Source organism: Triticum aestivum, chromosome 1D (genome assembly GCF_018294505.1).
Source record: "Triticum aestivum cultivar Chinese Spring chromosome 1D, IWGSC CS RefSeq v2.1, whole genome shotgun sequence".
NCBI lineage: Eukaryota > Viridiplantae > Streptophyta > Magnoliopsida > Poales > Poaceae > Triticum > Triticum aestivum.
Window position 1 is genome coordinate 465,530,516 of NC_057796.1, and position 71,373 is coordinate 465,601,888.

General features: G+C 46.3%; 3 protein-coding genes and 1 long non-coding RNA gene across 6 annotated transcripts; 2 read left to right on the top strand and 2 right to left on the bottom strand.

Moving 5' to 3' along the window:
- Positions 1–17,502: 17,502 nt before the first annotated feature.
- On the bottom strand, positions 17,503–21,245 carry LOC123176018 (protein tesmin/TSO1-like CXC 2). 2 transcript variants are annotated; one of them, XM_044590446.1, is made up of 7 exons: positions 21,039–21,245; positions 20,381–20,496; positions 19,988–20,145; positions 19,647–19,911; positions 19,471–19,537; positions 18,218–18,421; positions 17,503–17,843 (listed from the first exon to the last, which is right to left on the bottom strand). In XM_044590446.1, the coding sequence occupies exons 3-6, from the start codon at positions 20,035–20,037 to the stop codon at positions 18,261–18,263; spliced, it is 543 nt and encodes a 180-aa protein (XP_044446381.1). In that variant the 5' UTR covers positions 20,038–20,145; positions 20,381–20,496; positions 21,039–21,245; the 3' UTR covers positions 17,503–17,843; positions 18,218–18,260. The 2 variants fall into 2 exon arrangements, with proteins under 2 accessions (XP_044446381.1, XP_044446375.1); XM_044590440.1 differs by lacking the exon at positions 20,381–20,496.
- An 8,361-nt stretch (positions 21,246–29,606) lies between these two features.
- LOC123176038 (uncharacterized) lies at positions 29,607–32,451 on the bottom strand. 2 transcript variants are annotated; one of them, XR_006488336.1, is made up of 4 exons: positions 32,439–32,451; positions 32,084–32,189; positions 30,017–30,145; positions 29,607–29,816 (listed from the first exon to the last, which is right to left on the bottom strand). It is a non-coding gene; the product is annotated as an uncharacterized lncRNA (long non-coding RNA). The 2 variants fall into 2 exon arrangements; XR_006488342.1 differs by lacking the exon at positions 32,439–32,451 and adding an exon at positions 30,946–31,045 and having other exon boundaries at positions 32,084–32,222.
- A 10,942-nt stretch (positions 32,452–43,393) lies between these two features.
- LOC123183009 (wax ester synthase/diacylglycerol acyltransferase 11) lies at positions 43,394–49,504 on the top strand. Its single transcript, XM_044595729.1, has 7 exons — positions 43,394–43,848; positions 47,440–48,042; positions 48,145–48,211; positions 48,363–48,454; positions 48,583–48,798; positions 48,939–49,076; positions 49,174–49,504. Exons 1-7 carry the CDS (start codon positions 43,498–43,500, stop codon positions 49,321–49,323), a joined length of 1,617 nt encoding a protein of 538 aa, XP_044451664.1. The 5' UTR covers positions 43,394–43,497; the 3' UTR covers positions 49,324–49,504.
- An 18,816-nt stretch (positions 49,505–68,320) lies between these two features.
- On the top strand, positions 68,321–70,653 carry LOC123183010 (cytochrome b561 and DOMON domain-containing protein At3g61750). Its single transcript, XM_044595730.1, has 4 exons — positions 68,321–68,779; positions 69,178–69,577; positions 69,814–70,100; positions 70,197–70,653. The coding sequence occupies exons 1-4, from the start codon at positions 68,609–68,611 to the stop codon at positions 70,455–70,457; spliced, it is 1,119 nt and encodes a 372-aa protein (XP_044451665.1). The 5' UTR covers positions 68,321–68,608; the 3' UTR covers positions 70,458–70,653.
- Positions 70,654–71,373: the final 720 nt, after the last annotated feature.

Sequence of the window (71,373 nt, forward strand, 5' to 3'; positions counted from 1 at the left end):
GGACGTGTACGCCGGCTCATTAAATGCGTATTGTGGACGGGAGGAGCACACGTTTGTATGGTGCGTGCCGACGGACGTGTGCCCTGGCGACAGCGTTTCGGTACTGCACCAACGCGTGCCAAAGGTGCAAACGGAATCGATGCCCCGTCAGATTCGTCTGTTATCGATGCCCCGCCAGCTCTTCCCTTCACGGAATCATGCGAGCAACCAATGGCAATTATCGATCTGTTCTTTTGTGTGACACGTCTGCAAGTTGCGAGCGAAAAACAAACACGAGCGGCACGTACCTGCAATAGTGAACGACCCTGCTGCAGAACTGCATGCGCCGGAGAACCGCCACCACCGGCATGATCTTTCAGAACTCATATTCTAAACATGGTTGTCTTGATCAGTGCCGACAGCTAGGCCATTCGAGCTCGAACCGGAGGAGGCATGGATAACAGAGCTCCCGCCGGAAGCCGGGGCAGACATCTTCACTCACACACAGTGAAACAGGCTGTCTGATCCTAGGGTAGGCTGTAGATGAGACTACGGTGTGACCTCTCCGGAAGGATGCAGTGCAGCCCCCTCGTCAAGTACACGCACTTGGGGAGCCCTCACAGGTGTTTAGGCTGCAGCCACATTGAAGCACTGTTGTCACTGCCTAGCTGTATAGTAGAAACTGATGCCAAGCAACCTTGCAGGAGGGAACAGAGAAAAGTAACTGAATTTTTGCTAACAACAAGTCACTCGACAGTTATTTTGGCTTTTCAACTACTATGCAATGGAATCCATGCTAACATGGACACGCCACATGAGATCCCAGTCAGCTTACATACATAATATTCACACAAGACAGGCAAACTGAATACAACAGTTTTTATTACGCGTAAGACAGTCTTCCAGATAATGGCTACGGAGCCCTCAACAACATACAAAAAAACTAAATCTAATAAGGGTCAGCCGCAAATTGCATGTCAGCATTTTCTACAACATGCAGCACAACCTTAGGCTTGTTGCAGGTGTTCTTCCTGTGCCCGCACTAGTAGAAAAAGAGGCTTCCATACGCCCCCATTAGTCCCTAAAATAATCGAACCGCGACCAAAGGGGTCTTTAGTCGCGGTTCGGGAGGAGACCCGCGACCAACTATCTAGGCCCAGCGCGCTCGGTCGACAGCTGGCGGACGGGAGGGGCTTTAGTCCCGGTTGGCCTGGCCAACCGGGACTAAAGGTCCTCAGGCTGGCCCGAAGGCCTTTAGTTGCGGTTGGCCAGGCCAACCGGGACTAAAGGCCCATCCCTATATATAGGACTCAGCTCACTTCACTTAGCCACAATTCAGAAGGGGGGTGGTGGGTTTGCTTTTGGTTCCTCCTATGCACACAAGGTGTTCGATGAAATGCCCGAGAGCATGAAACAAACATGATATGAAGTGTCCGAGCCACACTTGAGCTTTCTCATTTATTTTTCCTCCGCGATCGCGGTTAGCAACTTGAACCTTTCATGTGTCATTGATAAAATATGCATGTGTGTAGTTCATTGTTTAATTTGTATTATTTCTAGCTAGTTAGTTTAACAAATGCATGATGGTTAATTATATATTGAATCGGCAATGGATGTACGGTCCCCGACTCTCCGGCGAGTTCACTACGGGTTTGAAAGATTTCCTCGTAGTGGCAAATGCGAACAAGCAGCGAGGTTTTATTATCTGTCCATGTGCTGTCTATAAGAATCAGAAGGGTTACTCCTCCTCAAGAGACGTTCACATGCACCTGCTTCGGCACGGTTTCATGCGAAGCTATAATTGTTGGACCAAGCATGGAGAAAGAGGGGTTAGAATGGAAGAAGATGAAGAAGGGGATGATATCGATGACTACTATCATGATCATTTCGGTGATACTTTCATGGAGGATGATGCTGAAGGTGGGGAAGGGTTAGGTGAAGGTGAAGAAGAGGCACATGATGAGCCCGCTGATGATCTTGGTCGGACCATTGCTGATGCACGGAGACGCTGCGAAACTGACAAGGAGAGGGAGAATTTGGATCGCATGTTAGAGGATCACAAAAAGTCGTTGTACCCAGGATGCGATAATAGTCTGAAAAAGCTGGGCTGCACACTGGATTTGCTAAAATGGAAGGCACAGAAAGGTGTAGCTGACTCATCATTTGAAAATTTGCTGAAAATGTTGAAGAATATGTTTCCGAAGAATAACGAGTTGCCCGTCAGTACATACGAAGCAAAGAAGGTTGTCTGCCCTCTAGGTTTAGAGGTTCTGAAGATACATGCATGCATTAACGACTGCATCCTCTACCGCGGTGAATACGAGAATTTGAATGAATGCCTTGTATGCACTGCATTGCGTTATAAGATCAGAGGCGATGACCCTGGTGACGATGTTGAGGGCGAGAAACCCAGGAAGAGGGTTCCCGCCAAGGTGATGTGGTATGCTCCTATAATACCACAGTTGAAACGTCTGTTCAGGAACAAAAAGCATGCCAAGTCGTTGCGATGGCACAAAGAGGACCGTAAGTCCGACGGGGAGTTGAGACACTCCGCTGATGGAACGCAATGGAGAAAGATCGACAGAGTGTTCAAAGATTTTGCAGCTAACGCAAGGAACATAAGATTTGGTCTAAGTACTGATGGCATGAATCCTTTTGGCGAGCAGAGCTCCAGCCATAGCACCTGGCCCGTGACTCTATGCATCTGCAACCTTCCTCCTTGGTTGTGCATGAAGCGGAAGTTCATTATGATGCCAGTGCTCATCCAAGGTCCAAAGCAACCCGGGAACGACATCGATGTGTACCTAAGGCCATTAGTTGATGAACTTTTACAGTTGTGGGGCAGACCTGGTGTACGTGTCTGGGATGAGCACAAAGAAGAGGAATTTGACCTACGAGCGTTGCTTTTTGTAACCATCAACGATTGGCCTGCTCTCAGTAACCTTTCAGGACAGACAAATAAGGGATACAATGCATGCACGCACTGCTTACATGAGACTGAAAGTGTCCGTTTGCGTAATTGTAAGAAGAACGTGTACCTGGGTCATCGTCGATTTCTTCCCCGAAATCATAACGTAAGAAAGAAAGGCAAGCATTTCAACGGCAAGGCAGATCACCGGCCGAAGCCTGCGGAACGTACTGGTGCTGAGATATTTGATATGGTCAAGGATTTGAAAGTCATCTTTGGAAAGGGTCCTGGCGGACAATCAGTTCCGCGGGGAGTTGACGGGCACGCACCCATGTGGAAGAAGAAATCTATATTTTGGGAGCTAGAATATTGGAAAGTCCTAGATGTCCGCTCTGCAATCGACGTGATGCATGTTACGAAGAATATTTGCGTGAACCTGCTAAGCTTCTTGGGCGTGTATGGGAAGACAAATGATACAAAGGAAGCACGGCAGGACCAGCAACTTTTGAAAGACCCAGATGACCGGCATCCGGAATGGTTTCAAGGTCGTGCCAGCTACGCTCTTACCAAAGAAGAGAAGGTCATTTTTTTTGAATGCCTGAGCAGTATGAAGGTCCCGTCTGGCTTCTCGTCGAATATAAAGGGAATAATAAACATGGCGGACAAAAAGTTCCTAAACCTGAAGTCTCACGACTGCCACGTGATTATGACGCAATTGCTTCCGATTGCTTTGAGGGGGCTCCTACCGGAAAATGTTCGAGTAGCCATTGTGAAGCTATGTGCATTCCTCAATGCAATCTCTCAGAAGGTAATCAATCCAGAAGATCTACCACGGTTACAGAACGATGTGGTCCAATGCCTTGTCAGTTTCGAGTTGGTGTTCCCACCATCCTTCTTCGATATTATGACGCACCTCCTGCTCCACCTAGTCGAAGAGATTTCCATTCTCGGTCCTGTATTTCTACACAATATGTTCCCCTTTGAGAGGTTCATGGGAGTATTAAAGAAATATGTTCGTAACCGTGCTAGGCCAGAAGGAAGCATCGTCAAGGGCTATGGAAATGAGGAGGTAATTGAGTTCTGTATTGACTATATTCCTGACCTTAAGCCGATTGGTATTCCTCAATCGCGGCACGAGGGGAGACTAAGTGGAAAAGGCACAATCGGAAGGAAATCAACGATATGTATGGACGGTCATTCTATGACTGAAGCACACCACACAGTTCTGCAAAATTCCAGCTTGGTGGCTCCGTACTTCGAGCAACACAAGAATATTTTACGCTCGGACAACCCGGGGAAGCCTGAATCCTGGATTAGGAAGGCCCACATGGAGACGTTCGGCAGTTGGTTGCGAAAACATTTAATGAATGACAATGATGTTGGAGATCAGCTGTACATGTTGGCCAAGACACCATCTTCGACTATAACGACTTTCCAAGGGTACGAGATAAATGGGAATACATTTTACACCATCGCCCAAGATAAAAAGAGCACCAACCAAAACAGTGGTGTCCGCTTTGATGCAGCAACCGAGAATGGGCAAAAGGTCACATATTATGGTTACATAGAGGAGATATGGGAACTTGACTATGGACCCTCCTTTAAGGTCCCTTTGTTCCGGTGCAAATGGTTCAAGCTAACAGGAGGTGGGGTAAAGGTGGACGAGCAATACGGAATGACAATGGTGGATTTCAACAATCTTGGTTACCTTGACGAACCATTCGTCCTTGCCAAAGATGTCGCTCAGGTTTTTTATTTGAAGGACATGAGTAGCAAACCGAGGAAACGGAAAGATAAGAAAACGATCAGTACATCATGCGATGATCCAAAGCGCCACATTGTTCTTTCAGGGAAAAGAAACATCGTGGGAGTGGAGGACAAGACAGACATGTCAGAAGATTATAATATGTTTGGTGAAATTCCGCCCTTCAAAGTGAACACTGACCCAAGCATTAAGTTAAATGATGAGGATGCTCCATGGATACGGCACAATCGTAAGCAAGCAGGGACACAAGGGAAGAATTGATGTGTAATAATTTATTGTACCAAACTTTGTTGAATGGATCATGTGAATTAAAACGTACGATGGCGAATCCAGATGATTTGTATTTGGTCGATTAACTGAATGATGTATCAAACCTTTTGTCAAACCTTCAAGGGATCGAGGATGTAGAACAAAACAATCGGTCTGAATTTTTAAAATGAATTAGTTTTATTTTTCTGGATTTTTTTATATATTATTTGTATTTTTAAGATTTTAAAATGAATTAATTTTATTTTTTTGAATTTTTTGATATATTATTTCTATTTTTAAGATTTTAAAATGAATTAGTTTTATTTTTCTGAATTTTTTGATATATTATTTGTTATTTTAAGATTTTCAAAAGAATTAGTTTTATTTTTTGAATTTTTTGATATATTATTTCTATTTTTAAGCTTTTCAAATGAATTAGTTTTATTTTTTGAATTTTTTGATATATTATTTCTATTTTTAAGATTTTAAAATGAATTAGTTTTATTTTTCTGAATTTTTTGATATATTATTTGTATTTTTAAGATTTTAAAATGAATTATTTTTATTTTTCTGATTTTTTTGATATATTATTTGTATTTTTAAGATTTTAAAATGAATTAGTTTTATTTTTCTGAATTTTTTGATATATTATTTCTATTTTTAAGATTTTAAAATGAATTATTTTTATTTTTCTGAATTTTTTGATATATTATTTGTATTTTTAAGATTTTAAAATGAACTAGTTTTATTTTTTTGAATTTTTTGATATATTATTTGTATTTTGAAGATTTTAAAATGAATTAGTTTTATTTTTTTGAATTTTTTGATATATTATTTCTATTTTTAAGATTTTAAAATGAAAAGTATATGAAAAAGGACCTTTAGTCGCGGTTCGTGACACGAACCGCGACTAAAGGCTCTTTCCGCGCGGGAACGAAAGCGGCGCGAAAGAACCTTTAGTCCCGGTTGGGGACACCAACCGCGACTAAAGGTACCCTTTAGTCCCGGTTGGTGTCCCCAACCGGGACTAATGCTCTGTCTATATATACAGCACTTAGTAAATTTTCCCCCACCTCCCATTCTCCTCTCAACGCCGACGCCCTGCCCCGACGCCGATCGACGCCGACGCCGCCAGGCTACTGCCCCGACACCGATCGACGCCGACGCCCTGCCCCGACGCCGATCGACGCCGACGCCCCCAGTGAGCTCTGCCCCCACTTCCCCTGCCCTACGCCGCCGCCCTTGCCCTGCACTGCCGTCGCCACCCCTGCCCTGCCCTGCGCGCCGCCGCCACCGCTGCCCCTGCCCCTGCGCGCCGTCCTCCGCCGCCCGCCGCCGCCTGCCTGCCGTCCTCCGCCTCCCGCCGCCGCCTGCCTGCCGTCCTCCGCCTCCCGCCGCCGCCTGTCGTCCTCTGCCGCCCGCCGCCGCCTGCCGTCCTCCTCAAACAAAAACTTGAGCAGAGAGGAAAAAGAAAAGGAAAGAGAGAGCAGAGAGGAAAAAGAAAAGGAAAAAGAAAAGGAAAGAGAGAGCAGAAAGGAAAAAGAAAAGGAAAAAGAAAAGGAAATTTATTTGGGAATAATTGTATTAATCATTAAATTTGCGCGGCGGCGGAGGAAAAAGAAAAGGAAAAAGAAAAGGAAAAACAAAATACTTGATAGTGCTCAAACAAAAACTTCTATGCAAATTAGTGCTCAATAAAAAACTGAAAAGGAAAAAGAAAAGGAAAGAGAGAGCAGAGAGGAAAAAGAAAAGGAAATTTATTTGGGAATAATTGTATAAATTTGACCCAAAAAACATCAATTTTATTTTTTAATAGCTCTTAATCATTCAACCGTCGCTGCTCCTCCTCTATGTCCCCTTAATCTTATTTTTTAATTCCTTTATACTTAATTAATTTTTACTACATGCAGGAGTGACATATGGCGGACGATAGAGCCGAGCCGCTTAGGGATCCGGAGGCTGAACGTTATTTAATGGGCATCATAAACAACGAGATTCCTTATGTGCCGGGCTCAGAATATGAGCAAGAAGAGGATGTAGTCTCTTCTTTTCTGAACCTTGACGGTGGAACAGACATTGTCGATGATTAAAAAGGTGAAGGAACGGACATTGTCGACGGAGGTCAACCGTCAACAAACGACGATCTCGAATTGCAAGTAGCAACCACCTCCGGCGAGGTATATATATACATTGAGCCTCTCGTGATACAAACTTACTGAAATGTGAATACATATGTATTAACGCGCGCGACTCTCTTTTTTTTTTTAGCCCTCGGCCGGATCGAGTACGACAAAGCGTGGCAAATCCAAGGCGATGAAAACAGGAGAAACATATGCCATTGATTTTGTCAGTGAAACCGGCAAGCCCCTACAGCACACCTCAAAGTTTATCAACCAATGCGGAGTCGTTGTTAGAGACAACGTCCCGATCACCGTCCAGGAATGGAAGGAGCCAAAGAAGGCACGTCTTGGTTTCAGTTTTGTCGACAAGAGAACGAAAAAGGATTGCTGGAGAAAGCTTATGGAACATTTCATTCTACCTCCGGAATACAACAAAGTCGATGAATTCGGTAACGAGGTTCCGGGTGGACGTGAGAGGAGGAGGCTAGTTAAAGTGTTCGCTCTTCAGAAGATGGGCAAAGCATTCCGGAACTTCAAGAAAAATTTAACCCGTGACTATGTCAACAAGGGCAAGACTCCGGATTTCAATGGACAACATGAGAAACTGAAAGATGATTGGCCAGAATTTGTGAGGCAAAAGAAATCGGAGCATTTCAAGGAAATATCGAAAAAAATAAGGATAATGCGAGTAAGAAAAAGTTCCATCATATTATGGGGCCAGGAGGATACCGCCTTTCGGAGCCTAAGTGGCAGAAGATGGAGGAGGACCTGAGGGTGCGAGGAATCCCTCTAGGTACAGAGGGATGGGACCCAAGGGCCAAAAGCTGGTGGTACGGGCATGGGGGATCGCTAGACCCGGAGACAAGGATGTGTGTGTTCACCGGAAGAAAAAGTTTGCTCCCACCCAAGCCCTTATTGACGCAATGACCCAAGCTCAAGAGGGCTTGATCAAGTTCAACAGAGAGAAAGACGCATTGACAACAGCCCTCGGGAATGATGAACACGGAGGACGTGTACGAGGCAAAGGCAGAATTCCGTGGAAAGTAGGGTTTTCCAAGGACAATGACCCGTACTGTTACAGAAGCCGTAAGAGAAAGACGGACCGGGATGCAGATCTTTTGGCGAAGTTTGCATCGGAACTCCATGAGTTGAAGCAGACCGTGCATGAACTAGTAAAAGAAAAATCGGCTGCAGGGCCGCATGAAGATCATGAAGCGGATCGCGGAAGCCAGCAGCGGAGAAGCAGCGTGGCTTCCACGGATGCCCCGCCTGGTGCTAATGCACCGATGATCGAGATTCGTGCACCGGAGCCTCACTACCCCGTGGATGATGTAAAGGAGATGAAAGAATGTGATCTGCATTATCCCGTGGGGAACGTTTCCACGAAGGTAGCTACCGGCAGTGCTTTACCCTGTACACCTGGAGCACTCCACCACAACAACCCCATTGCATATGGCTATGCTCGTGTCACGGTGGAAGACATAGTCCAAGAGTTTGAGGACTTGAAGATTGACAAAGCTACACCCGAAGGGGAGAGAAGACTTGGAGATGTCAACCCCAGATCATTCTATGGAAAAAGAAGTACATAGTGTTTCCAGGCGAGGCGCCAAGGCTAACAAGTCCACCCCCCTCCGATGGTGGTGGTGGTGGTGGTGGTGGCGGTGGTGGTGGTCGTGGTGGTTCACCTACACCTCCTTCACGCCATTCGACGCCGTCCCCCGATCCACAACCTCCGGCGGGTAAGCAGCCGCCGCCCCCCAATCCTCCTCCGGCGGGTACGACGCCCCCCAATCCTCCTCCGGCGGGTACGACGCCCCCCAATCCACCTCCGACGAAGAAGCAGAAGCAGGCGGACAGCAAGGAAACCCGCTCCTGGACTATTAACCCGGACCCTTATGTACCTAAGACCACAAGGGTACCGGAGCCATCACTGAAGCCTCTCCTCCCAAGGCCTTGGGAACTTAGTGAAGCTGAAACCAAATTGGCCGCGTCTGCTCATTATGAGAAATGGAAGGCGGATACGAAGGCGATAAAAGAGCCTGAGCCCAAGCAAGTATTCACTGAGAAGCAAAAGAAGTGGGCTAAGGATTTTTTGACGACACCGTCCCAAGCCGAGCTGAATATGCCTGACGACTATGGACATGAACTTCGTAGGCAAGCAAAAATATTAAGGAGGAGAAAGAAGAAAGTAAAAAAAGCGGGAAACAAGTTGACCAGCTCGGGATGCAGAATAAACAATCGATCCCCCCGCTCATAGTGAAAGCCGGTCCGGAAGAGGACCCCGAGATCATAGCAGCTACGGCAGCACTTGGATTGACTGTAGCGAGTGCCATGAAACAAGCGTCCGAGATGGGTTTGACTCTTCGTGCCTTCTTAGGCCTTGAGGATGCACCAGTATGTGAGATAGCATTACAATATGTGCGGAATGGGCCTCTCGTCGAGCCTGCGCGGGAAAAGAGTCTACCACCACAATGCGAAATCTGCTACGTTGGTACAAGCAATTCATAACATGGGCCGACAAAGAATATGTTTATGCGGATGTTACAGAGGAGCATCACACCAAACGGTACTCTGTACAAGTTCATATGAGTGAATTGTTCCAGCTGTTCAATCTGCGCGAGCTCGACAAATCTATCCTGAGTTGCTACGTTCTGTAAGTGATTTATTTCTACCTCATCTCGTTCTTCATTGCCTGCACTATATATATATATATATTGTCCTAACTATATTGTTGCGTACGCTATTATGCAGATTGAAGATTTGGGAATGCAAAATAAGAAACATCCATGATGTTGGGTTCATTGACCCACATATCGTTAATGGACATGTGTTACAAAATCACCCCGAAGACGTGGAGAAAGACTTGTACAAGTTTCTTAGAAAGCATCAACTCAAAAGTCATATTCTATTTCCTTACCATTTTGGGTGAGTGTTTCTCTCTTGTGCCCATTCTCTTTTGTTTACTCCATGCATGGTATGTCTAATCGATGAGTTATGCATGACTGTGCATGTAACGTGTCCGCAGGTTCCACTGGATTCTGCTAAATATTGAACTTCACACCTCCAGAGTTCTAATCATGGACTCTATGGATTCGGATCCAAAGCGTTGGGCCGACATGAGAAAAATGCTGCAAAAGTAATTATTTTCAATCATTTGAGCTCTATATCGATCGGTCTCTTTCGTTCATTTCCTAATATCAAGTAACTAATAACTCCCTTGTTCATTTAATTTTCTTTGCCCTGTAGGGTTTGGAGACGGTTCTCAGAAGATATTGTCGGTGAATTCAAACATGAGCTAGATTTTAGAAGGTTAGTTAATGTGGATAAGCAGCCACCGGGGACCAATCTATGTGGATACTATGTTTGTGAGAACATCCGGAGACACACCTCTGAGCGGAAGGCATCGGATAGCGTGCGGAAGGCGACGGATAACTTGCGGAGGAGGCTTAGTCCAGAAGCTCGCTTCCGACCAATTCAAGATGAATTAGCAGGATTTTTCATGAGGGAAGTCATCAATCCTAAAGGAGAACACTATACCGAGGACGAAGAAATTTATATGCATACCCGAGATTGAAACTTGTTCGAAGTTGTATATGGTCATCCATCCTAATTGTGTATGGAAACTTGTTCGAAGTTGTATATGGTCACCCGAGATTGAATATATATTATATATTTCTCTTGAATTCTTCTTGTTTGAAATTCCATATGCATGTATATAGTAGCGTAGAATATGTGTACTGAAACTTCATCAAAATTAAAATAAAACATAAAATAAAATATAAAAGAAATAAAACACTATAAATTAAAAAGAAACCAGGTTTAGGGGGGCTAAAACCCTAAACCTGCGGAGGAGGCCTTTAGTCCCGGTTAGCCACGAGAACCGGGACTAAAGGTCCTCCGCCCCGACGGACTCCTGGCGCCCACGTGGACGGGCCTTTAGTCGCGGTTCGTAAGAGGCGCGACTAAAGGGGGGAGCCTTTAGTCGCGCATATTTAGTCCCGGTTGCACAGCCGGGATTAATGGCCTTTGCGAACCGGGACTAAAGGCATATTTTCTACTAGTGCCGCCGACACCAAAGTTTGAGCATTTTGCTTCTTTCCTTCCTTTTTGAGGAAGATCACCCCTCTGGGAACACGTAGTACTCTTGTGACCTGGTTCCCGGCATATACTACAGAAGGGAGAGTGTGTTTGCTTGTACCACATCCGTCGGCAGCGCGTGCATTTGCCGCCTGTTTGCCCTTTTTGCTCTTTGCACACCGATCATCATATGGAGGCTTGTCCCTGCGGTTGGTCGACCTGGCTTACGCTTCCGTTTTGGAGCTTTTAGACCCCAAAATTACCAATTGCACTACCTTCGGCGTTGCTTCCACACCCGCTGGAGGGTGGGTGCACTGCAATCAGTTCTTTACCTTTTCCCATGTTTGAATGAATTTTGTCTTCCAGTCCCATTCCATCTGTTATAGGTGTCAGTTTATCCATTGCTTTTTCAATATATCCATTGCACACTCGTATGCACTTGTATTTGCATCTCCCAGCCTTACAACTTCAAGGGCATGGGTGTACAGATTTGAGTGTCTGAATGTTATCGAGCTCACACAAATTTTATCCTTCTGAAGATGTGCCAAGTGGTCTGGCATCACATCCCTTGCATCCTTTGTCCAACGTTTCAGAACATGCTTTGCTGGTATCTGGTCTGTGCCGAGGAAATCGAGGACCTGCAAAAGACATAGTTGGTATGCTTAATTATCTCGTTCAACAAAAAAAAACAGAAGATGTCATCATTACAATACATATTTGTAGCTTAACTGCGTGGCAGCACAACCACACATTTTAAAATCTGGGTTATACTTGCAAGGCTAAGGCAAATGTCAGTAAACAGTAATCAGTTAAAAAGAAATATACACAATCATATTTTGCAAAAAGTGTAGGGAAAATGTAAAAACTTAAATTTGGACATGTTTTGTAAAAAGTGTAGGGAAAATGTAAAACGGCTATAACTTTTGCATACGATGTCAGAAAAAAACGTATAATATATCAAAATGTTCGGCACGAAAATCCGCATCCGATTTTGACGGCCTACGGCCGGTTTGCAAATTTTTAGAATCCTCAAATTCCAAAAGGAAAAAAGTTATGCTCAAATTTCTGCTTTTTTTTATTTTCGTTAAATCTGGTCAAACTACTTATTCAAGAAGTATTAGTGTTACTAAATAATTATTCAAGAATATTAGTGTTACTAAATAATTATTTCAGTTTTTTTGATTTTTTGTCAAACTGTGGTCAAACAATGGTCAAACTACTTATTCAAGAAATATTACTGTTACTAAATAATTAATATTTTTTTGAAGGGGAGCCTTGGCGTAGTGGTAAAGCTGCTGCCTTCTGACCATGAGGTCACGGGTTCAAGTCCTGGAAACAGCCTCTTGGAGAAATGTAGGGAAAGGCTGCGTACAATAGACCCAAAGTGGTCGGACCCTTCCCCAGACCCTGCGCAAGCGGGAGCTACATGCACTGAGGCTGCCCAAATAATTATTGTTTTTTAGAACAATAGTTTCAAACTCAAATAGTGAAATGTGTGACTTCATGCTCAAGCTAAACTCCTGAGGGTTAATAGGATTGACATCTAACTATTGTCAGGAAAACAACAAGTGCAGACTTGGAAACGAGGGAGAATAGAACCCGGAAGTTAAGCGTGCTCAGGCTGGGGGAGTGGGAGGATGGGTGACCGTTTGGGAAGTTAGATGATTTGGAATGATGAGGGGTGATTAAAGATTAAATTGAGCAGTGATGAGGGGTGATTAGAGATTAGAGGTTAAAATAATTCAGAAATTTGAAAATCAGGAAAAAAATTCAAAAAAATCCTTTAGTACCGGTTGGTGTTACCAATCGGGACTAAAGGTGGACCTCCGGGCAGCAGCCACGTGGAGGGCCTTTAGTCCCGGTTCGTATAAGAACCGAACCGGGACTAAGGGGGGGACCTTTAGTCCCGGTTCCAGAACTGGGACTAAAGGTCCTCTAAAACCGGGACAAAAGGCCCTTTTTCTACTAATGATAGAAACAAAACAGATATATTGTATTAACTGGGTTCAAAAATTGAATAAGTTCGAATTGAATCTTTTTGCTACATCATACTGGCTGAAAATAGTGACCACCATCTGTAGATTTGCATTTTCTTAAATCTGGAATGACAGTTCGGCTTGCCTATAGCTGACTCAGGGATCTCAGCTCACTCTTTAATTTGAGATACCGAAACCACTTTCTAAGCACATGGTACTGTATTATGAAATAAATGAAGGCTTGCTTGCAGTATGACAGAAACACAGTACAAGTAAATTTACCTCTGTAAGGATCTTGCGCTTTAAGTGGCAGGTAAAATCATTGACAAGGAATTCTTCTAGTGGCAAAGAAAAGATCTTCTGGAACTCTTATGTTCGTATGGTAACCGCATAGCAATCAGTATGATGAGATTGGCATCAATCAAGTCATAAACTGATTATATGATATCATATACACCTATATTTGGTCTGCACACTTGTGCATTTCAAAATTTCTCACTTAAATTGTAGACTGATGTTGCATGTGACAAAAGAAACATACTTAATGACAAAATAAGCATAAAAATTTTGGTCTTTTTGGTACAGTACACATATGATTATATTCTTGTAGAACTTTTAGCAAGTGAACATATTCCAAGTTTCTAACATTTTTTTACATGGATATGAAGGAAGCTGCAAACAAATTCATGTACTTCCATAGAGCATCATACAATACGAAGTAAAGCATAAATCCTATTTGAGGTAACCAAACACATAATAAAGTTCTTGGAAATACCTTTCAAATAATTGATATCGCCAAATGAAGAAAATGAGGACGGAGGAGGGCGGCCGTTGGTGCTGCTGCTTTGCGCCCTTGCAGTCGAATTGGGGGAGCACGGCGAGAGAAAGAATGTGGTTGGGGTGTGCTTCACTGGGTGGCACGAGCAGAAGGCATGTTAGCGACCTTGCGACCATAATGATGTCAAGCTGAGAGAGACAGGGAGAGACACACAGACCTGGTAACGCCACCCTCCTTCAGTGCCTTCTCCAAGGCGTCACGGCCCTGTTGTGCGGATGCTCGCGACGGGATCGGGAATGAGAAGACGGCCTCGTCCAACAAGGGGACGCGATCCTCCTTGTGCCTCCTCGAGGATGGCGCGGCCCTCTTGTGTGGACGCTCGTGACGGGATCGAGAATGAGGAGACGGCCTCGTCCAACAAGGCAGCGCAGCCCTCCTTGTGCCTCCTCGAGGACAGCGCGGCCCTACCTCTGCAGCTGCTCATGACAAGGTAGAGGATGGACGTGATGGCCCCATCCGATGGAAGGCCGGGTCAACGAAAATGTCCCTCCGGTGGGATGAAATTATGAGTGGTGGCACCGCGTGATCCTGGCCATCCAGCGAAACGATCTTACGACCACCAGTGCAAATGCCCTGAGAAGTTTCCCACTCCCGCATGAATCAAGAATTGAGATTGGTCATGTTATAGAATAGTATGGGGATCGGATTCATGATACAAAGAAGTTTCAGTTTGGCACTTAATCTCTGTCGTATAAGTGTATTTTTGCGTAAACCACTTCAAAAAAACTTACTCCCTCTGTCCCAAAATTCTTGTTTTAGATTTGTCTACATACGGATATATCTATTCACATTTTTAGCGTTAGATACATCCGTATCTAGATAAATCTAAGACAAGAATTTTGGGACGGAGGGAGTACTATCTTTGCTCGCTTATGTACCAGCCATTGTCTTTTGACCAAAGCAATCTTATCATTACAGGGCACCTACATCGGCAAGACCGTGTGTTCCCTTCGGGATCCCCTACAAATGGTTGCAACAGATAAAAATGTGTCAGCTATTTTCTTTTTCTTTTTTTTTTATTAGCACAAGCATAAGTCTGATACATTAGCTGATCTGTTATGCCGACAGCGAACCAAAAATTATACTAACCGAGCCGCTGCAGACTATCTCTTGCAATCATTTTGTTCTCTCTACGTTGAGTCTGCTCTTCCCATATCTAATTCCGAACCAAATTTCCAAGGAATACAGATTGTAATAGTCATTTGCTTCTCCGAGCGAATCAAAGTTGTTTCTGAGAGTGGAGTGATGGCACTTCTTGTGTAATAGATCTGAAGGAGACATGAAAGACTCCCCCTCTCGCGACCGCGTCGCCCCCGCGGGCGACCGGTCGCGCCCCGATTCCCCTTCCGCCAACTCTCCCTCTCGCCCCCTTCCCTGCCGCCGTCGTCGGCGTTCGCCGCCAGGCCTGGCCCGGGCGGCACTGGTGGCGGCGGCCCTCGGCCATTCCCCTCTCGGTTGGTCTTCGGCGCGGGGCGGAGGGCGCCGAGGGGTGCTCCCTAGGCGGCGGCGGTCCAGCGTGGTAGCGGGGCTTCCTGGCGCGGCGCGGGAGATCGGCTGGACGGCGGCGCCCGCTCGGCCCAGATCTGGGCCCTTCGGGCCCCATCTGGGTCTGGGCGGGCCGACGGCGGGGCGGGTCGGTGGCGTGGCTTTCAGGAGGCGAGGGAGCGGCGATGGGCGTTGGGGTGCTGGCGCCGCCCTGCTGTAGCGTGGCCGGCGGGGCTTAGCGGGCTCGATTCGGGCCTGGCCGGGCCAGGGGTGGCCTGGTATGCCCTGCTACTGCGTCCGGACGGCGACCGCGACGGTGCCGGAGGCACGAGCCTCCTGCACGACAGCGGAGGAGGTGGTTCCCTCCTGCGCGGCTACGACACTGCTGCTCCCGTCGACCAACGCCTCCTCTCCTCGTCTCTTGGCCTCGTGGTGGTGATCTCAGTGAGGCGGTGTGGGTGGCGTTGCGACCGCGGTGGCGCGTGGGTGGGCGGCGAGTTGGCTGGTTGGCTCCGATCCGGTTGGGCGGTGGGTTTGGAGTTCGGAGAAATCCTTGCCGGGTCTTCCGGCTCCGATGCGGTGACGCCTGCGGGTGCCATCATTCCTCCCTGGAGGATGCCGGTGGTCTTCGTTCCGTCGTCGCATTCCTTCCTGGAGGTGCTGCTTGGTACATGGAGGATCAGAGCCTAGGATCGTAGTGTGTGGATTTCGGAGGGCGCAGCGGTAGTGGGTCATCCGCGCTTTGTCGAGCTGCCGGTGTTGGCATTGTTTCTTCTTCTTTTTCTTTGGCTTGTTGTGCTGCTCGCGACAGCGTTTGCTCTGTGATCGGTGTTGGTGCTTTGGAATACAAAGCGGGGGAAACCCTTTTTCGGTAAGTTGTTTCTGATTGCAGGAACTACGATAGTGTCAGTCTTCTTCTCTGCCTAACCTCTCAATGTTTTCTCCAGGGCACTTATTCTGCTAGCACAGAGCAGACGTTCAACATAATTTAAAAAAGGATTAATTACGACATAATCAAAAGAAAAATTGTTTTTGTTAACTATGATTATACGAAATGCATGCGCCGCACCACAACATCGATTAATATGATTCAGCACAATTTTTCAGCTTGTGAACTAAAATTAAGGACAATTGATCGCCCAACACAGAAACGCGTCTACATACCTCTTCGTCCAGCCCGGCGCCTGAGGATCGTCCTTGCCCGTTGACTGCTCTGAGTTGGGCGCCGACAAGCTGAGCCCCTCGCAAGTGCTGTTCAAATCTAATTGTATTGTCACCGCGGCATCGCCCACATCAATAATGCCGGATTGGGCGGTTGCACAGACAGAGTTCGGTTGTCTTGACCGTCCAGTATGGTCTCGCTGGCGCCAAGATCCAGCAGGGGAAACCTGTGCAAAGCAGGGAGCAGACTACGTACTAAGGTGCGCGCCTAGCCACAGCGGCTATCAGTACACAACAAAGGCGGCGGCACGAAACGTACCTGTCGACCGGATCTGGTACTCGAACCCATTGCCTCGCGCGTCCGCCGTCGCCATAGCTCTGAGTTGCGGCGGCCGACGCGATAGATTTCTTTTCTTTTTTTACTAAACGTCGGGCAGGGTGGGAGGTGGACCCGCGGTGTCACAGATGCATCCGTTACGCAGCTACAGTTTGTGTGACGGACCTCACGGGCGTCAATCGTTATGGACTGCCAGTCACGTCCTGTACCAACGGAACCTATGCACAAGCTGTCTTCATATGCACAACTGTACGATACTGTTGGATGCCACCCTTTCCCTCCTCTCTACGATCTCATTGAATGTACGTACAGACGCGTCCTTGGCCCATTGGTTAGCGAAGCGGGAGCAGGCGAGCTCGTCCGCTCTATCGCCGCTCTCGTACCCGAGTTGTACCCCAGTTATATTGTTTGTTTTGATTGACCACACCAGTAATTTATGACGGTAGCTTTTAATATATGCTTATGTTCTACTTCTATATCAGTCCAGTGTAGACTTTTCACGTTACGTCATATCATCATCAAAACACACCAGAGAGATTCATAAAATTCTCAGGGAAAAGATTTGGAAGATAATAACCATATATGTACTAATTACGGATTCATAAAATTCTCAGGGAAATTATTTGCGGCTATTTGGAAGATAATAAACTACACTGAGCAAATCTCAAACTAGGCGAGCTGTATGTATCAGCATCACAATACTCAAGTGGAGTATGGTTTTAAGTTGATCATCAGCTTCATCAAGATCAAATTCCACCGAGTTTGTTGATCTGGCTACCATGGTGGAGAAGATCACAAGTGTCAGTTTTTGAAGGGCCCTGATCTAGTAGGGAGTTTGCGTCATTGCTCAGCGATGCATCGGCCTGCTGCACCAACCAATGATGTGCTTGGGGATCAATATTGTGCTGAAAGTCTGAATAGAAGATGATGTCCTCGAGGCCGCCGTCACTACACAAAGGAACACATGATTAGAATGCTAACACATCCTATTTACCGTAAACTGTCACTTGCATGTTGTTCCGATGAAGACCGTGGAGCAGGTGTAAACACATCACAAAGAAGACTATCACGACAAACTGTTATTTTAAGAAAGGGACGTCCATAAAAGTTTGTCGCGGCAAAGTCTGGTAAACTGGATCATAATTTGGCATCAATTGGGATTTTTGTTGGTAACAATAGCCCATCTTCATTGCTCCTCCTCTTCATATTGTTGCCATAACTTACCAATTCGATTCTTCTTTTTTTGAAATTTCACTCCGCTCGGCATAGCAGTAGCGCAAGAGTAGATGGCATTTGACAAGGATGTTGAAAATAGAACTCACCCCAGGGCTTGAGTTGGTGGACCAAGATCAACATCCATGTGACTCAATTCGCTGGGATGTGGATATCATCCATGATGCTTGTTTCTGTCAACTGAGAAGCCATGTCGTCGTTGATGATTGCGGACGATCCATTCGAACGGGCAAGTGTTTCACCGGAGCCGCCAGATGTTCCTTCAGGACTGTCACTATGTGCTTGTTGAGCCGCTGGCAATTGATCATGCAAGAACACGACTGAGCATAAATGTATAAATGCTATAAATAAAGGGATAAGTATATTTTTCGTCCTCGAACTCTTCCGAGAGTTTAGAAATCGTCCCTCAACTCTAAACCGGAGAGTTTTCGTCCCTCAACTATCAAAACCGGATAGTTTTCGTCCCTCGTGCCGCTTCGCGCGGTTTTAGTCCGGGATGAACAGTGAATCAGTGAACAATAAAATCGAAAAAATAGCAAAAAAAATCTAAAATTTTACAGCACCGAAGATAATCTAGTGCGCAAGACCCGTGCAAAATTTCGTGGTGTTTCGACATTCAAGCAGCTCCTGGCAAACAAAAAACTGTAAATATGTACGTTGGTGCACAGTAAATTAAAAAAATAGCAAAAAAAAATTCAAAAAAACATGAAACATTTTGGCATAAAAAATGCTCGGGTACGCAAGCTGCATGCAAAATTTTGTGATCAAATGACATACGAGGAGCTCTAGCAAAAAAAACACAAAATAGCGCACTTTTTACAAAAAAATTCTGAGCCAAATTTTGTTTCTTTTTGTCACGAGTTCGTACAATACCCAAACATCACAAAAATTTGCACGCACGTTGGGCACCCAAGCCTCTTTTATGCCAAAAAAATTCATACCGCTTTGAATTTTTTTGCTATTTATTTTGAATTTACTGTTCACTGACGTACAAATTTATAGTTTTTTATTTGCCAAAAGCTGCTCAAATATCAAAACACCACAAAATTTTGCACGTGTCTTATGCACCAAAGTATCTTCGATGCTCTAAATTTTCAGATTTTTTTGATTTTTGTTGCTATTTTTTTTATTTTACTGTTCACCCCGGACTAAAACCGCCCGAAGCGGCACGAGGGACGAAAACTATCTGGTTTTGATAGTTGAGGGACGAAAATTCTCCGGTTTAGAGTTGAGGGACGATTTCTAAACTCTGGGAAGAGTTCGAGGAAGAAAATTATACTTAACCCATAAATAAAATAAATGAAAGTAGAAAGAATAGATGTGTGGCGATCGATGCACTCACCGCCTTTCACTCCGAAGGTGTTGCCGCACCCTGTGCACTGGCACTTGTCGCTGCACCCGACGCCATGCTTTGATTCGAGACAGGCGCAAATCGAGCATGAGATCGAGCACCGGCAGCACATGAAGTCATGCAAGGCAAAACAAATAAAAGCAGAGGAGACGTGAGTATGTACGTACCTTGAAGCACTCGCAGTAGAGCTTCTTGCATTCAGAATTGTGGCAGTTGCATCCCTTGACGTGCACCCCTGCTGCTTGCTGCTGCTGCTGTTGCAGCCCAGGCCCATCGCCGGCGATGATCTTGGGCTTGAAGGCGTCGGGTTTCTTCTTCATGATGCACTCTGCGCGCTCATCTACCTCGTCGGAGTTGTCCTCTGTGTTGCGGCAGCCCTGGCAGGAGCACCCCTCGTCGCAGAACACCCAGGCCTCGAAGCAATGGCAGTAGCTGCATGCATGTGAATGCGGTTTCGGTGAGGAGGACCGTAAGAGCACGTCGGCGGCGTCGCCAGTGGCTTACTTACCGCTGGAGGCACTGAGTCTTCTCGCAGGTGCAGTGCGGCAAATCGTCCATGGCGGCCAAGGAAGAAGGGTCAGAGGGGAGAAGACGGGGTAGGAGGCAGATTTGTTCGAGTCTGATGCACGGAGTCTCCGAGGAACAAAGATGTCCTATACAATACAACTGCAGACACAGAGTCCATGCAATTCTAGTCAAGTTGATGCGTAAAGATCCCGTCGAGAGAAAGAAAGATCCTCGCAGCCGCCGCGGAGAAAAAAAACATGCTGAGATCGTGCGTACCTGCGCACATGTAGTCGTGCTTAAATAACTAATAAAGTCGCGCGTTTTTTCCCTAAAAAAAAAAGTCGCGCGTTTCGGCCGGTCAGGACCGAGAGAGCGAGCGAGAGTCGTACTGTACCTCTCTACGTCAACCGTAGATGCATGCCATCCGTCCGCGCGGATCAGATCATCTCGCGGAGCTACACGTCGGATGAGGCAGGGCCGGGCCGGCAAAATCCGGGGCCCCGTGCGAAACTACAAAATAGGGCCCTATCACACTAAAAATAAATAAACTCACGAGCAATTATAATGTATATGTTTCCGCAAAAAAATAATTATAATATATAATTGTATTTAATATAAAGTTTCCAATCGAGGGGCTGCCTTAGGACTATCGCCAAATCGCTGATCGATCCTCCTGTAGGCTGTAGCAACGGTGGCGCGATCGATCTGACTACCTATGTTACACGGATACGGCAGGTATATTTGTGGGTAGAGGATGAATAAAATGGTTCAACGGTGCATTAGAAACTAAATTAATAATACATTTACTTATTTTCTCTCGAAAGTTCCCCGTAAGTAGGAACAGCTTGCCCTGTAGATTGTAGTTTCCCGTAAGTCTTCTGTAGTTGCGTACTAGTTTGTTTATGTTTTTTCTGTCGATGGATCTGAGTGTTCGTATAGAAAAGATCTGAATGCAAATTTTCCCCAATATTTTCTCTCCCGTAAGTCCCCAGCACTAGCAACATGGATGGGGTACATAATAAGAGCAAGGAGGCTGGATCAATGGAGCTTACTTGCAATTGCGTGATGGATCGGCGAGACGCTGCGTCGCTGCCGGTGGCGCGGAGAGACCGGTAGATGGCGATGTGGCAACTGCCAGGTGCCGGCGGCGCGGATATGTATGAGTTGTTGTGCGCTAGGGTTTGTGTTAGCGATCAGAATTCTAGCAATCGGACGGCGATAGACTCCTGTCCCGAAGATCCCGTTTTTCTTTTTCTTTTGAAGGTGTGACGATCCCTGGGACAATGTTATGATCCAGCAGCGTGGGATCGCCTGACATCGACCAGCGGCCTGGCTCGCGCCTAGATTCACGCGGAGTCGTGGACGCCAGCGGCCCAGGCCCAGGAATAACATTTTTTTCTGAGAAATATACATACTCGGCCTATAAAAGTTTAGGGCCTCAAATTTTATGGGCCCTGTGTGGGCCGCACACTCTGTACCACTATGGGCCCGGCCCTGGGATGAGGACGAGACGGACAGCGACGTCGATCGGCCGGAGGCCAAGACCCTGGCACCTGCTTCTGCTAGCCGGAAAGGTAAACTCACAAGACGATGTTGCCACGCTCGTGTACGACACCGAGACGGCGGGGCTGTCCATCGTCCCTCGCCTCCCAGGCGCGCCATGTGGTCGCTGGTGTCTCACCACGCCCACCGAGAATGGGATCTACACAATGGAGATCAAATCGAAGATGGACGGGCCGCTGAATGCAAGCGTGCATCTACTGGAAGACGCCCCAGCACCTACAAGCCACGAGGCGTACTGGTGGGGAACCAGAAATCACTGGTCTTGGAGCAGCATTATGAAACCACCACCTTTCCGTGTCACCGGTATGCAGTCAAGTGCCGTGCACCCAGGGGACGGAGGACGCACCTTGTTCGTGTGCGTGGGCAAGAACCATGTCCCATACATAGACATGAACGACGACTCCATTGGCGCATCCCATATCTTCTCCTATGATAGGGGGACCGGTGAGTGGATGCGCCACGGCGAGTGGGATATGCCGTTTTTGGGTCGAGCCCACTATGACATCGGGCTAGATGTGTGGGTCGGGCTCCACAAGACAATTGGGTCCCATGCTGGCTGGATGACGCGATGGCTACCTCTGTTGTTGCTGTTGGGAAACCGGGGCCACCACGATGGGGGCGGCGGCTAGCGCACGAGTCGCTAGGGATAACCCCTCCCGTTTCCCCTCTTTACGTTAAGTGGGTACTTATACCTTGACCCCTAGTCCCTATATAAAGCAACGAGGAGCCATCATTGTAACACCTGATGATTGATTAATAAAGCTGGTCTCCTTCATATCTCTCTGTGTCATTTACTTTCGCGTGTTCGACTACTTCGACTACTTCGTCTACGACGCTCGCCCTTGCTCCGCAACCTCGGACCAGACTCGTCGGCGGAGTTGCGGAACACGTTATCAGCACGCTTCGCTCCACCAACTCTCCGTCAACCCTGCGTCAAGCCTGCATCACGCAGGCTTTCGTCGATCCCGCGGAGGTATAAGATCCGATCCCCACTCTTTGCAAAAATGGATTCATCTCAGTCCAGCAATTCCGTTTTTGTGATTAGTTTATTTTTTTTTTGAATAAATCAACCTATGGTGTGGATTTCTCTCCCAAAAACTGAGCGGACGAATACGTCGCCGACCAATGTCGATGTTTTTGGATCACGAGAGACTTGTTCACTACACTATACGGGAGTCGGTATAGATCGTGATCCAGATGATCACGGTACCGCCGCAACGCACCCGCTGTGCCACGCGCCGTCGATGTTCCCGATGAACACGATGATTTTTTTGAGATCCCGACGCCGGCGTCGCCGTCCCAAGCAGCATGGCCATACCCGTGCCCGATGCACGTTCGTGCCGCCGCAGGCCCTGCTGGTCCCGGCTGCTGGCCGCCTCCGCGTGCGCGTGAGGTAGCCGCGCCCGGCGGGCTGGCTGGCTTGGCACTTGTCGCCGCCGCCGCCGCCGCGCCGTGGCCGCAGGCCCCGCTGGCCGCGCCGGGCCGCCCCGCCTCGCTACCAGTGTCGTGGCCGTGTCGTGGCCGCGCCCCGCCACAGGCCGCGCCACGCCGCCCCGCCTCGCTGGCCGCGCCGTGCCGCACCGTGCGTGCGCACGGGCCTGTTGAGGCCGCCGCCGCTCGGGCGCTAGGAAACCCTAGCGACCTTGAGCTGGCGAGCAGGCCGGCCCAGCGGGCTGCTGTGGACCGGGCCCCTTTTTCCTTTCCCTCTATAAAAAAAGGGGGGGAGGGCGCTGGGGCTGGCTACACGGGCCGACGGCCCATTTTGGCCTGCGAGCGCACTGGACCAGGCTAGAGAGCACGCGCGTGCAATTCTTTGCATTTGAGCCCCTGTAGTTTCCAGATTTTATGCATGTTTTATTCCTGCTGTAATATTTCGCGTAGAAGCCCCTGGAACTGTCTGTTTTCGCTGAAAACGCGTATTTGGGCTTAAAAATGCTTCGGGAATTCAATTTTTGGGCAAGTTTTCACATACTAGATGCACTTAACATGCTATCTTTTGTAACATGATATTATAGTATGATTTTACTGCTGTCGATTAATTGTTTAGCACTCTTAATCATTTAGTAAGTCATATAATAGCATGTTTTAAATATTGGAACGTCATTTTATTGAATAAGTTTATCAACATCGCTTTGTGCAAAAGATTACCTACTGTAATCTCATGATTTTTGCATAAATCGCAGATGGCCGGAATTGTCAACAAGGAGTTTCCTGAGTTGGCCCAGACAGGGCTGAACTACCTGTCATGGTCCTCGGACTGTGAGATCTTTCTTCAGGGCAAAACCCTCCTGAGGGCGATCGGTAAGGGGGCCCAGCTGGCCGTCACTGATCCCAAGTTCGAAACTGAGAATGCGCAGGCTCTGCACTTTCTCCGTCATCACCTGTCACCTACTCTGAAAGATGAGTATATGGCTGAGCGCAGTGCTTCTGGCCTTTGGACCGCTCTTAAGCAGCGGTTTGAGCGGCTGAAGTACACTGTGAAGCCACGTGCAGAGGCAGAGTGGATCCGTCTGAGGTTTGCGGACTTCAAGACGGTTGGGGAGTACAATTCGGCTCTGCACCGGATTTGTACGACTCTTCGGTTGTGTGGTACTGAGATTACCAACTCTCAGAAGATTGAGAAAACCCTATCCACTTTCCACCCCGACGCGGTCCAGTCCTCACGGAACTACCGCCAGGGAAACTACACGAGGTATTCAGAGTTGATTGACGTCCTCCAGGTGGCGGAGGCGCAGGACGAGGTTCTCAAAAAGAACTTTGTCGCGCAACCACTTGGGGGGAGTTCTCGCCAGGAGGTGAACGCTCTCAAAGTCCGCAAGCCTCAACAGAAGAAGAGGGGCCGGAAGGGCAAGAAGAAGGGCCCTCACCCTCCCGCCCCGGCTAAGCAGCACAAGCCGGGCAAGGGAGGGCAAAGGCCTCAGGACTGCTTCCGTTGTGGCTCGGTGGAGCATTTCTCCCGCCAGTGCCGCGCACCACAGGAGGTCGTTGATGCATATAAGGCTCGGAAGGCGCGTGAGACGCACCTCGCCTTGGTTCAGGAGGGAGCTCCACCGGCGCCCATGGCGGCACCCGTGATGATCGCTACTCCCCCTGCTGCGGCCATAGAGGCGACCCCCGTGGTGCCCATCGCGGCAGCTTTGGCGGTCTCTACCGACGCCCACGTCGCCATGGAGGTTGACCACATGGTCGCCTCGGCGGCGCCGCCACTAGACATTGATGCTGCCTCCAAGATGATTTCTAAGGAGGATCAGCTCACTAGTATGGAGATTGCGGCGGAAGTGAATGGCTTCATCACCGAGTCCACTTAGCATACCTCTTTGGTTATCATGATTCCGTGATTTGATACAATAAAATTGAATAAATTCGATTTGGTTGTAAGCTCTATGAGAGCATAAACTTATTCTTTACTTTGGCGATTGGATGACATTTATTCATTTATTCTATTATTTATACATGATAGCATGTTATGTTCTGAGATGTGTGCATTTATTTTTAATGTATTTTCTTCCTCATTACATTAATTAGATGTCATATTTTAGAACGCGTGTGGCGCCCGAATGGAGGAAACGTGCCTTGCCGATAGCGCCACCACTCATACCATTTTACGAGAAACTAAGTACTTTGAGTCCATTAAAAAATCTCCGGGAAGTATTATGACAATCGCTGGCTGCGGTTCTCACATAGTTGGCTCCGGACGAGCCACTATTATACTCCCCATGGGAACAACTTTGATCATTAATGATGCGTTGTTGTACCCGGAGTCGACTCGTACTCTTTTGAGCTTTAGAGACATCCGCGCTAATGGTTTCCATGCTGAGACCGATGATGAAAACGGCAAGGAGGGCCTACTCATCACAAAGCGGGATGCAGGTGGTAAACATGTTATCGAAAGGCTTCCTTCGTTTGACACAGGGCTATACTACACTAAGATAGTAGCACCGCCCGTGTACACTACCCTCAAGACCGTTTTTAGAAGCTCTGAACTCTTATGCCTCTGGCACGATAGGTTAGACCACCCCGGACTTAGGATGATGAGAAATATAATTAACAACTCACATGGCCATAATGTTAACGTGAAGAACTTCCCGAATCCCGATGATTTCGTGTGCTCCGCATGCGCTAAGGGGAAGTTAGTCATTAGGCCATCGCCCCTCAAGGTGAGGGATGAAATCCCCGCGTTCTTGGAACGTATCCAAGGGGACATATGCGGTCCAATTCAGCCCCTCACGGGGCCGTTTCGGTACTTCATGGTGCTCATTGATGCTTCCTCTAAATGGTCCAATGTTTGCCTGCTGTCAACAAGGAACCATGCCTTTGCAAAATTGATCTCACAGATCATACAAATGAGGAATAATTTCCCGGATTATCGTATAAAGTCTATTCGAATGGACAACGCCGGAGAATTTACTTCAAAGGCGTTCGATGATTATTGCATGGCAATGGGAATCAAAGTTGAGCACTCGGTACCACATGTTCATACACAAAATGGACTTGCCGAGGCATTGATTAAAAGAATTAAATTCATTGCCCGACCGCTCCTTCCGGGTTGTAATTTACCAACTACATGTTGGGGCCACGCGGTGTTACACGCGGCTAATCTCATCAACTTTCGACCGTCGGCCTACAACATCCACTCTCCTGTTCAACTTGCGCAAGGGTCGGCACCGAAAATTTCCCACCTTCGTAGGTTCGGTTGCCAGGTATATGTACCAATACCATCCCCTCAGCGATCGGCGATGGGCCCGCTCCGTAAGTCGGGGATATACGTTGGTTATGAGACTGTGTCCATAATCAGGTATCTGGACCCCATGACAGGTGACTGTCACACGGCTCATTTTGCTGATTGCATTTTTGACGAGGATCTTTTCCCGACTTTAGGGGGAGAGAATCAACCCCTTGATGCTAAAAGTCGAGAAATCACGTGGCAGGCCACGGGGATCCACGCTCATGACCCGCGCACTGCTGAGACTGAGAGAGAAGTCCAAAAGATAATAGATTTGCAGTCTTTAGCAAATCAACTGCCCGACCACTTTAGTGACTTAAAGACTGTGACAAAATCGCATGTGCACGCACGCAATGCACCGGAAAGGGTTGAAATACCGAAGAAAAATGATGGTATACCCGCTCCCGTCCAAAGGCCTAAAAGGACGAGAAATCCGGCTTCTCAAATCCCAAGTACTCGGGGACGCCTGACGAAAAAGGATAAGAGAGATTTATCACAGCCTGTCGCCAAAGTACCCCAAATTGAAACGGGGAGCCAGTCGTGACCTGGCACAAGTACGGAAAATTCAGTGCACGAAATTCCGGACTTAAACTTTCCCATAGGGGAAACACCCGGCGGAGATGCGAGTGCACACATCGGCGCGGGAAATCTAAAGGACCTTGCTCCCATAATGGGAAATTTGGTAGAGCAAGTGTTTGCGCCAGATGCGCTCCATGACGAAATGGCCATAAATTATATTTATACGGGGGAGTCCCTGAACCGAGCAACGGTGATTGTCGACATCAACTTTGCTACGAAAATTGCCTCAATCATAGATCTTGACCCTGAGCCTAACACGCTCGCTGATTGCAAGAAAAGGTCGGATTGGAAAGATTGGCAGCAGGCAATTACTGCCGAATTATTATCTCTCAACAAAAGGAAGGTGTTCGGACCAGTTTGTCGAACTCCTCCCCACATTCGCCCTGTCGGCCATAGGTGGGTTTTTGTTCGAAAGAGAGATGAAAATAATAAGGTAGTACGGTACAAAGCAAGGCTCGTTGCTCAAGGGTTCACTCAACGACCAGGTGTCGATTTTGAGGAGACTTATTCCCCAGTCATGGATGGAGTTACCTTTAGATACTTGATCTCGATGGCAGTAAACATGGGCTTGAAAATGAAACTAATGGATGTTGTCACTGCTTACCTATATGGTAACTTGGATTCGAACATATACATGAAGGTTCCAGAAGGTATCCCTGTTCCGAATCATGATAGAGCAAACAGGGGTCTATACAGTGTTCAACTTCAAAAAGCACTGTACGGACTCAGACAGTCTGGTAGAATGTGGTACAATCGCTTAAGTGATTTCCTTCATGAGAAGGGCTACACGAGCAATAAAGATTGCCCATGTGTTTTTATACGGCGATCCCAAGATGGATTCTGTATAATCTCGGTGTACGTGGACGATTTAAACATAATCGGTACGCCTGAGGATATTGAGGAAGCGAGTTCCTACCTGATGTCGGAATTCGAGATGAAGGATTTGGGTAAAACCAAGTTCTGTCTAGGTCTGCAACTTGAACATTCCCCTGATGGGATTCTAGTGCACCAGTCGGCCTACACCCAGAAGGTGTTGGAAAGATTTGGATTTGATAAGGCATATCCTTCTAAGACCCCGATGGTCGGAAGATCTTTACAGCCAGACAAGGACCCGTTCAGGCCAAAGGAAGAGGGGGAGGAAACTCTGGGACCAGAGGTTCCTTACCTGAGTGCAGTTGGAGCACTCATGTACCTCGCAAATTGTACACGGCCAGACATTGCGTTCGCCGTTAGTTTGCTTGCTCGGTACAGTTCTGAACCTACCAAGAGGCATTGGAAAGGTGTCAAGGACGTCTTCCGTTACCTGCAAGGGACCAAAGATCTTGGCCTGTTTTATAAAAGAAATCAAGACCTATCTATTATAGGCTATGCCGATGCTGGGTACCTATCGGACCCGCATGATTGCATATCGCAGACTGGATATGTTTTCCTTTGTGGTGGAACTGCGTTTTCCTGGAAATCGTCCAAGCAAACACTTGTGTCGACTTCCACGAACCACTCGGAAATCATGGCACTATTCGAAGCGTCAAAAGAGTGTGTATCACTTCGGCGGATGATCGGCCACATTCAGCAGACATGTGGGCTGAACACCGTACAAACCCCTACCATTATCTATGAAGATAATGCTGCTTGTGTTGCACAAGTCCAGATGGGTTATGTGAAGAGTAACCTCACAAAGCATATTAGTCCCAAGTTCTTCTATGCACATGAGCTGCAACAGTTGAACGAGGTGAGAGTTTTGCATACTAAGTCCTGTGACAATCTTGCTGATATGTTCACTAAATCATTACCGGCATCAACCTTAGAGAGGTGTGTGCGTGGAATCGGTATGATGAGACTTAGAGAGATGCAAGGTTCAGGGGGAGAAAACTTCACAAGCTCGTCGCTAAAATCTCAATCCTGATGATCGAGTACTCAACTTGATGGTTGAGTGGATTGTACTAGTAGAAGGCCCGTGCGTTGCTACGGGCAAAAGCCGAATTCCCATGCATTGCCACGGAATAATAAAAATATGAGCACGTTGATCAAACTATTCTTCCAATTTAGAAATACGGGTTAAGCATGGTTACATTCAGATTTCATCATGCAACGACGAATATAAATTCTCTTCACTTTTTTCCTTCTGGCAATCTTCATATGTCTTTAACTAACCAAATCGATCGCCACCACCACCCAAGAACTCATAACTGAATATATATATCATCCATTTTTAAATAGTATTAATACTCTCTCTCTCTAAAGAAGAAATATAAGAGTGTTTCGATCACTAAAGTAGTGAATCTAAACGCTCTTATATTTCTTTACGGAGGGAGTACGAGTCAACTTCACGCATCCATGTGTCACTATTATAAGGTACACAAAGATTGACAGTCAATATTACAAGGTACATAAAGATTGACAATCACTATTACAAGGTATACAAAGATTGACAAATTCACGTAAGCCTCTTATTTCAGCAATAATAGCACAATCAATGCAACCTTCAAATAATAAGCTCATTGTATATAGGAAAGGTTCCATTTATCTTGAATCAAGATTTTTCAATAATAAGTTGGATATTTATCTAATGTTTTTGAAGCAGGGGGATATGTATACAATTAGTATCTTTATTACAAACACAATGGCCTGGTCGTGGTCACAGCAGCAGGCGTCGAGGTCTTCATGGTGCCACCGCTCTCCTTTCGCCTCTCCGCCAAGTTGAGAGACGGTGCGACGACGGCAAACCTGTCACCGGCCTTTAAGTCCGTCCGCTTTCATGCCGGCCACGGTGGTCAACCTCGCCCCGAGCATCGACTTCTTCAGATGCGCGATGGCAGATGCCTCGCTCTCCCTCGGAAACACCATGATGGACACAATCGACCTTGCCCTGCCCGCCGGCATGGTCGCCATCGCAAGCATCACCTTCCCGTCTAGCCCGCGCTCGCCGACCGCCTCTCCCACAACCCGCTCAACAACTACCCGGCTCCTGCTTCCATGAAAATGCAATATATTTCATAGTCACCAAAAGGCAACAAAAGTAAGATCACCAATTAAATCCTAGTATGACGAAACATTTATGCCGAAATAGATACGAACCAACTCATAGATTAAAGTTAAATCTAGCAATATAGTACACGTGGCACCAGAGTAAACCCCATATTAAACAATGTGGTAGATAGTGTTTACCTGAATGCTGACAGAGGTATACCAAGTAACAAAGCTAGTTACAGCCAAAGCTCGATGCCTCCAAACCAAAGTTTAACTCCTAACAGGAAATGTCTCCAAATCAAGCTAGCTGCGGCCAAACTTTGAAACCTGAAGAAAATGGAGGGGAAAACGAAATCAGGAAAGGCAAGAGAAAGAAAATCATATAGGATAAAATTATCTCACTGCTCCAAACATATACAGTACAGCTAAGAAATCTCCTTATTAGTTCTTTTATAGAATTAGCCCACTGATGAGATAAGATAGTAAATATAGTTATTTCTTACAACAATCTTTGGAAGATTAGTATTAAACATATACATCGGGAATTCACAAAAAAAACATATACATCGGGAGATGAAGTGGTTTTTTCCAGAGAACTAACTGAACAAAGAAACTACAATTAATAAAGTAGCACATAGTCCGTGATGTAATTCGTAGCAGTACAGGTCCGCTGATGTTACCACACAAACACAAATTACCTGAAGCCTGCCAATCAAATCGAGTACGGTACGTATTAAAAGAACTGCTATGTGAGCTAAGGAAGCAGCATTGAGGACGCAAGGAAATACAATTGTCACTTGTCAATACATTCCCCTAATCTCCCGAATTTTACACTACATGCTCATACACTTCTATTTTTGCATCCCATATTATGTTTGATAGCTCAGTTGTTCCTGAATTACACCAAATAGAATATCAATTCTTTTGGAAAAGGTAGACATCCATATAAAAGACATGGTGTTTAAATACTTTTAAAAGCCATAACTTAAGTTCACAGAGGCAATAGAACAAATTATCTATAGTTTCCTTGTGCTCTAGATTGTAGGTTCATCACAGGTGCAAGATAAGAAATTAAATTGCTTTGAAGAATATAAAGATAGCAAATGAAGAAATCAGCCGCTGCCTACCGGACTCAGGTTTGCAGCATACAAACATATATACAGACCATGAATGTACTATGACTTCAGAAGAATATACATTAATCTGCCATATTGTAGGGAAACAAATCTGGAGCACAAAGTAGAGAGAAACACCTGTAATACACGTGCATGATATAACACTACCTGAATGTAACAAAATATAATTGTATTTCTAATGGAACAAAATAGAGCTGTGGGCATTAACACTGTATCTGGGCATGGTACTCAAGATGCTTCTTTATTTTTTGTTCTTATTACATCATGTACACTTCAAAGAGAGGCGCCGACTCTACAACTTTTCAAGCATCAAACTATATAAGAGTAATTACCCGTGCATTTTGCCACTGTTTGTTAGAAATACATCACATCAGAGATGCAGAACCCATTTTCTCTTAGGTCAATAACAAACATTAAACCTTGGAGACGGGATTAGCAATTCCGTGGAACATTAACTTCTCCCACTGGTTCAATACACTCTTCAATTTTGATTCTTATTTTAGCAGCACGGTAAATGCCATTTGCTGCTTCAATACACTATATATGCATGGTTATGCAAATCAAAATTGAAAGATGGTCTGCTGCAGAAGTGTAGAAAACATGCATGGTGGTGTTGTAAGAGTGAATACTTATTTATGAGATAAATCGGCATATGAGCTGATACTGTATAAATTAGGAAGACAAAATTGAACTATGCACCATTGAAAGACAAATTATGAAGTCCACATTTTTGCTGAGACATATTGCAGATTTATATTAGCATTCAACATCTATTCACAGAAGACAAAAAAGGTCAGTCGATTTGCAAAGCACACATCTGCATGAATATGTCACAAGTTATATGTTTGTCTTAAGGTTACAGAATGATGATCAATTCTCAGGGTAAAACTAACTGTAACATGCCTCTCATTATTATTTTTGTTAGAGAAGAAGTTACATTTGCTACGTACTAAAATTGTTGGGGTTCCAGACCTTGGGTTATCTGAAGTGTGGGTAAGTTGTAGAGGTTAACAGCATGGACATCATTCCAATTTTACGGCACGAGCAAAAACATGTCAGAATGCAAGTATGCAGGTCAGGTATCCCATTGTTTCTGCTTCTGCAATGAATATGTTGAAAGGTGAGTTACCTATTAGGGAGAGACTCAGCTCAATGTCCGCAGCTGAAATCAGTGTATCCTCTTTCTGTCAACCTTCTGTATCTTTGAAATCTTCAAGCTCATGTCATGGTATTTGCTTCAAGGACAACAAACAAATCAGGTATGTGATCCAAGAAGAGAAAGGAAATTTAACAAATCCATTCAGAAATTGAGAGGTTGATAGCATTTTACTTATGTGATGACTACCTCGACAAAAATCCATATATCTTGGAACGCAGGGCACCAATCAGAACCATATTAAAGCAGTAGACAGAGAGGTCCGCGAAGAAGAAATAAATGCAAGAACAGAAAAAGGGAAAAGGAAAAGGAAAGTGAAGTGTATTACTGTATTGATGCCAGACGAACATACGACCTCGACCCCTTATCACCTACAGTGCAACACGGAGGAATGAAGAAACAATTTGTAGTCCCAAGACTGATGCTGGATTCTACATTGTTGAATCTTTAGATGCATTGGTAAGTGGATATATAATGAAACTGCAACAATACAAAGCTAAATAGATTCTTATAAAAGGATTAAATAATCAACTAAAGGCATGTCTAAAGATGAAAATTATTTGCATCAGACCCATCGGAATTAGCTTTTGCCATGTAGTTTATGAGCTAAAGCTGAGCATTTACTAATCGATAAAAGCATCAAGCATCATCAGCTATAAAACAAACTACATTTTCTAATAAGATGGCACAGGCATGAAATGCCGAAGAAGCAGTCATGAGAAATCTGGACCTTCCTCGAGTTGCCTTTGTGTAAATAGGAGGCATTTTTGTCTATGTAACCCTGAGAGCACAGAACCAAGCATGAGAAATCTGAACCTTCCTCGAGTTTCCTTTGTGTAAACAGGAAAATTGAAATCCTTTGCCACACATCTGAACCTTCCAAGAAGCTGTTATCAGGGTTACACAAAGGCAACAAAAACTACTATGAAAATTTCATTGATAGCTAGAGATCTTGGTCCTGACAAGCAAAATAGGCAGTCATGTTTTTATTTGACAAAAGAATCTAGCATATTTACTTCAGTTTAATTAAACCTCCAACGGAGACTAACAAATGATGGAGGATGCAGCCATCATTGCAAAAGCTTCGCCAGCATCAAAAGTTGGAGCACCCCGCTGAACGGATAAGGTACTCTTATACTACATGCTCACACTGCCAAACACTCCATAAGAATAATAAACAATAACATTCAGATTTATTTCAAATGGTAGAATATTCATCAAATCAAACAAATCAATATTGCTTGACGTGATCTCACTCCTGCGCAGTGCTTGCTATGTGTTCATCATCTACTTACGCCTCATTGGTGTTTCGCTTCGTGGCTGAGGACTTCGACGATCAAGAGGCGTTTCTTTTGTACTCCCTCCGTTCCTAAATAGAAGTCTTTATATAGAATTCAATATGGACTACTTACGAAGCAAAATGAGTGAATCTACTTACGCCTCATTTTTCACCATGAATGTTATTTCGTGGTGAAAAATTTGCAAGATGCTAAAACTTTTGATCTAATTTCATGTCCCAAAATTTCATATTTTTTTATTCTGTTTTTCATTTTCTTTTGAATTTACTGTTCATGGATGGTGTAGGTGCATCTGGGAGTAGAAAATCCACTCTGTTATATTTTTATATTGCATGGTTTGTTTCATGTCTTGTAAGCTGGTCCTACAGCACCATGTACCTTGTATCGTGTTTCTTTTGCCTTTTCTATTTTTCAGGGTGTCATTAATTTAATGTCGGGTCTATGCCTTCTTTCTAAAAAATCAAGATGTTCATGTAAGCAATGTAGGAGCGATAACCCACCTCTCTTTGCTTCTCTTCTTTTCTCTTGTCCTGCTGCGCATTGAAAATATTCTCTGACTTCTTCGGAGTGACATCCGTCCATTCCCAAATTCATGCGCAGACTCATGGCGAAGCTCCACACGGCTTGTTCAGATTTGACTATGCCATGACTTCTCAATTTTCTGACAAGGATTGGTGCAGATCTAAATAGGAAAGGTAACAAAAAATAATCATCAGAGTCATGTTGCACAAAAATCAAACAATTTCTCTATATCTCCGCCACTCAGTCAAAATGTGTATGCACTAAATTAGAGAGCACATGAGAAACTGTTTAAGCAGCATAAATGAATGATTACTGCGGTTGTGAGCTCTAATTAAGCTAGGTGTTCAGGCATACAGTAATCGAAACGAATGGCACAACCGAACTAACGATGAGCAATATGATGCACATAGATTACAGGTGCCTGAATCTAACCTAGAGATAGAAGCTTGGTGATGCCTTCGGCAAGTTCAACGACCTCGCCGGCCCACAGCACAGGGTCAACGGTGCCATGACAACAAAGGACCCTAGCTGAGGCAATCGTCCACGACGTGATCTTCCTCGTCTGCATTGTCGAAGTCTTCTCACCCCAGCCCCCGGTCGAGTTGCCGTCGATCGGGAGTTCCGAGGATTGAGTGGCTGTGCAGATCAAATCGGCGGGCATCATGACCTGCAGCGCTCAGCAAGGAGCTATGCGGGGCGGCACCATGGGAGCCACACGAGCGACATGGCGAGGTTGGGGCGCTCCTTGGCCGCGGGAGGCGAGCAGGGAGAGACAGAAGAGCGGCGGCATGGTGGCATGCTTCAATGACAGCGAGGTCGATGGTGGGAAGGCGTGACCAGATCGACCTGTCGCGCAGCCGGCCGCCACCGCTCGCAGACAGAGAGAGAGAGATGTGAGAGGGGAGGGACTTCCATGGGAGAGAAGAGAGGATGCGTTGACCTGTGGAGCTCGCCGTCGGATGCGGCATGTGTGCCGCCGCCGCCGCAAGGGAGATAGGTCATGGAGGAGACCGCGCGGGCGCGAGCGCCGTTGCGATGCGCGAGTTGTGGGAGAAGACCGGAGCGATGCAGGCGTGGCGGCGCGGGATCCGGCAGGTGGTCGGACGGGTGTGGCTGGAGGTGGGGGATGTGAAGGGAAGGAGGAGGCCGAGCCGAGCGGTGGCGGCGCAACCTCTACGAACCCTAGGCGTGAGAGGGGATCGAGCGCATAGGAGAGGGAGGAGAGGAGCGTCTCGTGGGTGCTGGCTGAATGATAAAAAAATCGGTCGGAGACAGAGAGGTGAGACGGAAAATAACTCGACGAAAAATAACCAACGAAATTAAACCCGACGAAAAAAACCGGACGAAAGTGGTGGGACGAAAATAAACCCGGAACGGAGACTACCAACTGAGACATTAGGAGTAGAGATAAAGTCTGAACTGGTTTCTGGCGTGTTACCGCGGATGTGTTAGCTAAATATTCTTTTGATAGAAGATCCTCTGAATTCTGGGAAAGTTCCATCCCTGATTTTATTTCTCATGTTATTGTAAGTGATACTATCCATTATTTGAGGAATAAAATCTTTTGGCTGTGAAAAAAAAAGTCTGAACTGATTTTTTTTATATTGGTATAAAATCTGAACTGATACAACAACAGAGACGCGTAACCTGGCGACCGGCAACACCTGGCCCATCACGAGCCCTCGGTATTTTTGGTGCTAGCCAGCTCGGGTTTAAGGCATTTACTATACTAATACCAGAATTGAAAATTCTCTTTCTAGAAGAACAAATAATAAAGGTAAAAGACCATCCAACAGACTACCGAGGATCTCTGCCGCAAAAGGAAATTGATGCGTGGAAAATCGATCCCATCGACAGGCACAAGCCACACAACCCTAACGCGCTCCTCGTAGCCACCAGGCGCCGCCGCGATGCTGCGGTCGCTTCTCCTCCTACCCCGCCTCAGCCGCCACGGTTCTCAGCTGTGTCGCCGCGCATACCAGATCACGTCGCGCGGCTACTACACGTCGTCGGAGGACGAAACAGACTTCGAGGACATTGATCACCCGGATGCCAAGCCCGCTGACCACTACCAGTACGGCTGCGCGTGGCCGAGCGACGCGAGAAGGCACTTGTACCTGGTGCTGGATGACTGGAAGAAGGGCTTCAGCATATACAAGCTGGATCTGGACAGCGACGGCAACGACGGGCGCCGCGACCTGACCCTGCCGGCCCCGGTTCACCGCCAAGAAAACAGGCACGTTACTGGTCGTCCCTGGAACTTCGCCACCCTGGGCAGCAAGATCGTGGCCGCTGGCGCGCAAGACTCAGACTCTACACACAGCTTCGACTCTGAGGACGATGCAATCACCCTCATCTACGACACCGAGACGGCGGGAGTATCTGTCGTGCTAGTCTCCCGCAGGTGTTGCGTGGCTCCTGGACGTTAGCCGCGGCAGCCGGAAATGGCCTCAACGTGTTCGCGGTTGGCAAAAAAATGCACCGCCTAGATGAGCCGGTATATGGAGTCAGACCACACTGGACTTGGGACACCATCCCGTCACCGCTGCCCTTCCGTGTCCGCCACATCGAGTCTAGCGCAGTGCACCCGGAGGGAGCAGGGCGCATGCTGTTCGTGTCTGTGGGCCACTCGGGCTGGAAAAAAGATAGTACTTCCTCCGTAAAGAAATATAAGAGCGTTTAGATCACTAAAATAGTGATCTAAATGCTCTTATATTTGTTTACAGAGGGAGTATTATATCAAATGATTCAAAGGACGAGTACCCCTCAGACAGCAGCGACACTATTGGCCTGACGAGATCATACGAGGGCTCCTCCGGTACCCGTACCCCTGAAACATTCTCCTACATGGGGGGCGGCAAATGGAGGCGCCACGGCGAGTGGGACCTGCCATTTCATGGCTAGGGCCACTACGATGACGAGCTGGAGGCATGGGTGGGACTCCACAAGATATTTCATCATCCCCAGCAGCTGACGGATGGCTACCTCTCCTCGTGCGATGTCGCGTCTCTGGATGGGTGCCCCGCGCAACTGGCCTGGAATCTTTGCACCGAGAGGTTGTTCGACCCCGACGATGATTGGCACATCGGTGCTAGTCTTGTGTATATGGGTGACAACATCTACTGCCTCGTCGAGCTCGTGGCGCACGAGAGATTCAAGAAAAGGCGTCGTCTGTGCGTCGGCCACAAGTGTGCAGTCCGTCTGACCATTTTCCGTCTCAGGTATGGCAAGAATGGCGAGCTCACAATCACCGCACGCCGACCCGATCACACATACCTCTTCCCTAGATTTGGTAACAACACCGGGGTGAGGGCATTCTGGATGTGATTGAGGTGTATGTATGCTTCCACGTGTTAATTAAGTAGCTAGCTATTCGGGGCGGAAATAAAGTTGAACATTTGCCGTAATTTCCAAGGTCGGATGGTACTTGTTAAATATTTATGTTTATTTTTCAGGGCACCACATCTCTCCTAATAGATAGATATGATTGAGTTTCAAATGTTCAGTTTTTGAAAAATCAATCTTGAGGTTTATGACATCCATAAACGCTAAGGAGTTTGTGGTGTTCTATAAAATGTGGAATTTTTGTGGTGCAATCAGCAAACACAAGTAGTCTTGAGCAAAATAAGAAAACACTATGATGTTTTTCTTCTCTGCGCAACGTTATGCAACAATCTAAGTATCAATAGAAAATGATCTGTGCTTATACTAGCTAGATTGATAATTATTTTTTCACAGAAAATCTACATTGGGAATGTGTGATGTTTGATGAGTACAACGGTTTTGAAAAACCACTCACCTGAAAGAGGAGTTGTGGACTTTTTGTAATGGCTAGATTGAGGTTTAATTGTAATAGAAAATCTACACTAGGATTTTGTGGCATTTCATGACTACACCGGTTTTGAAAAAACACTCATGCGAGAGAGGTTTCGTGGCTTTTTTGCGATGGCTAGATTGAGGATTAATTATAAATAGAAAATATACATTGGGAATGTGTGGTGTTTCGTGAGCACATCGGTTTTGGAAAAGCACTCACGTGAAAGAGATGTTGTGGATTTTCTTTTGTAATGCCTAGATTGAGGTTTAATTGTAAATAGAAAATGTACATTGGGAATGTGAGGTGTTTGGTGAGCACATCGGTTTTGAAAAAACACTCATGCGAGAGAGGTTTTGTGGCTTTTTTGCGATGGCTAGATTGAGGTTTAATTGTAAATAGAAAATATACATTCGGAATGTGTGGTGCTTGGTGAGTACGTCAGTTTTGGAAAAGCACTCACGTGAAAGAGGTGTTGTGGAATTATTTTTGTACTGCGTAGATTGAGGTTTACTTGTAAATAGAAAATGTACATTGGGAATTTGTGTTGTTCATGAGTACGCCAGGTTTTGAAAAAATATCATGTGAAAGAGGTGTGGCTGTTATGATAAACTTCAAAAAAAACATGACCGTAGTACAAGCCTCATATATACAATGTTATACAAAAAAAAGTGTTGGAAAATATGTACCATATAAATTCATAGTTTTGTCTTCTTCCGAACAGCACCACACCCTCGAGGTATAATTAGTAATGCAATGTCTAGAATTATTCTCATAATTTTTGGTATATTAAATAATCTGGAGTTATGTAGATTGTAGGTACAGTCGAGCTTGAAAAAAGAACACTCTTATATGAGAGATATTTGTATGCCGTGTTGTATTACCTTAGGGTATAAAATTTTCTTATATTTTGATACGGAGGTAGTAGTTACCAAACACAGGTAGTTTTACACACAGTGCTTCTCTATCTGCATGTGTCCCCATCATCTCTCTCGACACTCCTTCTCCCCGCTCTGCTGGAAGGAGAGGAGATATGAGCTCATCCACCGTCCTTTCTAATTTCTTTTTAGACCCATCTTGCATAGTGTAGGTCTTTTTGTCTACAGTTTTCCTTCGCCAATAACAAAAGAAAGAAAAATATCAAAAACTAAATTTAGGCATTTGAGGCCGTAAAAACACATAATTAAAATACCATAGCCAGTTGGATTCCAGTGGAACAAAAATACATATGAATTATTAGAAGAATTTTTTTATGTTGCAGATGAAAGTACATGGATTTTGATATTAGATGTTACTCCCTTCGTCCCATAATGTAAGACATTTTTTTGTAGTTTCAAAAACGTCTTACATTATGGGACGGAGGGAGTACTTGATTAGAGAGATAGAACCGAGAGAAAAATACATGTATCGAGTTTTTTCCATGAGTTTGGAGCTCATATTTAGGCTTCTCCAAACTTTGTTGGAAAAGTGAATATCATGTCCTATGAAGAAAAAAAACCGTTGGTGCAATTCTATGATTAAAATAATAGGAATATATTTTTCTTCAAAGGGATTACACTCATATGTTTTCCCTCGAAAAATATTTTATCCCAAAGGACCATGAATTGATAAAAAAATCTCAATTAATGTCAAGAATTGGTTCTTGTCCTTAATTAAGTGATGAGCAATAAAAATCGTACATCCCCACGGTGATTGAGATTTTCTAAATTCTTTTTTATTGGAAGATATAGAACTTTATCAAGTAAGCAACCCCAGTTAGGAATGAAATGCCCACAAAACTATAGGCAATGAGATATCCATATGAGGAGGTTGTAGGAGCGAGATCTACACGCCCAACATATAGGCGAGGTAGGGATGTCGTCACTAGTGCTGACAGTACTGGTACATGCAAGCAAACAACCTTCCACATGTTGACATGCCAGTTATGTGTACTCATCGGCAGTTGAGAAACAAGGGAAACGGGGGATGATGAACGAGCATTGATCAGGTCACATGGCATCAAAACATTGTTCTTTGTATGTCGCTCCTTCGATTTTAGGGTTTGCCAAAAAACATGAAACATAGCACAGGGAATAAAAACCACACATTATTTCCTTTTTGGAGAGAGAAGCCAACATTCTTCAAAATAAAAATAGGAACTCTAGTTTGGTTTTTGTTGAAAACGTTCTTCTAGTTTTTTTTTAGTGAGGCACAAAGTTTTTTTTATGGGTTAAGCACAAAGTCTTCTAGTAAACTCGCATCCTGCAACAATTGGCCCATCACGAGCCCTCGGTTTGGTGCTGGTCAGTTCTGGTTTTTAGGCCCAGAAGCAACGTACTCATGCAGCGTTCGGTAAAAGGTTTCACCTAAAGAAAAAAAAAACTAAAGAAAAAAAAAAGATCTCTACGTCAAGAGGTAGATGCATATACCCTCCGGGAATATAGATCCATCGAGACGCACAGCCCTAGCTAGCTAGCTCCCGATCCTCCTCGTATCCATCAGCCGCCCCGTCGCATGCACAACAAGCCACGATGCTGCGGTCGTTTCTCCTACGCCGTCTCCGTCGCCACGGGTGCCGTTCCGTGTCTCAGCTGGGTCGCCGCGCGCCCAGCTGCGCAGCCGCGTTCTCGTCGTCGTCGCCGTGGGTGGACGACTGGGCCACCGACATGGATCATCCGGATGACAACCCCGTGCAGGCCGCTGCTCACAAGAGACGACACTTGTACCTGGTGCTGGACGACTGGAACAAGGGGTTCAGCATCTACAAGCTGGATCTGGACGACGACTACGGCTCTGATCAAGGTGCCGACATGGCCTCCTTGCCGGCTCCGGTCCACCGCCAAGAGAAGAGGCATGTCACTGATCGTCCATGGAACTTTGCCACTCTCGGCAGCAAAATCATCGCCGCTGGCGCGCTACATACCAAAGAGGACGCTGTCACCTTCATGTATGACACCGACACGACGGGGGTCTCCGTTATCCCTTGCCTGCCACCTGCTCTTCGGGGTCCTTGGATGCTGGCCGTGGCTTCAGGAGACGGGGTGAACGTGTTCGAGGCCAACTCCGAGTACGAGCGATGGAGTGGTAGGCACAACTTTGTTGGCAACGGCATGCACCGCCTCGATGCGCCATCATATACCTGTACAGAAATCACTGGACTTGGGGCAGCATCCCCTCAATGCTTCCCTTTCGTGTTGAGGACATTGAATCCAGCGCGGTGCACCCAGACAGAGGAGGGCGCACACTCTTCGTGTCCGTGGGTCACTGGGACCCGTTACGTGATGACATATATGACCAGACGAACCCAGAGGACTTCTCACGCACCTCTGAAACCTTCTCTTATCTGGGGAGCGGCAAGTGGAGGCGCCACGGCGAGTGGGACCTGCCCTTTTTTGGCCAAGGCCACTATGACGACGACCTCGACGCATGGGTCGGTCTCCATAAGATACACCGTCGTGCTGATTGGAACTACAAGTCCCACATGGTACACGACACTGATGGTTACCTCTGCTCGAGCGATGTCACGTCTCCAGAGGGGAGCCCAGAGCGACCGGATTGGAAGCTTTGCACAGAGAGGCTGTTCGACCCTAATGATGGCTGGCACGTCGGTGCTAGTCTTGTATACATGGGTGACAACACCTATTGCCTTGTGGAGGTCGAGGCATGCGAGCGGTTCAACAAGAGGAGTTGTGAGAGGGTCAACAAGGAGTGTGTGACTCGTTTGGTCATTTTCCGTCTCAAGTATGGTAAGAACGGTGAGCTCACAATTACCTCACGCCGGCCCGATCGCACATACCTCTTCTCTAGATTTGATAACAATCCTAAGGTTAGGGCGTTCTGGATGTGATTGAGATGTATGGCTCCATGTACTCTGATGGATTAAGTGGCTATTAGCGGTGAAAATGAAGTGCAACGCTGAACCGTAGATGTAGAAGCTTACACTCTCAGTAATTACCTGTGAATCCAGTTGAGTTGAGGGCTTAGAGATCGGCGGTTGCACACATAGATGCTACTAGAGCATTATGTCATTTTATCTAGCTCTCTGATGTCACATCATTTCACTTAACAAGCAATCAGTCTCACCAACAATGGAAATAACTATCTCATGCAGGGCCATTCGTCTTTCTTCATGTATCTGATTTGTCAGCAGCTACAACTTCTGTGAAAATTTTGTTAGAGAATAAAGGTGAGGATCAATTCTTTGGGCCATTTTCTTGAACCGAGAATGCAAAAGCGAACCTAAATTTGTGTTATGGTATTGAAGCAAACACTCCCGATGTCAAAATCAAAGTGAAGATTCGATGTTTACGGTGGCAAATTTGTCAGACATGCATTTGGATCTCAATTCAGTTACTAAAATAAGAAGGTAGCCTCGTAGTGTGACTGTAGTAGTAGTGCAGATGGGGATGATGGAGGTACCCGGTAGATTTTGCTGCAGTACGCATGCTGTGGCAACCACGAAAAGTTCTTGCGCGGTTCACATGTATTGGTGAGTGGAAGTGAACCATTATAATTTGGACATGGTTCCCTAGACCGGAAAGTGGAGGCAGACACTTTCTGCAAGCTCTGTGCAGTGCAGATGCTACAAATGCAGCAAAGAGCTAGGATCCACAAGGACATGGTCGTGAATGCAATTGTTCCAAGAAACAAAAGGCAATTACTTGAGTCGGTGTAGCGACGGACGCAGCTTGCATGCCGCCTGGAATCCCGTCGACCCGTCGTCCTTGCGGAGCCGCTCCTCCATGGTGTGGTTCCTGGGGATGTGTTCGGTGGCAAGGCTTCCCCGCAGCGCGGACGCACCTCGGACGGCTGTGCACCTGGGAGGCTTCCCACACAAAATGGGTGGAGGTGGAGGAGGGTTGGACGAAATTAAAAAAAAACACAATTAACATATGACGATGAAGGAAAGTACGGGGGATGCGTGGGTAAGGGAAAGAAAACAAATATTAGATTGAGTTGCGCAATGTGTTTGGTAAAATGGTAAATGTTGATTTGTTTCACTTTATTTACGTTAAAATATATTTGAACGAATAGACTGATGGGAAGGGTGGAGAGGTGAATGAATGAGACAAAAAAATGGGAGGGGGGAAGCCCACGTGGTGGGGTGATGGTGGGATGTGGGGGCGAAAATTAACTGTGCATATCGAACTAACACTCCCCTTTTAGGGTAGAGATATATGCGATTTGGTAACCCCACGCGGTGTGTGTGTGTGTGTGAGAGAGAGAGAGAGAGAGAGAGAGATTTGGTAGAGATATATGCAAACACGCTGGTCCAAACATTCACAGACAATTTTATTTACTCCTGATGTAGTTGGCCTTAGTTAGTTGGGGATTTGAAATCGTGGCTTTCTGATAGTGACCTGGAGCATTTGGTCCATGCATGCCGTACGGCGGCATTCGAACCTTCCAGCGAACGAACCTGCACACGCGGACACCCATCGGCGGTACAGAACGAGGGAAACGGGGAAAATGAACACTGCCGCGATCGGGTGGAATGGCATCGAATATTTTTCTCGTGTCAGACGATGAATGCTCCCCGGCCCCGCACGAGAGGCCCAGCAGGACCGCTCACTCGGCCGGCCCAACCAACCCCCGACCGACGGACCTGCCCGTTGTTGCCAACCAACCCCAACCCGGTCCCGGCGCGGACACGATAAAGTCATGACGCTAGCCGCCCGGGACCATGGACAAACCAACCAAGTCGTCGCCAACTCGCAGCCCCGCCGTCGCTCTCACCACCGGCACGCATACAGCCACGGCACCGGTCGATCGACATGGACCCTCCCGCGACGGCCGATCCAGCAGCCGGCTCCCCCTCCCCCTCCACCACCTCCTCCTCCTCCTCGCTGCGGAGGCGCGCCGCGCTCTCCGTCAACACGTCCGCGCCGGCCGGCGGCGGCAGGGGCATGGAGCGGAAGAGCAAGGGGGCGGATGAGGGGGAGAGGGACGTGGAGCGGGCGGCGGGGTCGGCGCCGGTGAGCCCTGCGGGGCGGCTGTTCCGGGAGGCGCACTTCAACTGCTACATCGTGGCCCTGCTGGGGCTGGGCGCGCCGGTGGACGTGGCGGCGGCCCGCGCCGGGCTGGAGGCCACGCTCGTCCGCCACCCACGCTTCTGCAGCGTCCAGGTACGAACGCCGGCCACCTGCTCTGCTCTGCCCCACCATCCTCTCTGTCTGTTCCCCACCCCCACCCGACGGCAACCTCCCAGCCTCCTCGCAACTTGCACAGAGAAAAGAAAAGAGTAGGGAGAAAGATTGTGGCAAGAGTTGGTTTCCTCTGTCCCGAGATCGCTGGGCGGCACATGCCGTGGACCTTCCATGATCCACGCACGTGCTCCAGGCTCCAGCTGTGGGTTGGGTGGAGCTGTCGACCGATCGTGCAGACCACGACACGCGTAGACTCCATGAGAGAGGGAGTGCCATCAAACAAGCCTTGCCGTTCCTCCTCAACTTGTCAACCTGTCGACAGGTTTCTCCTAGCATCGTAGACAAGAGGAATCTGATGCTTGATGCGAGCTTTGCGGGCGGAAAAAGACGAATCACGCATCATGCACCTACCATTGAGCCGTCTTGTCCAAAAAATTTACTATTTCATCCGTCGGTCAGTGCTAGCAGCTGTTTCTCCTTTCGTGGCCGATGATTGATTTGGTGCCGCGCTTGATTGGCGCCGTGTCGCCCTCCCAAGATGCATTTGGTTGCGCGGTGCGCGGGATGCCAATATCAGGGTGCATGTCGTGCCGTTCTGGCGGCGTCGGTGCGTAGGAGAGGTGAAACCACCGAAAGCCGGCCGCGTAGACATGAGGAGATCCTTTTTGTGCCCTTCGCCCTTGGATTTATGGTAGCACCGGCAACGGTCCAAGCACATCACGGCAACAAATTCCACTTTGCGGGGTGAGTGGTGATCGATCGCTGTCCCCAAAAAATCAATCCCGTTCCGGCGTCGACGTGCAGGAAAGGAAAACTGGAAGCTGGCCGCCTGCCTTCAAATCAGGAGTAGTAGTATCTTCTAATTATGTCGATCCTATCACCAAAACAGATCCCATTTGCTGTCGTGGTGATTGCCCAAAGTCCCGCTCAGTTTATCCCTTCCCCGTCTGCACTCTGCAGCACGTAGCCGATGTCTTGTGCACTCTCGATCTCCAACGACGGTCGCCCATTGAGGGGGAGATGCCAATCTAATCAGTTTGCGACGAACTTCAGCATGCATCAAAGCAGAGCAGAGCAGCCATTGGAGACCATGGATGGCAATTAAGCAGCCGTTTGACCGGGAAATCTATACTGTGCGCACCGGCAGACGGGCTCTGCAAATTTCAGCGAATTCATTCATTGCGACGTGACCGAGACGTGCTTACGCAGGACCATAAAGTTGTTGCACGTCCAAATCAAATTTCATTCATGCCTACGCCTTCTTTGTTACTCTTCCTTGGTTGCGCGGATCATCTGTCTGAGGTGTCTGGAAAAGGCAACTTTTTTGTTTCCATTGGGGACAAGACACCCCACGAACCGTTTACCAGCGATGGTTCAGTCACACCAAAGATTTCGTCAAACAGGGGAAACTATGCGCGGTTTAAAAAACGATGAAGAATCTTCTCTTGCTGAAGCGTGTTTCAAATCTATTGTCGATTTTGAAAGACAAGCAATTGGTTTCTATTCCAAAGTTATTGTCGATTTTAAACTATTTCTATCTTGTCTCCATTTTTTTCGACAGTACAACGAACACCAGAATAATAAAAATCACATCTAAATCCATAGACCACATTGCGGCGGCTATAAGCACTGACTCGAGCCGAAGGTGCACCGTCGTCGTCACCCTCCTTCAACGTAGCCGAGCAAAATTTATTGTTAGACAGTCGAAAATCGTCGTGCTAAGACTCCAATGGTCCATCGCACCACACAACAACCGCCGCTGATGAAGAGGAACATAGATGGGAAGGCTCCGATCTGAAGACACACTGACGTAGACGAACGAACACCGGATCCACCAAAGACAACCATTGACATAATCCTGCGAGATCCGCTGGAGACATGCCTTCACACGCCCTCTGACGATGGTAATGCACCACCGAGATGGGGGCTAGACGGGGAGAAACTTATTACATCTTCAGAGTGCCGCCGCCATCTCGTCTTCCTTAGCAGGACATAAACCCTAGAAAAAGTCAAAGAAACATATAAAAACAAAGCCCCCCCTCCCCACCGACGACAAGGGCCGGGTGCACTGTGCCGCAGTGGCCCTAAGGCCATAGTTGACGAAGCAGATCGGTGACGCTGTCGACGGGACACATAAACTCTAGCCACCCTTTTGCTTGTAAAGTTCTTTTTGGCCGCAGATGAATTCAATATAACTCCGCCACCAATAATAAACACTCCATAGTTCTAGATTTGTTCTAAGTCAAACTTTCTCAAGTTTGTCAAAAGAACATATTTTCTATCCAGTATGAAAATGTTTTCTACGGGAAAAACTTTCGATCTGCAGTATAAAGAACATCATAAATAACATAAATTACAACCGGGTTCGTAGATCATCTAACGACGACTATAAGCACTGGAGGCGCCACCGTTATTGCCACTCTCTCTCCGGAGCCGGACAAACCTTGGTGTAGTAGACAGTCGGGAAGTTGTCGTACTAAGACCCAACATGACCAATGCCCAAAACAGATATCGTCACCATGAAGAGAAGCGTAGATTGGAATAATCTAACATGTAGATAGATGAACATAGACGAACAAAAAATACCTACCGAATCCTGCGAGATCTGTTGGGACACACCTCCACACGTCATCTAACGACGCCAGTCACACCACCGGGACGGGGGCTAGACGGGAATCTTTTTCCATCTTCAGGGAGCCCGCCGCAGCCACGTCTTTCTAAGTAGGACACAAACTCTGACCAAACTAAAAAACGCCTAAAAATGAAGCAGGACAGTAGCATGTTCATGGAAGTTTTTATGACGGCAGCTTGGAACATTTGGAAGGAACGCAACTGAAAGATTTTTGAGCGGATCCCTCACTCTAAAGAATCCCTGGAGGGAGAGATTTAATTATGACTTTGAGCTTTGATCCAGAGGATTAAGCCCTCCTTGTTAGAATTTGTACCTAGGTTTGTAACCTCCCTCTAGACCAAACCCTAACTTTGTACCTCTCATAATCCTAGACCTGACACTCCTCTACCACCCCGGCTGTTTGCCAGGGTCTGCCACGTCTCCATGGCCCCAAAGGCCTCAGGAGACGAGGCAGACCATCGATAGGCGGCAAGGAACCCTAACGTCCATGTGCCTCGCGAGACGAAGGGTATGAAAATGTATTTCATGATAAATCTGATGAAACATTTTTTTTTTACGGGTTGATGAAACCAATTTAGTGTTGTAGAAGTTTATTTTTTTGTTAATTTGGTCAAACTTAATTTTTGAACTTAACATAAACCTAGAATGTTCATTTTAACTTAGGAGCTGTTCGGTAATCCACCTGCTCTCAGAAATCTAAGAATCTGTGGAGCACCTGCATGCGCGCTTCATGGTTTTTAATTGAAACTCCGCTCACTCCCGAAGGAGCGGAGAATCTCTGAACGGGCCCTTAATACCAAGCTAGAACTTTAAATATTTTGAAACAGAGGAAGCACGATGTTTCAATGACTTGATCTGTTGCAAATCTTATGTCATGACTTGTTCACTCAGCTCACCACAGTGAAAAACAGAATCACAACACACACGTTGCGTTGCAGGTGTCGGACGACGTAAAGAAGAACGCAAAGCCACGGTGGGTGCGGACCACGGTGAACCTGGACGACCACGTCATCTTCCCGGACCTGGACCCTGCCGCCACGTCGGCGGACCCGGACCGGGCCCTGGAGGACTACGTGTCCTCCCTGTCCACGCGGCCCATGGACAACTCCCGCCCGCTCTGGGAGTTCCACGTCCTCGACTTCCCGACCTCCGAGGCGGCCGGCGCCGTCGCCATCCGCATGCACCACTCCCTCGGCGACGGCGTCTCGCTCATCTCGCTCCTCACCGCCTGCACCCGCAGCGCCGCCGACCCGGCCAGGCTGCCCGCGCTGCCGTCGCCCCCGCCCCCTCGCCGTTCCGGCGGCGCCGCCCCGCCGCTCTCGGCCGGCGCCCTCGCGCTCGCCGCGTGGGCCTGGTCGCTCGTGGCGCTCGCGTGGAACACGCTGGTGGACGTGGCGCTCTTCGTGGCCACGTCGTGGTTCCTGCGCGACGCGCCCACGCCGTTCCTGGGGTCCCCCGGCGTCGAGTTCCGCCGCAAGCGCTTCCTCAACTGCACCCTCAGCCTCGACGACGTCAAGCTCGTCAAGAATGCCATGAAGTGTGTAAGATCCTCGTACCTTCTTTCTCTCTCTGCTGATTACCAGTCACTGGATCTCTGTTAGCTCAGTGACTTGACTGAATCTGAATGGTGTGTGCTTCTGCAGACTGTGAATGATGTGCTGGTTGGCGTGACCTCTGCGGCGCTTTCGCGCTATTATTTCCGCAAGATCGGTGAGTGGTGCGGTGTTCTTCAGTTGATCAGTTATCTACCATGGATGTCATATACATTACTTACGGAAAAGAGGTGCTAATTGCCCTGCAAAATGGAAAGAAAAAGGGTGATGATCTGATGGTTGCTTGCTCTGTTCTGAGTCTTGTTCAGGCGACACCAGCAGCGATAAGAGAAAGCCGCAGAAGAACATCCGCATGCGATCGGCGTTGCTCGTCAACATTCGGAAAACACCCGGCCTACATGTAAGCCTGAAATTGCTTATACATTTTCCTTGAGAAGATTTATTCCCTCAAAAGCTAATCTACACTTTAAGCGAGTTACCACTTACCAGGACAGTTCATGAGTGGTTCTGAACTTCTTCTTTGAGCAGACATTGGCACAGATGATGGATCCCAGCAAGGACAACACTGTCAAATGGGGGAACCATATTGGTTACATTGTGCTCCCGTTCCATATAGCGATGCACGACGATCCTCTCGAGTACATCCGGCAGGGGAAAAAGACAGCGGACAGGAAGAAGAGATCTTTGGAAGCCGTCTTCACATATTGGAGTGGGAATCTAGTGGTGAAACTCCTCGGCATTAAGGTATTGGTTTCTCCTTAGTTTTGATATGACAATGCTTGCTTAATTTATCAATGTTCTCCAAATCCATAATAAGAAAACGTCACCGAATTTTCAAAGTATTCATACATAATTGTGTTAAACATATGTGGAATTTTTGACAGGCAGCCGCGGCTCTCTGCTATGGCATGTTCACTAACACCACCATGTCATTCTCAAGCCTGGCCGGACCTACCGAGAAGGTGGAGTTCTATGGTCATCCGATCGTCTATATTGCCACAAGTGTCTACGGGCATCCACATGTAAGCACTTTCCTTTTGGTATTCATTACTAACAAGGTTACCAATTGCGCGGATTCCTTATGTTTGCAGTCTAATTGTTTTATTTGATTGTGCGTAGGCTCTTACCGTGCATTTTCAAAGTTACATGAACATCATGAAGCTTGTCCTTGCGGTGGATGACGAGCAATTCCCGGACTCTCATCAACTATTGGATGACTTTACTGAGTCCCTCAGGCTTGTTCGTCAGGCAGCTTCAGCAAGATCGTAGAATGAATTAAACATAGATTTTAGTTAGAAGGTAGAACATGATACAAAATTTGCACCAATGTAATAGTCAGCCAATTGATGTGTAGCCTGGTTGGCGAGTGTACACAATTCCACGAATCACGAAGCTGGTAACGATTGATTTGTAAACATCCTGGTCGAACATAAAAGGTCATTTCTGTCTCCGGACTAGATGTCAAGTGAGGTAGCGAAGCCCACGATTGGGATAACTGCCGTCCTCAGTCTATATGATGCCAACTTAAGAAACACTAGTGTAAATAATCATACATGATTCCACATTTTTTTTACAGCATTGACTTGAAATCAAAGTTCAATCCACATGGTGAGAATAATAGAAGACCAAATATGATGGAAGTAAATCCAAAGTAAAAGAAATAAGAAGATTTACACAAATTTGTTTTTTTTTGTTTATCTTGATGTATGTCTCTGTTTTGGTTTAAAATTTGTGAAGTAATTAATCATGAGACACTCTTTGTCTTACTTTTAGAAAAAAAATCAGTTATTTCCACTACTACTTTAGTTGTGTAACCTTTCAATGCAAAGATGTCATGTTATCCATCAGTTGCACCAATTCGTCGAACCCCCAAAAAAAAAATTCGTCAAAACCCCCCAAAAAAATCCATACTTTTGTACACGTAAAACATCCACGCTTAAGAGTATCTACAGTCGGACTTTGCAAATCCGGCCCTCAAACGCCCGCGGACGTGACTGGGCGCGTCCGTGGATAGTGACCAGTCACGTCTCAAATTAGCCACTCTGCATATGTCTCTCTCATATTTCATCCTCTAGAAAGCATACAAAAGAAATCCTACGTACTACCCTAGCTAGTCGTCGAAGATGTCCACGACGACAGTGCTGGGCGCCGGCTGGACGGGCGGGTAGGAGAGCTCTGGCTCAGCCTCCTCCTGCTCGACCTCAACCATGTAGGCGAGCATCTCCGCCTCCTCCGCGTCTGCTGCGCCTCCATCTCCTGCCGGCGACGGCGTCTGACCTCCGCAGTCGACTTCGACCGGAGGGAGTCGAGGATGGCTTGCTGTTCCGCCTGTACATCCGCGTCACCAACGTCCCCCACATCCTCCTCCTCCTCCTTCCCCAGCTCCCCCTCCGGATCCACTGCGTCTGGAGGTAGCCCCGCGGCGATCCGGGCTTCGCGCCTAGCCCGGATCTGCTCAAGGAGCTCGAGCCAGCGCTAAATAGCTCGCTCCTCACCCGGCGGCGTGGGGGCATGGCTAGTAGGCGGATGGGTGGAGTGGAAAGTGGCGGCGGCGACGGATAGTCGAAGGAAAATGCGGATGGATGATAGGGTTTTGGTGCTGTCGGTCGATTTAAATAGCCGGGTTAGGCAGTATGCGGTCCGCCGGAGCGGCGCCACCGGTCCGACGAAGGAGACAGCTTCGAACCGCTGGGTTTCCTGGCGTTTCCGCGTGGGACCCCGGCGTCAGTCCGACGTGGCGCCCCTCCGTATTTGGGCTTGATATGAGTGGTGCCGGTCTGCCCGGGAGTTTGAGACGTCCGTCTGGATCGACAAATCGTGACTGGTCAGTGATCGACCGCTCTCACACGCGTTTGAGGCCGGTTTTGGGAGCCCGGCTGTAGATGCTCTAACTAATAATAATTTGCCTGTCTAAAAAAATAAATATTATTATTTAATAAGTAAATAAGAGGTGGGCCGGTTACAAAACTGTTAAAAAAACCAAAGATGGGATGAAAAAAATTCAAGAAAGGACAGCGAGAGGAGAAGGAAATGCATGTAAAATTGGACCAAGGAGTGAACTATAGAAGAGAGAAGAAAATATAAAAATGTGAAAACATCAAGCTTAGCAAATTTCGGAAGTGTTCTTCTAATCCCGAGCTCAAATGCTTTTGTGTGAACAGTAAAATCCCCAAAAAAATCAAGACAAAATATGTTTCTTTTACAACAAGCATTGCCTAGTTTTCCTCCTACGTGCAAATTTTTGTGATGAAATGACATTCGTGGATGAATGAAAAAAACTCAGCATTCCAAAATGCTTTTAAAAATAGTCGTTTTGGAGCATCAATTTTGTTACTTTTTCCCATACCTCCACAAATGTGATTTCATTACAAATATTTGCACGCAAGAAGACAATTGAACAATGTTTGTTGCAAAAAAAATTTCTTTCAATGTTTTTACTTTTTCTTTCTTTCGATTTTACTCCCTCCGTTCCCAAATATTTGTCTTTCTAGAGATTTCAACAAATGACTACATACGAAGCGAAATGAGTGAATCTACACTCTAAAATATGTCTACATACATCCGTATGTTGTAACCATTTGAAATGTCTAGAAAGACAAATATTTGGGAACAGAGGGAGTACTACTTATTACGAGGATGCATTTGAGCTCGACTGTAGAAACTCCATGTTCAGCAAAATTGGGCAATTCCGGTATCTGCCACGATTATAGGCTAGTGTGGGAGCGTAGTGCTGGGCCTTACATGAAGTACGAGGCCGTCGCTTCTTTATCAGGAACCGAGCTGGGCAGTTCATTCCATAAAGAAAACTGGACATGTTCTTCTCGCGAGGTAAAGGATTTAAATCGGGGCACGTCTATATCCTGCATGACGCGAGATCGAGCATATTAGCCTCGCCTCAAGTGACGAGCTAATGAGTAGGCCTGCTAGTGCGTTTCTTATTTCGCTCGTTCGTTGGTTCATTTTTTCTGTCTTCCAACTTTTATTTATATTTTAGAATATTCTAGATATATTTCTTGAATTAATTTATTTAATTACCAAAAACATTCGCCCAACATTTTAGAAATGTAAATGCAGTGTGAAAAATGTGTTCCCAGATTTTGAAGAAATGTTCGTGCCATTCCAAAAAATTGTTCATGACAGTAAATAGAAGATTCACACATTTAAGAAATTTGTTCATGACATTTTTTGAAATGTTCATAAAATATAAAAATGTGTCTGTGTAATTTTCGTTTTTTTTTTGTATATTTCAAAAAACTGTTCATGATATTCCAAAATGTTCACATGTTTAATTATATGTTTCCTAACATTTCATATAAAAATCATGAAATATAAAAAAAATTGTTTGTGCAGTATAATAAAAACTGTTCATAACATATATTAAATGTCATGAAATTCAAAAAAATGTTTGTAAATTTTTAATAAAATGCTCATGAACATTTGTTGGAAATGTTGAACATGTGTTTAAAAATATTCATTTCGCATTTATAAAATGTTCAATGTTCATTTTGTAAATGATCAATATGCATTTATTTAAATATTCAGCCTGTATCTAAAATGTTCAAAGTGTGTTTTGAAAAGTAAACATGTATTTTGAAAAACGAACAAGAAAACCAAAAGAAAAATCGATGAAAACCTATGGAGAAAAACAGAGAGAGAGAAAAAGGCGACAAAACCTACCCAAACCCTACCAAAACCATGCGGAAGCATCCACATTCCAAAACAGTCGTCAGAAACTTCCCAATATTGCGTGCTACCACTTTATTGGGGGACCCACTTTGAAGGATCTTTGTACGCAAGCGCGAGTTGCGTCTCGTAGTAAGCTGTGTATACCATAAGTGTTTACGTCGGGCGATGATTGTAGGCTTCAATCAGTCGCTTTGGCATGATGGCACGCATGCACCACCTTCTTCCCCGCGTCCCTCATCCACTGTGGCGTTGACACAGACGCTCCCAAACGTTCATTTTCTCCGCTCGTACGCAGCTTCACAGGGTGCTGCGCCCGTTGCCGTGGGTTCTTCTGGACGTGTGAGGGAGCAGGCAGGGACAGAACCAACGCTTACCGCACGAGGAAGAAGCAATCGGACGGCTCGCGAGGGAACAAATCGATCGATCTCACGCTGAGATCGGACGAGCGTCGGTCCTTCTCGTTATCGATCGGTCCTTCTTGGAGCCAAGGAGACGAGGGATGCTTGTGTACGCATCACTGGCATGGAGGCTGGAGTGTTCAAGGCCATGCTCCATTTCATTTACACAGACTCACTGCTGCCAGACATGGAGGCGAGGGTGACGCGGCAGTGATGGCTCAACGTCTGCTTGTAGCGGCGAACAAGTATAACCTCGAGAGGTTAAAGTTGCTTTGCACGCAGAAGCTCTGCAGATACATGGACAAAGGCTCACCCCAACCATGTGTCGGAGCCTCATCAACCGTTAGTGAGGGTTGTTTGATGAGTGTTCTTCTTCTGTTCTTTAGCATTTCCTTCGTTGCATTCCGTCCACGTCGAGCTATGTAAAGCAGGAGTAGCAAAGATCGCCATAATAATACGGCATGCGATCGCTCATTAATTTAAGATCATGGTAAGCGGTTAGCGAGAGCAGGAATATGATAAAATGTTCGGTCCAACTCATCCTATACCAGTAATTTTTTGGTGAAAGGCGATTTGCTCGAGATGCACAACCACCGCCAATATGTAACTGGTATCCACAATCCATGTCGTACTAAATTCTAATATGAATAATCATGCACGCACGTCTTTACTGTTTATACTTGATAAAAATACATTACGAATATATGAATGGTAAACTCAAGGATGCATCAACACATATTTGCCATTCATGCCCTTGAATGGGTTGCTCAACAACTCATCGAAAGAAGACAACTCACTAGTCCAGATCCGTCCTATTAAGGCACATTCAAACGCCAAACTGTGTGTGATGATGACATAACACACCTTAAACAAATCGTGTCCCAAAAAATAAATCATGTGTGATGGTCAATACACCGGGCACTAGGGAAGGAAAAGTGTGCCAGATTCTTTGCACACAGTTCTACTGAGAGAAGCGTATGTGATGAATTGAACTATCGCACACATTTCGGCCAAATGAAACACATGTGCTACATAGCACATAGTTGTATTCAAAAAATTGTATGTGATGATGCGAACCATCTCACACAAAACTTTTGGATGTACCATATGCGATTTATAACAAACAGTTCATTTTGACAAACCGTGTGAGATATGTTTACCATCACAGTCAGTTACACCTAAGAAGTCATGTGTAATGATGTTCACACGGTCTCAATAATAGAAAGCTTTCCTGGCTGCACGAAATATTTAACATGGACAATACAATATAAGATGATAAAGGAACAGTGGTTCATAGGTAAAACCAACAACCAAATCTTTTTTTTTTTTAAACGTCGATGGGGCTGAATTCCATCCCCATGCTCAGTGTAGAGGTTCCCAATCACGCCACAAACTGCCCACCAATCATTCATACGCTCATATTTTGCAAAAAGAATTTGTCGTTTGCAACCCTAGACAATTGAAACAGTGTTTTTTGGAGGTTTTTTCACATCTAGAATAACCCTAGCGTGACAAAAAATAATTGGAGAAGTGACTCGAGTGTGTTTCAGCTACATCAAGCTCTCCAACCATCGATGCTAGGGACTTAACCAACGAGCTATACCCATCCGGAGAATCATGTATCTGGATCCATATCTTACACTTGTTAGCTCAACGGCGGCTTAGAGAATCCGTCATCTGGAGCTAGAAGAATAGGGTTCTCCAGAATATGTTCAAGGCCCTCCCTCAATCACCTTATCCGAGTCATCAAGGCATGCAACTACACCGTGAACTAGTTATTTCCTAGTGATTTAAATTTAACATCCCACGCGAGGTCCCATGCAGTTCTCATGTTCTTGAAAAACCGTAATTCCTAAAATTCTTTATCCATATGGACTCCGACCATGGTTAGCTAGCCATCGAGTTGCTTCCGCTGGCGGTGGTTCCTCCTCAAAGACTACATCATCTAGGTCTTCCTCATGAAGGCCTAGCCTTTTCATCATCTCCTTAAATCACCCTTGGTGCGATCGCCAGACCCAACAGATCAGAAGCCAAGCCACAAAAACATAACAAAAGATCAAGCACGAAGCTCAAAACCCTAGCCACCATAAACCAACCACTAGCACACCAAGGATGAGCATGACGCAAGGTCACCCCCTTGACAATCCCTAGTGTGTTCTACCGGTGGGAGATATTGGATCGGGGAAAGACGGGCTTCACTCCGTTAGGGTCAGCGCGAGAAGAAAAAAACCTAGCAAGAGAGGACAATTAATGTACTATATGTTTTAATTTCCCCTCGTACGTTTTAATTGTTTCTTTCTAGAAAGATAGCTTAGGAATAACTATACGGTTATCTCGATGGACCCTAGACTTTCTCTTGAGCAAACTTTGGGACAATATAACTATGCTTTTCATAAGAAATAAAGCATGCCTTGATGCAGTTTTCCTGGTCGACGCGTATGTCGCTAGTCGCTACTTAGCTACATAACACACACTCTTCCACACACGCATGCATGTATAGGGTTGGCCTAGTAGGGCACTTTTTTTCCTTTTGTTTTGGGAAGGTTCTAGAATGTTCTTTTTTTTTCTTGTTCTCTTTTGTATCTATACTTTCAGTTTTCTTTCATTTTTGTTGTTAGTTTTTCTATTTTTATACTTACTCTTTACATTTCCTATTTTCAAATTAATGAATATTTCGTAAGGTTGTGAACATTTTTAAAATTCTAAAATAGTTTCAGAAATTCATGAAGAATTTTTAAAGTTCATGAATATATATTTGAGAATTTGAAACATGTTTTAGGTTAGTAGAAATTTTATGAAATCACTAAAATTAAAATTTCAGTAGACCTATAAAATAATTTGAAAAAAATAATTTTAATAAACGTTTGGCCTAGCATCTTGTAGGTAGCTCTTGTTCGGCATTCTCAGCACCGCTTAGGCTAGTTGGTGCTCGAAGGCGAGCAGTAGTGGGCTGGCCCAGCATCACTCGCGTCCAGCAAGAAAAAATAAATCATCAACACTATTATTCTTCGAGATGTGGGGACTGAACAAGCATGCCATCGTCGACGCACTTAGCGCCATAACAACTGCACCGCGATCACTTTTATGTCCTATATCGGGAAACAATGCTATTTGAACCTTGCTTCAGTCCAATTATAAATTATTTGAAAAAAGAAATGTTTTTTCGCAAAAGAATTCAGAGATTTTAGAAAAGTTCATTGAGTTTGGAAAACAATTCACGGATTTTCGGAAAAAAATTCAAAAAATCGAAAAAAGTTCACCATTTTTGAAAAATGTTCATGAATTTGTAAAAAGTTCACCAGGTTCTGAAAAGAACTAAAATCAATGGATTTTGAAAAAAGTTCATCAATTTTGATAGAAAGTTCATGAATTTAAAAAAACTACATCAATTTCGATTTTTCACAAATTGGGAAAAAAATTCACCAGATTAAAAACTGTTCATCAATTTCAATAAATAAAAAGTTCACGAATTTTGAAAAAATAGAAAGAAAAGGGAACAAGAAAAAAGAAAAGAAAAAGGAAAGTCAGAAAAGAGGAAAGAGGATGTAACAAATCATTTTAGGTTAGTTGTCTGGTTGGCTACTATCGCGAACTCTTAACATGTAGGTCGCAGGTTCGAGTCGGGCGTGGGTAGTTTTCTGCCGTTTAATATACAAAAAAAAGAAGGCTACTGCTAGGTGCCGGTGCGCCGGCCGATTTTTTCGACCAGTTTGCCCGTAGCCGTTTGATCTGCACGTACAACCGTCAGATTTCTTCTCACAAAAAAAAAATCAGATCTGTTCCTGTCCTCATCGTTAACCTCTGCACGGGAAAAACGAACGGAAAAGGAGCACCGCCCCCTCGGCGCCGGTCGCCGCCTACACTTCTCGCCGGCTCCACACATGTAGCCGCGTCCACCCGCGGTGGCAGCTTCGGTGTCGACGGCAACAACTCGCCGGCGAGCTCCACGATTTGCAGCACCTTGATGCGCCGTGACCGCCCCCTCGCTGTCGAAGCTCGCTGCCTGGGGTTGCGCCAGCAACGGCCAAGATTCAACGCCCTTCATGGATGTAGCAGAAAAAACGCCGGTTGTAGCAAACAAAAACGCCAGTTGAAGCAAATTCATCGTTGCCGCCGTCGTGGGTCGCGACTCCGCCATGATGGATGTAGCAAAATCCCTCGCCGATAATAGCAAAATCAAAAGACGGTTGCAGCAAAATAATCTTGCCGCCGTCACCGGTCGTAGCTCCGCCATGATGGATACAGCAAAATCACTTGCCGGTTCCAGCTCTTGATTTTGCCGGCTGTAGCAAAACCAGAAGCCGGTTCAGCTTAGAGCTTCCTATCGAAACAACTCGCTTGTTTGCAAACCACCTCGTGGTCACTGCTTTCGCCAGTCGTTGTGGTAGCAAACAAGCTCAGCGGTAGAAGCTTTTTCCTTGTCCGTTGCAACAAATGAGGACGGGTGCCGTCGTCGCCGCAGAAAACAAACCAAATGATGCAGCAAAACCAATTATTGGTTCCAGCTATGGCTTTGCTGGTTGCAGCAAAACACGACAGAGGTACCACCTTTGCTCTATGGGGCTGTAGGAAAAAAGTGCCGGCGTAGTCTTCTTTTCCAGCACCGGCGACCATAGTTAGTAGCAATAATGTGCCGCCGGTTGCAGCTCCGGCACTCTCTGAGCCCTGTACGGAGAGGTGGAGAAACTTGCCGTAGCAAGTTCGCTAGAGCCCCAGCACCTCGCGGCGCACCGTAGTATGGGCAGCAGGATGGTCCTAGCACGGGGAAGGAGGTGGAGGAAGAAAGGTAGAAGAGGATGTGTGATAGACTGTGGCGTAGAAAAGAATCCTTGGGGTCTGAAAGACGCGTGAAGAGATGAGGTCGGAAAAAAATGAATCGTCGGTGGGCCAGCTGCCTACGTGGTTGCCTACGGGTGAGTGCGCATGCGAACGAATGGGTGGGACCGGCCAAAGCGCACCGTATACAAACGTTTTTCAAAAAAGAAAGGGTAAATGGACCGGCATGGAGGGGGTGTGCGCCCATTTGCAAAAAGGTTATAAGGGGCACCTTTAGGGTTTGCCCATCTTGTGGCTATAAATAAAACTGACCTATAAAAAAAAGACTGTTAAATCGGTAACTAGACCGGCTAGAGCGCCCGTGCGGGTGCGCGTCTTGATGGCCGGCCTTTCCTACAAAAATACCTTGACGGCTGACCTGGAGTGGGTTTGAGTTCGACAAGGCTTCTACGACGGTGGATTCCCCTCGTAGGAGATCGTCGACTCCCCATGTCCCCCGCTCGTCGGCACACAGGCTCTCTACGATTCCTTTCCCGATTCGCCGCGATCCACAATGCATTGCATAGGGCACGGCGTCGGCATCGGCACCGTCGTCGGCGGCGGAAACTCCGTACTCCTGCAAAAATACATACGTCTGTTTTATCAAACCAAAATCTATCTCACTGCGCCCCAGTCGTCGGTTCAGCTTGGAAATCCTACATACTGCAAACACAACTTGGCTAGTACTTGTGCTCCTCCAATGTGTTCTTTTTCTTCAAAAAATCCTAGATAAACAATTGCAGCAAATCGCGGATTGTTTGAGTTACTGTCTATTTCAGCTTATGTGCATCATGTTTTTACCTTTCCTTGTTCAAGCATCTCTGGTTCGTGACCATTCATAATTCTCTCTTGCGAAATTTGAGTTGCATGAGCAAAATTGAGACATACTCCACGGTGTTGCAGCTGGTAGTGGGTCAAAGGTTCCATCAGCTGAAACAGATGGTGCAACCTGCCAACAAGGTCAAGGTGCCGAAAATATGGCACGCCAACTTGGTTTTGAGGAACTCCCAGAGGTATACATGTGTGTAGTGTAGCCGGCGACCAAGTATCCTAGTTACAAGTAACTTTTTATCGCAACTGCTAGCACATGATTATGATGCACATGGGCATCATATAGGAGTTTCGGCGATGAATCCGCGGCCGACAGTGTTATTTATTGCAGTCTGATACTGGCTACGATCTAATTGTTCAACTTTTCAAAATTGGTTCTGCAGGACATCTTGCATCGTATACATTCTCTCCTACCAATAGAAGACGCTGCTCGTGTTGCCTGCGTGTCCCGTGGATTTTTGCACTCCTGGAGACACTATTCCAACCTCACACTCTATGACAATACACTTGGTTTTGATGACAAAAATTTTGAGGAAAGAAAAACCGATCTTATTCTCAAAATTGACAAAATCCTTAGAAACCATTATGCCAATGGGGTGATGGTGAAGACACTTAAACTTGAGCTTATCAATTGCAGCAATATCAAGGCCTCATACCTGAACAGGTGGCTCCGAATCACCATGAAGCCTGGGATCCAAGAACTTTGCTTGGTGACGCCTTCAGTCATGAAAAAAAGTTACAACTTTCCCTGTTCGGTATTATCTGATGAGGCAGCTGCAACTTCAATTCAGTCTCTTAGCCTCTTGGCTTGCGCATTTCATCCCACATCAACACTTGGTTGCTTGACAAGATTGAAAAGTTTGCGTCTGTCTTTAGTCCATATTACCGAGGAAGAATTAGGGCATTTGCTCTCGAAATCATCCGCCCTCGAGCAGTTTGAGCTCTTTTATTGCAGTGGGATAACTTGCTTGAAAATACCCTATACGCTGCAACAGCTCAAGTTCCTCAGTGTTAAATATTGTAAGATGGTGCAGGTGGTACAGATAGATGCTCCACAGCTCTGCTCTTTTCACTATAACGGGACCCCAGTTATCTATGTCAGAAATTCTTCGCAACTTAAGAATGTTAACATTTCGGCTGTAGGCCTATCTGGTATTCTCTCTCATGCTCGCTTTAGCCTTCCGTCCATCGCACAAAATGTTGAGAGCCTCACCCTGTGCAGATATAGTGAGGTACATGTTGGTTTTAAAGTCTCAACGATCAAATTATAAGGGCCGTTCAAGTACGTATATATATGTAAGACTTGTATTGTTGCAATAAGACATGATTAATCTTAGGATTCGTTTTTCAGGATGCCAACACTCCCATGCTGTCATCCAAGCTCCCACCTCAAGAACTTGGAAATTATACTCAGGCACTACTTCTCCCCAAACTATGATGTCTTCTCTCTGGTTTCTTTTCTTGACGCTTCTCCTGCCTTGGAATCTTTCATCCTACGTGTAAGTCACAATCTACATCTCTCATAGCTATCTATGCTATTAATGTATTACACTTGGTTATCAGAAGAATGGTAACTGATCCTAGATATGTATCTTCAGCTAGAGCAGGTTCCTGGTGTTGGAGATGATGATGAATACCGACGTCAAAATCCAGAGTGCCGGCATAACAACCTTAGGAAGGTGACGATCACAAGATTCTGTTCAGCCAAGAGCCTGGTTGAGCTCACAGTTCACATCCTCGACAGAACGCATTCACTCGAGCGCCTGACGCTGGACACAACAAATGGCTACGATAGATGTACTTGTAACAGTGGCAAATTCCCGACAACAAGAACAATTGGCCGATTCTGGCCAATGAGCAAGAGAGCTCTCGAGGAAGCTCATAGAGCCATGGAGACTGCAGGTAGATACATCAAGGAAAGAGTTCCCTCATCTGTTCAATTCGAGGTTCTAGGGCCCTGCAGTCGATGCCATATCGGGAAGTTGGTACCGGTAGATCAGTGAGATACTCTCTCTGTTCCTAAATATAAGTCTTTTTAGAGATTTTAATATGAACTACATACGGAGCAAAATAAGTGAACGTACACTCGTCTATATACATCTGTATGTAGTCCATATAGAAATCTCTAATAAAAAGACTTCTATTTAGGAACGACGGGAGTAGTGGCTTATGTTTCTCCTTTCGGGTAAATCCTTGGAATGTTGAGCCTGATTTTTACCAAAAAATTGACTAATAAATTATGAGTTATGTGATTCGAGAGTCATGACATGTTTATGTTTATTACTTTCCTTGGTGATAAATGATTGTTCATCTTTATGGTTCCATACGGATTCATATGTTAAAGTTCTTTCTGGCTCGACTGTCACCTTTTTCCGGTTTTTTGTCATCGTGGTGTTGCTGTTGTCATGTGCAAGGTTAGTATATCATTCCTAATGTTAGTTCCTTTCCAAGATATGAGCCAAAATCATGAATACTAGAGCAACACCATTATCTGATGAAATTCTTTGCTACAATACTAACAAAAATAATTGTACGTGCTCCGGTAAAGTATAGAGGCTATGACGAAGCATACCCCTCCTCATCCCAAACAACCCTTGAGCACATGTCCACGGAGATGATCTTCTATGCCGAGAGGTTGTGTTAGCAAACGACTTGCAAAGTTCCTTTATGCAACTTGTATGATTCTTGTGAACTTTCTATGTTGCTTGTTATGTCGACAAAGATTTTTGGACCAATTACATTTTAGTCCCTAACTGGAACCCACTACTCAGATATACCCCTAATTTCAAAGACTGCTCAAATTTGTGCTTCCGCGGTTAGGTGCCTTTATAGAGACTAGATGACCCGCTGCAGCAATTGGCGTAGGGACCAACTGCAGCCTGAAAGTTAAGCGAACTGTTTGAAGAATTTTTTCTTCAACTATTTGCAAATGACTATGTTCATACTGTGTTTCAATTTGTCTTGACAATGATAATTTCCAATAGCTTTCTTTGGCGACTTGTTTTTGATAACATGAGGATATGTTCGCGATGGGTCATTTTTGGCGTATATGCTTCACATGCTTGCTGGTCACAGTCTTTCCTAGACCCTCGATTGCCTCATCGGTTCGCCGTGTTTCCTTCTGGTCATGTGATCCTGGGTGGGGTTCTCAGTCCGAATGTTTCAGGTCATTTGCCTTGGAAAATGCGTTCGGGTTTTCTTTTAACTCGACTAGAGCATGAAAGAATAAAATGTGCAATCAATTCACCTTCTCGATCACCCTTTCAGAGCGATTTATTGAAGGAGCATCTGCTATAAGTGCTGCACATAGCTTGCTTACATTATGGGTGTAGTTGGTCTTTGCGCACTTGCAGATAGTTGGAAGAAATAATCCATCACGAAGAGAGTCTCATGTCACGTAAAAACCCGCCAAAGAAAACTATAGGCAATTGAGAAGGTGGCTTAGAGTCCAACTGCAGCCCAGAAGCTAACGAAACTATTTGACTGCAGCCTAGAAGCTAACGGAACTATTTGAAGGATTTTCTTTCTGAAATGTCTGCAAATGATTATGTTTGCACTTTGTTCATATTTTCCTTGACGATGATCACTCCATAACTCCATTTGCTTGAGCAGGTGAATATCTTGTCTACACACTGTACGACTCCAAGTACAACTGTAACATATCTTGTATAAATAATATTCGACACAACTCAAACAAATTGCACCTCGGCGAATATTCTTCACCACCTTGGATTCATCCATGCATCGAACCTCCATGTACATTAGACTTGTGATATGCCATGAGCACCGCTGCTACTACTGTTGGGAAACGTAGCATGCAATTTCAAAAAAATCCTACGCTCACGCAAGATCTATAGCAACGAGAGGGGGAGAGTGTGTCCACGTACCCTCGTAGACCGAAAGCGGAAGCGTTAGGTTAACGCGGTTGATGTAGTCGAACGTCTTCGCGATCCAACTGATCAAGTACCGAACGTACGACACCTCCGAGTTCTGCACACGTTCAGCTCGATGACGTCCCTCGAACTCTTGATCCAGCAAAGTGTCGAGGGAGAGTTCCGTCAGCACGACGGTGTGGTGACGGTTATGGTGATGTGATCCGCGCAGGGCTTCGCCTAAGCACTACGTGAATATGACCAGGGGAGTAAACCGTGGAGGGAGACGCCGCACACGGCTTGAAACAATTGGTGTGTCTCCAAGGGGTGCCCTGCCCATGTATATAAAGGAGGGAGAGGGAGGAGGCCGGCCCTAGGGGGCGCGCCATAAGGGGGGGGGTCCTACTAGGACTCCTAGTCCTAGTAGGATTCGTTCCTTCTCATGGAGGAGGAAAGGTGGAAAGGAGAGGGAGTAGGAGAAGGAAAGGGGGGTGGCGCCCCCTTCCCTAATCCAATTCGGCCTCCTCCCTTGTGGGGGGCGCACCAGCCCTTGTGGGCTGGTTAGCCTCCCTCCTATGGCCCATATGGCCCATATCTTTCTCCGGGGGGTTCCGGTAACCTCTCCGGTACTCCGGTATGTACCCGATACACTCCGGAACCCTTCCGGTGTCAGAATACTACCTTCCAATATATCAATCTTTACCCCTCGACCATTTCGAGACTCCTCATCATGTCCGTGATCTCATCCGGGACTCTGAACAAACTTAGGTCACCAAAACACATAACTCATAATACAAATCGTCATCGAACGTTAAGCGTGCGGACCCTACGGGTTCGAGAACTATGTAGACATGACCGAGAAACATCTCCGGTCAATAACCAATAGCGGAACCTGGATGCTCATATTGGTTCCTACATATTCTACGAAGATCTTTATCGGTCAAACCGCAATAACAACATATGTTATTCCCTTTGTCATCGGTATGTTACTTGCCTGAGATTCGATCGTCGGTATCATCATACCTAGTTCAATCTCGTTACCGGCAGGTCTCTTTACTCGTTCCGTAATGCATCATCCCGCAACTAACTCATTAGTCACATTGCTTGCAAGGCTTATAGTGATGTGCATTACCGAGAGGGCCCAGAGATACCTCTCCGATACTCGAAGTGACAAATCCTAATCTCGATCTATGTCAACCCAACAAACACCTTCAGAGACACCTGTAGAGCATCTTTATAATCATCCAGTTACATTGTGACGTTTGATAGCACACAAGGTGTTCCTCCGGTATTCGGCAGTTGCATAATCTCATAGTCAGAGGAATATGTATAAGTCATGAAGAAATCAATAGCAATAAAACTTAACGATCATTATGCTAAGCTAACGGATGGGTCTTGTCCATCACATCATTCTCTAATGATGTGATCCCGTTCATCAAATGACAACACATGTCTATGGTTATGAAACTTAACCATCTTTGATTAACGAGCTAGTCAAGTAGAGGCATACTAGGGACACTCTGTTTTGTCTATGTATTCACACATGTATTAAGTTTTCGGTTAATACAATTCTAGCATGAATAATAAACATTTATCATGATATAAGGAAATATAAATAACAACTTTATTATTGCCTCTAGGGCATATTTCCTTCAACTACCAGACTCCACCTGCAACTGTAATCCCTTCTCGTCTTCTTCACAGTCAACACTCGAGCAAAATTAAGTTCCTCTTTACTCTACTTTGTGCTCCCAACTTCCGGAGTATCTGCTCAATGCCATCACACACCGATCATTGACTTGCGTGAAAGTGAACAACTCACATATTGGACGCCACATATAAGAGTTACCTGAACTCAACATCCGCCCTTTCTTGACCGTCGGCCTGAAACTTGAAGGAATTTCACCACCGCCCCATGTCAGCATGAGTCAAATTCACAGTTGTCTCATCCTTTTCCACCCGGATAGTCTCTGACATGTCCCACTGCTATAGCACTCCACCTTCTTCTGTACTTGTCATCAACACTTTGCCATGTGCACTGAACATCATAGAATATACGACCATGTACTCTCAGCTTCTGACATTAAGACTTTCCGCCACTTTCGCAGATTCTACATGGTCAACTCCTGTCCATCAACTAGCACTGATAGACCCCGTCACCAACTTGAATCTGGTACTCGTCAACACTGCTTCAGCATCGCTGCACACTTTGTCTGACCACATGTCTGATCACCAGTGCCTTGGCCTGTCACTGTGTCCCGTGCTTACCACATGCCTCGCCGCTATCACCGCGCCGAGCCTCTGCTGTCCTGAGTCGAATCTCTAGGACCGCGGACCCACAGTACTCAAACCCTACTGCAGAGAACCACCGATCATCACCGACCGATGTCGAGTATCGTGTCTCGCATCTCCGTGCATTGCTTAACGCCTTGTGTATGCATGATCCCTACCACGACGCGCTCCAGACTCCTCCAGGCCTTATACGCACGCCGCCATCCGCCGCAGATCGTTCATCTTTATGGACAGGGGCGAAGCCAGGCTTTGAGTATAGAGGGGGCAAGTCAACTATAGCTAAAGAAGTATCCAATGCGAAAAAAAAACCGTATAGAAAAAGGTTCGCTTCAGCGATAGTATTAGTTTAAATTTACCTTTAAGATTAAGTTTCTCTTCAATTGCTGAACTGCAATCTCGAATTAGTTTTCTTTTTGCGGGTAAAATTTTAACTTAGGTACAATTTGCATCAAAAATAGGAACATTACAAGATAATTTGCATCACAATCATGATAATTTCTATGACAACCAATAGATATCAACTCTTCATAAAATCACAGCGTCACAAGTCACACAACCAGAACAAGAAGAAACTGATGTATAAATTCGACACTGATACAATGAGAATTTAGAGTTGGAAAGTTTAGTAGATAGTGTTGAACCTTGGCTAGTTCGTTGATTGGAGCCGTAAGAATTGACAAGTCGAGCAGGATGATGCGTCGCGCCGCCGCCCTATACGAATCAGATCGGGTCAAGGAGAGCAGAGGCGATTGATAGCAAGGGCACAGAACGGCGGCGACCAATTTTATGCGCACTAATCCCCCGTACGAGCTAATTACGGGAGAACACAGCGCACCGGCCTGGAGATTAGAGCCAATCGCCCAATCTGGCCACTAGTGGGCTTCATATGGACCTTTTTTCTTTTCCCAAAATTAACGTTCAAAATACCATCTGCGTCCTGATGCAACAGTTGATTACACGTAGCTGATCGAAGCAGTCGATCTCCATCTGGACCTGCGACTCCGCGTCTTTATCAATTGCAGCATACAACCGCTGGCATCCCGTACATAATCTGTGCGTGTACCAAACAAAGAGAGCCAGTGTGGAAATCCATCTAGCAGCCTTTCCATATGCACGAGGCCATAGAGATCCAAAACTCCACCATGTCTCCATGTATGCTTGACTTTGCCTCTCCCTCTCCTTGCTCACGATGAATAGCACCAACCAATGCTAGCAATAACTCGTCCAGACGCTAGCAATATCAGGAAGACTAGAGCCTAACCATCGGGCTGATAACTTCCACTTGTTTGCAAGCAGCCTGAGAGCTTAAAGGACCGAACAACCTCTTATTTTTTTTCGAACAATTCAACAAATCAAGAACAAAAAAAAACTAGAACATTCTGAACAAAATTTAACAAACGCGAAGCCCTTTTTAAAGCCATCAATTTTTTTTTGAAAATCGAACAAACTTTTCAATCATGAACAATTATTGAAAAGTTGAACACAAATTTCGAAATTCCAAAAAGATGAACAATTTTTAAAGTATAAAAATTGAACAATTTTGTAATATATGCTGAACAATTCTAAATACATACTAAGCATTCTTGTGATATACGCTGGACTAATTTAAAATATACATTTAACATTTCTGTAATGTACGCTGAACAAATTCTGAATTGTGAACAAAATTTAAAAACAGTGAATGTTTTCTGAAATCATGGAGAAAAATACGGAATTTCAAACTTTTTTTCAAAACAAATGATGAAAATAAGAACGAAAAAGGATAAAATAAAAATAGAAGGAAAAATAAAAAGAAACAAAAACAAAAAATGAATAAAGGAACAGGAAAAAAAATCAGAAAATCGGCAAAAAACCCGGTTTAGGGAACCTTCTAGAAGGTTTAACTCGTGAAGTGGGCCGGCCCGTCGCGCGCAGCTGCACCCGCGCTTCAGCAAAGCCGCCTCTTCTGGACGCACGCGCGCGTCAAATAGGATTCACCCCCCCTCCCCCCCCACGAGGCATGTGTCTTGCGCCGTCGCATCTAAGCACATCAGCCGCCTCTCGTTTTCGATCGATGGACGGATCCATCCGTACGCATCTGCCGTCGTACGCACGATCTTCCGCCACTGGCCTTCGGCTGCACGCGTGACTTGGTGCAACATGATCCAATCCCGCCGAGTGCCTCACGAAGCCGCCGCCTGCTTCTTCCGATTACTTTTGACACGAGCAGAACTCCCGCCGTTCCATCGATCTTTCCTGGTCGCACTACTCGACCACCGATCAATTTGACGAATTCTGCTCCACCTCTAGATCAATAGCCGCAACCTCAAATCGAACCTTGCTCATGATACCACTTGGTAGAATAATCCGAGACGCATAGTTGATCTACCAAGGACCAAGCAATCACACAAGCATGACATCGATATTTCTTAACGAGGTTCACCATCATGGCTACATCCTCGGGACCTGAGGCGCTCCTCCCCATGACGCCGCTACAATACCTCACATCGGCCGCCCGGGCACCGGCACATACCTCCATCTCCCCCGCGTGCTTGTGTCATTATGTTGGCGTAGGTTACATAATGTGTCTACCCCTATTATATAAGAGGCCTAGGATACAAGTTTCCTACTTGAACACGACTCCAAATCCAACTGTAACCCACCTTGTACAAACCTCTAGCAAACTCCTATTCTACAAATTTTAGGGCCTCATTATGCACGCATTAGGCCCAGAATCTCTGAAGACAGTCTTGAATAAAAACAGTGAACATACACCTTCCACAGAAGGATCTCATGTTACAGTCTTGCTAAGTTTTAGTCGACTGAGACTTCATTAAGTCTCAAACAATACTGTATCCGTGAGATTTTACCTTAAAATCTATGCAAAATAATAATAAATAAATAAAGTAGTTTTTTTCTTTCTCTCCTACGTGTTATGTCACTTAACTAAGACTTAGCTGAATCTAAGTCCAGCTTCCCACACCCTTCATGTTATCCGGTTAGGTTCCTTGGGCAACAACCGCGCCACAGTACGTCCCGCCGTACTCCTACATCCGCGTCGGCCATTTTCGTCTTCGTCACAGCTCACAGGACCGTCCGAGTCCGAGCTTGACCGACACTCATACGAGCATCATCCACACGGCAAAGGTCAAAGCCACACGCACTCCACTACCCACCACCGCTCCCAGAAAGCTCCGCCGGCACACCGCTCTCACATCACGGTGGTACGGTGACACGAGCGCCTGTTGCCACCTTCGCACTCCACCACCCTCCCTCCCTCCCCGTCCGGCCCCCGAACCTCCATCCAGATCTGAGCGGCGAGGACACCACACACGCGCGCGCGCGCGCCGATCGAGCGAGAGGGACTCCCAAACCGGCGCCGCCACCAACCACGCTTCCCCCCGACACCCCCCGATCAATGATAGGCCGCAGTGACACTGTGTGGTGCACTGACGCGCCACCGGCAACAACCTCAACAGCAGAGATTAAAAAGATCGGCACTACCAACCGACGGCAACCTCCCAACCCCCTCCCCGCCTCCGCCTCCGCCTCCTAAACTCCTCTCCCCACGCACCGCAGCCGCGCAAATAATACGTTCTTGTGGCCGTCGTTGTGTGGCATTGCTGTGCGGCCACCACTGTCACTCTGCCACCGACGGAGAAGAGATCGAGTGAGATAAGTATGGCGCGGGCGGTGGTCGCCGCGGCGGCGCTGGCCGCCGTGCTGGTGTCCGTGCTGGCGCCGGCGGCGATGGCGCAGATGGACAGCTGCAGCGGCGACCTGCCGTTCGCGCTCGTCGGCAACTACTCTGGCCTCGCCTGCCAGCCCGTCTGGAACAACTTCGTGCTCCGGGTATGTCGCCATTGTTCTGCTCCTGATGGTAGATGGTTGAGATCTAGCTGTAGAATGTAGGCTTCTTGAGTTCCTTTTCAAGTTATGGCTAGCTTACCTGTGGTACAGAACTAGTGATAAGAAAGTTCATGCGAGGAAACAATAGTAGTACTGGTAAAGCTGCAGATATCCATGAATCATTACTCATTTTCTCGATGATTCAATGGGCTAGAGTTGGCATGGTAGTGTCAGAGCAGAGCAATTCGGTACGGTGAAAAGCAGGGGACCAAGCTGTAATGGGATAATAAGCGTCTGCCCTCATACCTCGACTGCCATGTGCACTTGTCAGAACTCAGATGATCTAGCTATCAGCTCAGCTCCGCAATAGCAATGACAATTCATTTGCATGCGATTTGCAGTACCACCAGGACAAGAACAACGTGCTGCGGGTGGTGCTGTCGACCATGTACAGCACGGGGTGGGTGGGGATGGGCTTCTCCCGGGACGGCCTCATGATCGGCTCCAGCGCCATGGTGGGCTGGATGGGCAAGAAGGGCCTCCCCCACATCCGCCAATTCTCCCTCCGCTCCAAGTCCGGCTCCAAGGCCGCCGTCGTCGACCGCGGCTTCCTCGTCTCCAACAACCACGACCACACCGTCGTCGTCCAGCAGGCCAAGATCTACGTCGCGTTTCAGCTGAAATTCTCATACCGCCTCTCCCACCAGCACATCATCCTCGCCTTCGGCCCCGGCGTCCCCGTCAAGAACAAGCTCTCCAAGCACCAGGACAAGACCTCCTTCACATTCGACTTCACAACAGGTAATGTAGATACCAACTGTTTCTGTGGAATTTCTTAATCATTTGTCGATCGGTTGCACTGAAAGTTGATCATCTGTCGGTTACCAGAAAAGGTTTTCATTTTTTTGAGGAAAAGTTTGTTGTTTCTTTAAGCATCGGTTGCACCACCTTTACATAGCTGGCAGATCAACATCATACCGTACAACAGAATGCCTTTTCTCACCATTATGTGTATGTGTTGGCCGATGTGCATGCAGGGAAAGGATTCGCCGACGGGCCCTTCCCCTACGGCCTTCGGCGGGCGCACGGAGGGCTCAACCTCTTCGCCTGGGGCATCCTCATGCCCATCGGCGCCATCCTGGCGCGCTACTTCCGGCGCATGGACCCGCTCTGGTTCTACCTCCACGTCGGCATCCAGTTCGCCGCCTTCATCATCGGCCTCGCCGGCGTCGTCGCCGGCGTGGCGCTGTACAGCAAGATCCAGGCCGACATCCCGGCGCACCGTGGCCTCGGCATCTTCATCCTTTTCCTCGGCATCCTACAGGTCGATCACTCACTCATTGTCCTCTACTATGCTTTGATGCTCTGGAGCATGTCTAGACTGATGGATTATGAATGTTGTGCAAAAAACTGTTGACAGGTTCTGGCCTTCTTCCTGAGGCCCAACACGGACTCCAAGTACCGCAAGTACTGGAACTGGTACCACCACTGGTCGGGCAGGCTGGTGCTCTTCTTCGCCGCCGTCAACATCGTGCTCGGGATCCACGTCGGCGGCGGCCACGACTCGTGGAAGATCGGCTACGGTTTCAACCTCGCCATCCTCCTCGTCGCTGTCATCGGGCTCGAGTTCATGTTGTGGACCAGGTGGTCTAAGAACAGCGCTTCCACGCCGACGTACTGAGCTCTGTCACCACAGGGGGCCTCTGTTGATCCGGCGATGGCTATGCGCCTATTTTTTAGTTCTTTTGTTCCTTTTCTTTTCTTTTCTGGTCTCATTGTGTGATATTTTGTTTTTGGTTCTCTTGTGATGTTCTTTTTTCTGTAATGTGATTACTGGAATTTAAGCGTAGTAGATCCTGCTAAGCATGGTTCACCTACAGAAGTATGATGAAGACCCAAATATTACAACGGTATAAATGCACCAAAAAGAATGTTGAACAACACACGAATGCACCTCGTGAGCCTATACGACCGTTAAGACAATTTTGATGGTTTCATCTTTTTCAGGAAGCCAGGGCTTCGGTACTCCTTGACTTTGTCCGTTTGGACGGAGTCGATAGAGCTCCGGCATAGATTTCTATCATCTTCTTGGGGCAACGTGTTTAGAGTTTCTCGTCATGTGCGTGCGACAGCAAGATCTGGTGTCAGACAATTCAGATCGATTATGGGGTTCAACGACGCCGACTGCGGCTCCCGGACACTGGTCCTTAGGGCAATGTGCACGAAGAGTTCCTAACTGTCACAAAGGCTTTAAATTCCCATTGCCTTGGGACCGTAGAGGAAAAGATAGAAGTTGTCATTGTGTGATTGCGTTGTGAAGCAAAGTGGGCATGTTATCATCAAGGTTATTGTTCTAGAATCGTCAAGAAACACCTACATTATGCACGTATCTTTTTTAGATGGATGCAGTCCTTGAAGGAAAACAATCGCATAGCTTAGAGCAACTCTAGTAGAGTTGTCGTATTGGCAGGCTTCATATAGTAAAAAACAAATTGTTGGTTGGCTCCATATAGTATATGGTACATGGATACGAAGGTTGCTGAGGGAACGCCCAAACATAGATTCACCATAAATTCATGCTCCATAATTATTTTTCA

Excerpts from the sequence above, each read along its gene's own strand:
- LOC123176018 (XM_044590440.1), bottom strand. The coding sequence starts at position 20,037 with ATGGACGATTTGCCGCACTGCACCTGCGAGAAGACTCAGTGCCTCCAG. Across the intron at positions 19,912-19,987 it reads AAGACTCAGTGCCTCCAGCG|CTACTGCCATTGCTTCGAGG; the intron begins GTAAGTAAGCCA and ends ACATGCATGCAG. Across the intron at positions 19,538-19,646 it reads TCTACTGCGAGTGCTTCAAG|CATGGCGTCGGGTGCAGCGA; the intron begins GTACGTACATAC and ends CTCGAATCAAAG.
- LOC123183009 (XM_044595729.1), top strand. The coding sequence starts at position 43,498 with ATGGACCCTCCCGCGACGGCCGATCCAGCAGCCGGCTCCCCCTCCCCC. Across the intron at positions 48,043-48,144 it reads TCAAGAATGCCATGAAGTGT|ACTGTGAATGATGTGCTGGT; the intron begins GTAAGATCCTCG and ends GTGCTTCTGCAG. Across the intron at positions 48,799-48,938 it reads TGAAACTCCTCGGCATTAAG|GCAGCCGCGGCTCTCTGCTA; the intron begins GTATTGGTTTCT and ends AATTTTTGACAG.
- LOC123183010 (XM_044595730.1), top strand. The coding sequence starts at position 68,609 with ATGGCGCGGGCGGTGGTCGCCGCGGCGGCGCTGGCCGCCGTGCTGGTG. Across the intron at positions 68,780-69,177 it reads GGAACAACTTCGTGCTCCGG|TACCACCAGGACAAGAACAA; the intron begins GTATGTCGCCAT and ends TGCGATTTGCAG. Across the intron at positions 69,578-69,813 it reads CACATTCGACTTCACAACAG|GGAAAGGATTCGCCGACGGG; the intron begins GTAATGTAGATA and ends ATGTGCATGCAG.